Source organism: Zingiber officinale, chromosome 11B (assembly GCF_018446385.1).
Source record: "Zingiber officinale cultivar Zhangliang chromosome 11B, Zo_v1.1, whole genome shotgun sequence".
Classification (NCBI taxonomy): domain Eukaryota; kingdom Viridiplantae; phylum Streptophyta; class Magnoliopsida; order Zingiberales; family Zingiberaceae; genus Zingiber; species Zingiber officinale.
Genome location: NC_056007.1, coordinates 78,217,249 through 78,287,985, shown reverse-complemented (window position 1 = coordinate 78,287,985; position 70,737 = coordinate 78,217,249). Strand labels below are relative to the sequence as shown.

The 70,737-nt window shown below is 38.0% G+C and overlaps 5 protein-coding genes across 8 annotated transcripts; 4 read left to right on the top strand and 1 right to left on the bottom strand.

Annotated features, from left to right (window-relative positions):
- The first annotated feature begins 29,644 nt into the window (after positions 1–29,644).
- Positions 29,645–41,647, top strand: LOC122033565 (ENHANCER OF AG-4 protein 2-like). Of its 2 annotated transcripts, XM_042592609.1 has the most exons (13): positions 29,645–29,864; positions 29,928–30,076; positions 30,401–30,477; positions 32,680–35,361; positions 35,436–35,955; positions 36,204–36,312; positions 36,565–36,677; positions 36,748–36,935; positions 39,714–40,272; positions 40,346–40,868; positions 40,979–41,074; positions 41,162–41,261; positions 41,341–41,647. In XM_042592609.1, the coding sequence occupies exons 2-12, from the start codon at positions 29,966–29,968 to the stop codon at positions 41,230–41,232; spliced, it is 5,049 nt and encodes a 1,682-aa protein (XP_042448543.1). In that variant the 5' UTR covers positions 29,645–29,864; positions 29,928–29,965; the 3' UTR covers positions 41,233–41,261; positions 41,341–41,647. The 2 variants fall into 2 exon arrangements, with proteins under 2 accessions (XP_042448543.1, XP_042448542.1); XM_042592608.1 differs by having other exon boundaries at positions 29,645–30,076.
- Positions 41,648–43,694: 2,047 nt separating this feature from the next.
- Positions 43,695–49,673, top strand: LOC122033568 (mitochondrial proton/calcium exchanger protein-like). Its single transcript, XM_042592619.1, has 15 exons — positions 43,695–43,963; positions 44,367–45,030; positions 45,146–45,458; positions 45,686–45,832; positions 45,954–46,042; positions 46,109–46,201; positions 46,495–46,621; positions 46,865–46,929; positions 46,999–47,170; positions 47,401–47,598; positions 47,710–47,757; positions 47,913–48,059; positions 48,235–48,317; positions 49,282–49,397; positions 49,481–49,673. The coding sequence occupies exons 2-15, from the start codon at positions 44,426–44,428 to the stop codon at positions 49,546–49,548; spliced, it is 2,271 nt and encodes a 756-aa protein (XP_042448553.1). The 5' UTR covers positions 43,695–43,963; positions 44,367–44,425; the 3' UTR covers positions 49,549–49,673.
- A 578-nt stretch (positions 49,674–50,251) lies between these two features.
- Positions 50,252–53,206, top strand: LOC122033577 (pyruvate kinase, cytosolic isozyme-like). 2 transcript variants are annotated; one of them, XM_042592636.1, is made up of 4 exons: positions 50,252–50,453; positions 50,633–50,894; positions 51,758–52,219; positions 52,293–53,206. In XM_042592636.1, exons 2-4 carry the CDS (start codon positions 50,637–50,639, stop codon positions 53,103–53,105), a joined length of 1,533 nt encoding a protein of 510 aa, XP_042448570.1. In that variant the 5' UTR covers positions 50,252–50,453; positions 50,633–50,636; the 3' UTR covers positions 53,106–53,206. The 2 variants fall into 2 exon arrangements, with proteins under 2 accessions (XP_042448570.1, XP_042448569.1); XM_042592635.1 differs by having other exon boundaries at positions 50,260–50,453; positions 50,621–50,894.
- Positions 53,207–57,597: 4,391 nt separating this feature from the next.
- LOC122033587 (5'-deoxynucleotidase HDDC2-like) lies at positions 57,598–62,826 on the bottom strand. Of its 2 annotated transcripts, none has more exons than XM_042592649.1 (8): positions 62,487–62,824; positions 61,219–61,343; positions 60,429–60,466; positions 60,031–60,141; positions 59,874–59,953; positions 58,984–59,020; positions 58,136–58,177; positions 57,598–58,044 (listed from the first exon to the last, which is right to left on the bottom strand). In XM_042592649.1, exons 1-8 carry the CDS (start codon positions 62,745–62,747, stop codon positions 57,962–57,964), a joined length of 777 nt encoding a protein of 258 aa, XP_042448583.1. In that variant the 5' UTR covers positions 62,748–62,824; the 3' UTR covers positions 57,598–57,961. The 2 variants fall into 2 exon arrangements, 1 of the variants encoding a protein (XP_042448583.1); XR_006126585.1 differs by having other exon boundaries at positions 57,984–58,044; positions 58,984–59,025; positions 62,487–62,826.
- Positions 62,827–64,123: 1,297 nt separating this feature from the next.
- LOC122033595 (small polypeptide DEVIL 4-like) lies at positions 64,124–64,786 on the top strand. Its single transcript, XM_042592657.1, has one exon. The coding sequence runs from the start codon at positions 64,378–64,380 to the stop codon at positions 64,546–64,548; it is 171 nt and encodes a 56-aa protein (XP_042448591.1). The 5' UTR covers positions 64,124–64,377; the 3' UTR covers positions 64,549–64,786.
- Positions 64,787–70,737: the final 5,951 nt, after the last annotated feature.

Sequence of the window (70,737 nt, the reverse complement as noted above, 5' to 3'; positions counted from 1 at the left end):
TCAATTACAATAAGGCTTAGATTTGCCTTTAACTTCCCAATAAAATGTCAAAATCTCAACTTGGCATTTCTTTACACTTGATCTCTTGTGCCAATTAAAATTATATCCAATTTCTCAAGTTATGACACATCTTACCCTTTCCAAGAGTAATTTAATTATCCATTTTCATTTTCAAAGGTTAATAATAACCTTGAAAATGCTCTTAGAGTGCCAACTTAATCATGATTGAGTTAACTACCCTTCCAATTAGAGTTGACACTCTCTAACTCATCTAAGGGGTAGAGAAAATGCTCCTAGGAACCCAAAACCTATTGGTGCTCCTTGGATGCTCTAGGTATTCACTAGGAATAGCCTTCCTAGATACCTCCCTAGTGACCTTGTTAGACTTCTTAGAAGCCTTGATCACATCTCCTAGGTCAACTCTAGGGATTTCTTTCCTTGTGACCTTCTTTGTGACTTTCTTGGACTTCTTAGAAGTCTTAGTCACTTTTGTTGCAAAAGTACTCTTAGGAATAACCTCCCTAGTATTTTTGACTTGACCATTTGACCTAGGGTTGGTTCCATAATTATATGGAATCATATGATAAGAAGACACATCCTTTTTAGTTTTAGGTTTGTATCACAAACCCCTAATGCCCTTGGATGACCCTTGTTGTGCTAAACCTAGGTTTTGCTCATTTTGCCCTTTTAGGATACTTTCCATCCTTTTTAGGATCTTTTCCATTTTATCAAGTCTTGACCTCAAGACTTGATTTTCTTTCCATAAGTCCCTAGATTTTGATTTTTCCTTAAATCCTTGAGCATTTTTATTTTTAGGCTTATAACTATGGTCCTTAGTGTTATTGCCTAACCTTTTACCTACCTTCCTAACCCTATGTGTGATAGTCTTAGTATGGAGAGACATATGTTTTTATTTAATGCTATCATGCTCCCTATTTTTATGATAAATAGCATTAAAATGATAAAAATTGGAATTAACATGCTTTTTACCATTATTTTGGGGGGTAGGCTCAATGAATGATATCTTTCATTTTATCTTGGAGGCTCCCTCTCGAGTTATGCTTCCTCCTTGAGCCTTGACCACTTTCTTCCCCTTGGGACATTGACTTCGATAGTGTCCCCTTTGATTGCAAGAGAAGCACACAATGTGCTTCTTGCTCTTCTTTGTTCCAGGAGCGGTCTCTTTGGACTTCTCCTTGCCCTTTGGTACCACTTGGCCCTTCTCTTGGCCAATTTCGGGCATTTGCTCTTATAATGCCCATGTTCCCTACATTCAAAACATATGATGTGATTTTTATTTCTAATTGAAATATTTTTACCTTCACATGTAAGGGTGGCATCTTCTCCTTTGGATACAGACGTAGAGGCTTCCTCTTGATTCGACATTGATACTCCTCCAATATATTTGACTTGACTTATGGAGGTGGAAGCTTCTTCATCCTCTTCTTCTCTTGACCCGGATGTGGAGACTTCTCCTTCTTCTTGATCCGGTGTCAAAGAAGATCGCTCCCCCTCAATCCTAGAGGTGGAGGCTTCATCATCTTCATCTTGTACATGGAACAAAGAGTATGCTCCCTCTTTGCCATTTTCATTGTACTCCTTTGAAGATGAGGCTTCTTGGACTTCTTCTTCTTCGGAAGTTGAGCATCTCTCAACTTCGGAGTTCTCTTGCTCTTGGTCTTGCTCCAATGAGTTGCCCTCTTTGGATTTTTCTTGGATTGGTACAGTGGAGGGTTCTTCATGAAGCTTGGCCAACTTGCTCCATAGCTCTTTGGAATCCTCAAATTCTCCAATTTGAGCCAATATATTGCTTGGCAACAAATTGACCAAAAGCTTGGTCACTTTATCATTTGCCTCGCTCCTTTGAATTTGCTCTTGACTCCATTTGCTTTTCTTGAGTATCTTGCCCTTTGAACTTGTTGGAGCTTTGAAGCCTTCCATTAGAGCAAACCATTGCTCTATCTCCATCATAAGAAAATTCCCGATCCTTGATTTCCAAGAATCGAAACTTGTAGAAACATATGGTGGAGACACCCTTGTGTCGAATCCAAGACCATCTTGGAATTCCATTTGAAGTTGAGCTTGATGATGAAGTCTTTGACTTGATAGAATTTGCTCCAACTTCTACACCCTCTAGCCTTGTTGCCCCTTCTGCGCGATGATTTCGGTGAAGAGCGGCCTCGCTCGGATACCACTTGTTGGGACCAAAATGTAGCTAGAGGGGGTGAATAACTCGGTGCGATCTCGTGCTCGTCGTTGCTTGCTTCTTGTGATGAAATGCAACGGAAAATACAAAGAAACAAATACACAACGCTAAAACTAGGGATTTACTTGGTATCCACCTCAGGAAGAGGTGACTAATCCAAGGATCCACACACTCACGCACCCTCCACTATGAAAACGCTCCTTTTCGATAACTACCGAAGGCGGAGAAGCCCTACAAGCTCACAGTACAAGAAGAAAGGGAAGGGAAATACAATACAAGCAAAAGCTTACAAGATATGCACAAGAAACTCTAACCCTAGCTTCTTCCTCGCCTCTTGACTTGGACGTGCACCAGCACAAGCCTCCAAGAACCTTCAAGATCTGGAATGAGCGTTGTGGAGAAAATCGCTGTGAAGTCGCAGTGAATCGAAGATGGAAGCTGTGGAGGATCTACCGAGAGAAACGCTCGCCAATAGCTATATCCTGCGCCAACGGTCAAATCCCAATCGATTGGATTGCTCCCAATCGATTGGGGAGGCTTTGGATCGATCGACCGATCGATCTCCAGAGCCTCGTCCGAATGGATTGTCGGATCGATCGCTGTGATCGATCCAGGCTTATCATGAAAATTAACTAGCGCCAATCGATCGGTCGAACTTGGCCCATGACACTTCTCCCCAATCGATCCACTGATTGATTGAGAGGAGGTTTGTCGCGGGGACTCACCCAATCGATCGTCGATCGATGAGAAAACAATCGACTGATCGATTAGCTCCTATTTTTGCCCAAAACAAATCCAAAGTCCCTACACAACATCCGTCAACCATTACCTGGTTCATCATGACTAGCATCCGTCACCCTGACCGCTGGACTCCTCACCAATGTCAACCCTCTTTGAGACTTCCACCGATGTGCGTCGACCTTGACCATCTGGATTTCCTTGCCAGTCCAATGCACCCTTTGACCTACTTGGACTTCTACCACCAGATGTCCGATCAATCTTGATCCATATGAATTTCCTATGTCTGGCTTCACTCATCAGGACTTCCCTTCTACCTAGCTTCACTCACTAGGTCTTTCACCTGGCTTCACTTACCAGGATTTCCCATACTGCCTAGCTTCACTCACTAGGTCTTTCACCTGGCTTCACTCACCAGGATTTTCTAGTTAGGTATCCAGTCAACCTTGACCTACTTGACTCTCCTTCACAATTTGAACTGGTCAACGTTGACCAAAAAGGGAATTGTACCAACAATTTCTCCACATGAACAATTGCACCTGCAATCTCCATGTATTGTCTCCATGTATTGTCAAACATCGAAACCCAACATCAAGACTCGAGCTTGACCCAATTCAAGCTTAGTCAACCAGGTCAACCTTGACCTACGGAATATTGCACAAACAATAATTCCCTCAGCTTGATTGGTAGTTGCACTAATTCAGAGCACAACCTTACTTTGATACCACTTGTTGGATCGAGACGCACGTGAGAGGGGGGAGCGGTGAATCATGTGGTTTTAAAAACTTATCTTTTTCTTCTTTTTAAAAATAAAGTGTAAACAGCGAAAAAGACAGAAACAAGATATCACATGAACGCAAGCCATTTTACTTGGTTCGGAGCCTTCAGCGGCTCTTACTCCATGACCCAAGTCCCGCAGACCTATTGATGGATAATCCACTAAAATCCTCTTCTAGAACCGTTGGAAGATGAAAACAAGTGCAATCAAAAAGTCAGGATAAGTGTAAAACGCTACATTTTCTTTTATGCAAAAATTAAGTACAATACTAAACGTTCGTTACCCAACACCTTCGAAGATGATCAGATCAAGCTCACTGTTGTACAACTCCTCAGTAGTAGTCGAGCGCAATAGCATCGTACCAAAGTAGTAGCATGAATCTAGTGTAGTCGGAACATCAAACAGACGCGTAGAAGCTTGTAGTAGAAGTGTGTATGAGTTGTTGGTCGAGATGCTCTTTTATTTGCGCCTTCTATGGCACTGGAGGCGCCTTCAACTCCAAAGTTTTATCCTGACAAATCTGCTCCTTATCTTCGATGAAGCCTTCCGCCTTATCTGACCAAAGGCGCCTTCCCAAAGGTGTCTTCCATTGCCCAGTTCAAGGCGCCTTCCGTCGCTTGGAAGGCGCATCGGACACTGTTCACCCGAGACTTTTTGTGCTCCTTTTATCCTGTAAAATATGTTAGTTCAACATAAAATATCTAACCTATAAAATAAAGTTAACATAATAATAAAATAGTAATAATAATTTGTTCCTGTCCTTCCAAGACCAGGAACTAGTTAAGATCTCATTTTAGGAATCCAAAATGAACCTAAACTTGATCGATGCCTGCTGTCCCCTCAAAAGGATGCGTCCTCACTAAGTCACTCTCCTCTAGTGACTTACCTTCACTTATCAAATATCAAGTTATCTTATTTACGTCCAATCTGATCCACCAGGTATTCCTGCCAAAATTGCACATTTGGACTTTGCCAATCGAGAATCAAATATCTCGACCTCCTACCAAAATTGTGTTGGTGCGGCTAGCACTAACGATTTAACCCAGGTTTTGATGAATGAAAAATAGGTTAAGTTAGTCTTGTTGTTGTCTGACACTTTGATCGAGTGTGTAGGAGAAGTCCAGACAGGTCGACGCCGAACATCGCCGACTAGAAGTCCAGGATGTAGCGCATAGGGGCGATAGTAGACCGGACGGCTTGATCAGACGAGTCGAGCTCGGGTGGCCGGATCGCGGTGGCTGGTGGGCTGATCGGCAGGGAAGTCCAAAGCGCCAAGTGTCGGCCGTCCGGCGAAATTGCAGTCTGCACGGCACGGAGGCGGACCGAATTGACCGTGACCGACGGTAAGTGAGTGTAAGTGGAGGGAGTGTAGGATCCGCGGGGAGAAGGGACATTAGGCGTCGATCCGCTTAGATCCATTTCGGATGTCTAAGTCGAGATCGTGACTAGATTCCGGTCCGGAAAGACCGGAATCTAAGTCATACTCTTTTATCCATCGTTGAACTTTAATGCTAACAATTTGTTTTGCGGGATGTATATTTGCCTCGGACTAACCTTGTTTTGGGGAAAAGGAGTCTTCTCGAACAGGAGGCTGGTCGGTAAAATTTATCCGACAAGTCGCCGCCACGTGGAGCATCTTGGTTTGAGCAATTCCAGAAGCCGGAAGGATGTGCAAACAAAGATATAAAAAGCCTGAGCGAGCTTGAATCAACTTTTTGAGAACTCTTCTCTGCCTGATCTTTCGCCGACGTCAGTGCTGCGCACAACTACGCCAGAAAAAGTGCTCTTCGGTTTTTATTTAATTTTTCTCGGATGCTTTATTACTAGCACTTCCTTATACTTTATATAATCATATTTCGACTTGTTAGTGATTGCCCAACGAAAGTGGTCAAGGACCACGGGCCTTCGAGTAGGAGTCGATTTCGAATGCAAAAGTAAAATATCTGTCTTATTTTATTTATTTTCCATTATTATACTCGTCTTTTTCGAATCGATATTCACTCCCCTATCGAATCTAACGGTCCTACAAGTGGTATCGGAGCAGGTACCGCTCGATTTGGTGCAACCACCAATCAGACTGGTTTTTTTATTTTTTAATTAACTTTTGTTTCGTTAACTTAATATTTCTCTAAACAATTTAAATTAGTGCAACACGAATCTAGATTTTTTCTATTTTTTCTCTTCCCGACTACTAATCCAAGATTTTTTTTCGGTTATTTACCTGTGCACAGAATGTCCCAACAAGAAGGATTCGACAGTGCGACCTCCACTCTTCAACGGGGACGACTTCCCTTACTGGAAGAAGCGCATGGAAGTCTATACCGAGTGCCTATAGACGAAGCAACAAAAATAACACTCGATCCAGAAAGATGAAGTCCGGAAGATAAAAAGAAAGCCTAGATCGACTCAAAAGTGTTGAACACAATCTAGTGCAGACTTATAAAAGAAGAACTCAATCGAGTCAACTCACACGAGAATGCAAAGGAGTTATGAGATAAACTTATCGGACTACATTAAGGAACTACCAACTCAAGGGTAACAAAGCATGATCTATTATTAAATTCTCTATTTAATATTAAAATGTAGGACAGAGAAATAGCAAGTCAACTACACGGGAGGATCAAGGATATCCTCAATGACCTGCAGATGATCGAACATCAAATCAAGAATCATGACATTATCAGGTATGCTCTGAACTCGTTCCCTCAAAACTCACTATAGGCATCGATCGTAGATGCCTATAAGGTTTCGAGGAACCTTTCAAAATTAAAATTAGATGAACTATTTTGTAAATTAGAGTTGCACGAACAAACTAACACCCCAAAGGTCGAGAAAGGAATTGCTTTTCTCACAGGCACTGCGAAGGAAACTAAACCCAAAATAGAAACTGAACCTAAATTAGAATCATATGAAGAAGAACAACTGGTGAACTTGGTAAGAAAAATGTTCACCAGAGAAAGAGGAGCTTCAGCAAAGGATCTTCAAAGATCAATCTCCCTCCAACAAAAAGAACGTGACTTGCTACTACTGCAACAAAAGGGACATTCAAACACAAATGCCCAAAACTAAAGACAAAATCAAGAAGCAAAAGAAAGCACTAAAGAACGTGGGACGACTCCTCGGACGAATCAGAAGAAGAAGAACGAAACACGAGCCACCTTGCATGCGATGGCCATGCGGTAAATGTAAATGAGTCGGAAGATGAAGGCGGTCCGAACGAAAAACAAGCCAACAGTCCGCAGTGTCTGCTTCGAGGCTCGAATGAGGTATATTTTAATTTAAACAAAAGTTTTTAGAATCATTTCTTGTTTAAATAGTAAATTAACCAAAGTAGAAAATGAGAACAAATTACTTCTTGAGGAAAATCGGAACCTCAAGGAACAATTAAAAATTTAATCCAACTCAAGATCTAACACTTGAGGAGGAGAATTTATCATTAAAAATGAAATAAACAATTTAAAGGAGATGCTAGAAAAATACACAACAAGATAAAAAAATTTAGACCTAATCCTAAATAATCAAAAAGCATGTTATAATATAACCGGACTAGTATATAAGTCAAATTCAAATAAAACCTTCAAATCATTAATTACCCAATACGAGTCAACCAATTTAGCTTGGGTTCCGAAAGCGTACGCAAGTAGGACTTAATCAATATTATATACCTAAAGAAAAAATACATTATATAAAAGTGTATAAACCAAACCCAAATACAAACCTAAATCAAATTCAAAATCTAAACAGTTTAAAAATCAACAAAATTATCACCAAGTTAACTATAACTATAAAAAGAATCGATACAAGCCTAAAACCAAAATCTAAATTAATGCAGGGGGAGGCTCCAGAATAGCGGCACCTCAAAAACTAACCTACCAGAAGAGTAACCTAAAACAAATTAACCCGGAGGTAATTAGGATTAGTTAAAAGAGACCAAGTTTAACTTGAATCATGGTATTGGTGAAATTTTGGATGATAGTACGTTAGGAAGCTTGGGCATCGCATGTCTAGAAAGATATGACTGGATCGCATTTGGCCAAGTGGACGAAGCTACCCTTAAATGAATCCTAACCAGTTAGACCAAGATTTAGTTCTAAGTTCCGTGGATAGGACTATTCGGAAAACCTCGAAAGGTTGGTTACTTCTAATGATGTCCATGTGACTCACCAAGCTTAGAAGTTTATCCGAAGAATGCCAATTTGTGGAAACCAAAACTAAATCTGAATCTAACACACGTTAAACCAAAACTCTATAATTAAAAATCCAATTTCATCTCACGAAATCATAGGATTCCCTGATTGAAAATATAGATCGGGTGAGATGAATAAGGTTTTAATTTTAAACTTAAAATTAATTTCAAAATTCTAATTTTAAACTTAAAAATTAATTTCAAAATTTTAAACTTAAAAATTAATTTCAAAATTTTAATGTTAAACTTAAAAATTAACTTCAAAATTTTAATTTCAAACTTAAAAATTATTTTCAAAATTTTAATTTTAAACTTAAAAAATTATTTTCAAAATTTTAATTTCAAACTTAAAAATTATTTTCAAAATTTTAATTTCAAACTTAAAAATTATTTTCAAAATTTAAAATTAAAATTAAAATTCAAATTTCAAAATTTAAAATTTAAATTCAAAATTTAAAATTAAAAATTTAAATTTAAAACTTAAAATTATAAATTCAAAACTTAAAATTATAAATTTTAAATTCAAAATTTAAAATTAAAAATTTAAATTCAAAACTTAAAATAAAAAATTTAATTTTAATTAAATTTTAAATTAAAAATTAAAAATTAAAATTAAAAACTTAAAATTTAAATTTATTTTAAAAAAAACAGAAGGCGCCTCCCGTTAAAATTTAAATTTAAACTTAAAATTTTTCAAAAAAATAAATTTTAACTTTAAACTTAAAAATTACAATTAATTTTTTAATTTAAGCTTAAAAATAATTTCAAAATTTTAAAACTTAAAAATTATTTTCAAAATTTTAATTAATTAAACTAATTTTTTTTTCAAAATTTTAATTTTAAACTTAAAATTAATTTCAAAATTTTAATTTTTAAACTTAAAATTATTTTCAAAATTTTAAAAATTATTTTCAAAATTTTAAAAATTATTTTCAAAATTTTAAATTTTAAACTTAAAAATTTTCAAAATTTTAATTTTAAACTTAAAATTTTCAAAATTTTAATTTTAAACTTAAAATTATTTTCAAAATTTTAATTTTAATTTCAAAAATAATTTTAATTTTAAACTTTTCAAAAATTAATTTCAAATTTTAATTTCAAAATATTTTAAAATTTTTTCAAAACTTAAAAATTATTTTCAAAATTTTAATTTCAAACTTAAAAATTTTTCAAAATTTTAATTTCAAACTTAAAATTATTTTCAAAATTTTAATTTCAAACTTAAAATTAATTTCAAAATTTTAAATTATTAAACTAAAAATTAAATTTAAAAATTAACTTAAAAATTAAAATTTTAATTTTAAACTTAAAAATTATTAATTTCAAAATTCTATAAAATTATTTTCAAAATTTTAATTTCAAACTTCAAAATTTTAATTTTAATTTTAAACTAAATAATTTTCAAAATTTCAAAATTTTAATTTCAAATTTAAAAAACTTAAAATTATTTTCAAAATTTTAATTTTAAACTTAAAAAATTTCATTTTAATTTAAACAAAAATTATTTTCAAAATTTAATTTTAAACTTAAAATTAATTTCAAAATTAATTAATCAAAACTTAAAAAATTTTAATAAAATTTATTAATTTTTATTTCAAACTTAAAATTATTTTCAAAATTTTAATTTCAAACCTAATTTCCAAAAAAAAAAAAAAGTGGAAAACCATGTACGCCCACAGTATTACTCAGGAGTCCCGAGATCCGGCGCGCCGCCCACCCTAGCAACCCGGCGGAAAGGATCGGCGCGAGTCCCCATAAATAAGGGTGAAGCGGCACCCCAACCTTTGCCCCACTAATTCTCACTTTTGCCAAGGTTCACTTTGAACCTCATGCGAAATACTCTAAATCAAAATTTTCTTGCGGTGAAGATCTTTATTCTGATTCAACCGGGTCGTCAAATCTATATTTTCAATGGCTCCTCGAAAAATTCTTCCTCTCTCTAAAATTTTAGTTTTTGTCTTCTCATTTTTGAATATTCTTTATTTATATCGTGAGGACGTGATATTGTATGGCGGACCTCTCATGCTAATCTCAGACCTTAGGTTTCCAAGAACTTAGGATTAAATTTGAGTCCACCATTTATAAGGCCATTAGGACTACCGCATAGATAGATCGTTCTAAGGTCATGTCCCTCCGCTTTAGAGGTTATAGGCCACTATAATTTAAGGAACCTTGTCGAATGTACCAGTCCAATAAACATAAGTCCGTGTGCCGAATTTTGCAATAACCTAGTAAAGTAGACGATCTCACCTATACCACTAGGGCAGCAAGCACCGATATCGTATTTTCCCCTACGACCATCCGAGAGTTTTTAGAGTTGCGTCCATCTACTTGCTCCTTTTTGTGCTATCCTCCGAGGGATCTACCGTTCGAAGATCCCTACTCACATATTACTCTCGATACGATTTATTCGTATTTTTTCGGGGGAGAGAGAGATCCCACTGTGACACAGTTTAGGTCAGTAGAACTTGAGTCCAGGACTACGCTCTTTATAGGGTTGTAGTCCTTTGCATTTTACCACTGACTACTCGAGACATCGCTGTGATGCGCCCTTTCCATTCGTTCTTACTTTATGCCCTGATTCATAGGTTAGAAATTGACATCAGCCTACATATCTTCTCCACCATCATCTACTCACTTGGATTCGTGACTGACAGTCGAGTCCATATGCCATTTGGTCACATTCTGACAGCCTATATGTCCTCGTTGCACATTGATGTCACTAGAGGAGACGCTTGCCAATGACCTAAGGTTCGATGTTATATCCTCCGAACTTTCCTAGCCATCCAGATAGATAGAGATGACGGACTATGTCTTGGCGGAGAGGGGCACAAGACCGAGCCCGCCCGACCCTACGATGGATGAGTTCATGCCGACTATTTCCGAGGAAGCCTCCACCACCACCCCCACCGAGCACCACGACACGCTCCCCGCACTCTAGCCGACCGGTGACCTAGACCGGACTAGAGAGCTATGAGTCTCCATGAGAGAACTCGATTTTCATCGGGACATACGGGAGGTTGATACAGTGCAGAGCGGACACACAGGCTGATGGCACTTCTTCGATCCTTGGGATCTAGATCACCCCCTTCATCATCTCAGTAGCTTTAGTGATGACCTACTTCTGTAGCTACACTACTTGTAAAATATTTTGGATTTATCTAGTGGCATTTCAAACTTACATTGAATATGTTCTATCTTAATAGGCTAGAATCTTTCAAAAATACTTTCAAAAATGATTTTACCAACTTATAGGTTAAACTTGTTTGTTTTCAAAACTTTCCATTTTTAGATTTTCAAAAACAGTTTTGGCCTTAGACTAGCTCTCCATCCTTAGAAAACATGTACCCATAGGACTAGTCTTTGAGCATCTCACCAACACCTTAGGTTTACCTTGCTTGTGTTTGATAAACATAGAAAGGGGTGAGATGCATAGGCCAACTGTCTAAACTTAAGATGCTTATTTCAGTGTATCAGCATAAGTCTGGACGTTAAATACAATTCAGATATTAATCAGATTAAAGTTCATCAGTCAAGTCAAACACTGACTGGTTATAATTAACTTAATCTGACTAACCAAGTGAAAGCTACTATCTTCTGATAGTTAGTTAGTACCTAATTAGTTAGACAGCTGGTTAGAGTTAAGTATCAAGTTCAGGGGGAGAATTAACTCAAAATTTTGTGTGTTTGAAAAATGCTGTTTAAAACCTAACCTATGTTTGAACATTGATTTACAAAAAGTTAAATTTAACTATGTATTTGAAAAAATGTGAAACTTTAATCTCACCTAATTTTTAAACCTGATTTGAAAAATTAGCTATTTCCAAATTTAGCTTTTATCAAATTAGCCTTAAAAATTAATTTTTGAAAAAAAAAAATTTTGGAAAAATTACTTAGTTTTTTTTGAAAAATCAAAGTTGAAATTTTTTTTTTGAAAAGTAACTTTAAAACCACACAAAATTTTTTTAACTTGGTATTAAAAATTGCACTCTTATCTTTCAAATTTTGAACCAAACTTAGATATCTTTCAAAATTTGATTACCTGTTACAGTAACTCTTCACAATGATTTTTTACCTTTGTTCATTTTTTTTTATGAATGCCAAAGGGGGAGGAGGGTTAGGTGGTTAAGTTAGCTAAACCAATTTGAAACCAATTTGAAAACACAAACTAACTTTAAAACCACACAAATGCGTTGTTTCTTGCATATGCTTTCACTACATCAAAAGGGGAGATTGTTGGTGCGGCTAGCACTAACGATTTAACCCTGGTTTTGATGAATGACAAATAGGTTAAGTTAGTCTTATTTGTCGCCGACACTTTGATCGAGAAGTGTCGCGGCCTTGCAGTCGTTTGACCGTCGATGTTCCAAATGAAGTCGGCCGTGGGATACGGGGGCGAGATGTCAAGCATGACCAGTAGGTGACCTCGACGAACGATGTCGATAGACTAGTCAAGCGTAGCCGAGCTTGATGGCCGAAGGCCCCGACGCCCCGGCAGTAAGTGGACGAGGTAGACCGCAGGAGTTCAGCTCCTGAAGGGACATTAGGCATCGATCCGCTTAGATCCATTTCGGATGTCTAAGTCGAGATCGTGACTAGATTCCGTCTCGGAAGACGGAATCTAAGTCATACTCTTTTATCCATCTGTTAAACTTTAACTGTGCTAACAATTTGTTTTGCAGGATGTATATTTGCCTCGAACTAACCTTGTTTTGAAAAGGAGAGTCTTTCTAGAACAAGGCAGTCGAGGCGAATTTTATCCGACAAGTCGCCGCCACGTGAGCATCTTGGTTTGAGCTACTCGAATACAGCGCTACTATAAAGAAGCCCGTGCAGTCAACTTTTACCGAACTCTTCTATCACGATCTTGCTGCCGCTCAAGTGCGTCACGCGCCAACGTACCGACAAAAAGTGCTCTTCCGTTTTATTTAATTTTTCTTTTTTATTACTGCCATTAATACTTATTCTGTAATCATATTTCGACTTGTTAGTGATTGCCCAACGAAAGTGGTCAAGGACCACGGGCCTTCGAGTAGGAGTCGTCACAGGCTCCGAACAAAGTAAAAATATCTATGTCTATTTTATTTTTCCGCTGCGATTATACTCGTCTTTTTCAAATCGATATTCACCCCCCCTCTATCGAATCTAACGGTCCTACAAATTGTACATTCAGAATTCAACCCATCGAGAATTGAACATCCCAACCTCTTGAAGTTTTAGATGCTGAGCAAAAGTCTAGATGGTCTCGAGGACCAATTTGGTAAAAAGTAATCTCTCTTGAGAGGAATAGGTGAGGACGCGCTCCCCGAAGAGAGAATAGAAAGCGTCGGTCAAATCTAAAGTTTCAGTGAAACTCAAAGTCAAGACCGGACAGTCTGGAGGCTGTCAAAGTTAATTTTTATATTCTATTTGCATATTATTCTAACTCTATTTTGTAAGTACCCCATGATGGTTTTGATGTGATCAGCCAAGTCAAGTTAGGTTCTATTTTTATTTTGATGCCCTATGTCTAAATGTGCAGGAACTTAGGAGCACAAGAAGTCGAGCGAAAGACGCGGCTAGCAAGAAGGATGACACGGGAGAGAGTAGATGGGTTTGGTGTGTTTGAGGGACGAGGTGCTGCAGAAGAATACGCTGGCGGACGAGAAGGAGGTGATGACATTTCTGAGAAACAAGAAGCCGGAGTGGAAGGTTGCTCGCGAAGGCTAAAAAATGGGTTCTGATGAGCTCTATTCCGGATGGCCGAAATCACCCAATCGAGCGGAGCTGGAGCAAGATCCTGGACTAAAAAATCAACACAAAGTTGACTTTGGTCTGAGTACCTAGACCAGAAATTTTATCAAAACTTGATGTGGCACGATCTATTGCGAAGAGAATAAAATTCTATCCACGTCTAGGCCCCTAGAACCCTTCCAAGCATCCCGATCAAGACTATAAATACAGCCTTGATCCCAGTAGATTAGAATATCACTTGTAAAACGACTTCTATTCTTGTTCTACTACTTTTGTGAGCTGTCAACATTGTAATGAGACTACTCCACCCAAAGGAGACTTGAGTGAACTTCATTTGTCTAGGATTAACAATCCTATGATTGCAAACCTAGCAAATTCTCTTGCCTCTGATTTTAGTTTATGCATTTACTTTCTATTATTATACAAGTGTTGTCTTAATTTAGTTTGAAATGTCAAGGAAGATTTGATTTGTGGTTTCAGGCTATTAACCCCCTCCTCCCTCTATCCGGCCGCCAGGGGACCAACAATTGGTATCAGAGCAAGGTTACTTTAGAAGGACTAACCGCTTACCAAAGCAAAATCAATGGCCGAACCAAGCCTCATCCCACCAAAGTTCGAGGAGGAGTTCACACACTATAAACCTCGAATGGAGGTATTCCCAAAAACTAACTTTGAAATTCTTTTAATAATTAAGTACGATTTTACAATTTCAAAAGATCAACAAGGCATAGAGAAAGAAGAATACCTATGGACAAAGAAGAAGCAAAGCGATTTCATAGCCAATAGTAGAGCAGAATATCACTTATTAAGTGTATTACCGCCTCAAGAAGTAAATCACATCAGAAGCTACACATCGACAAAAGACCTCTCGAAGAAGTTCCTCGAATTCCACAAAGGAACATCCGAAGCAAAACTAGCATGACGGGACATTCTTCGGAACAAACTGACGAACATCTGTCTAGAAAAAGGTGAGAAGGTAGCTAAACTACACAAGAAGATCAAGGAGATGATCAGCGGACTAGTCAACCTCGGCGAAACGGTAACCAATCGGGACTCGGTACGCTACACACTCAATGCTTTTCCCACGACTCTAGAATAGACCTCAATAATCAACACCTACTACACCTTGAAGGATTTAGAGGTAAGTACCCTAGAGGAACTCTTTTCTACCTTAGAATTACATGAAATCAGATGTGCAAGTACAACAAAAGAATCAAGCCAAAATCTAGCACTAAAAGCCACAAAGAAGGATGAACCCGAATCAGACTCAGATTTGGAAGGAGACCAAGAAACTTACATGGTAAGGAAATTTAGAAAAAAATTTAGATCTAACAAATTTAAAGAAATGTAGAATAGAAAAAATCCAAGAAATAGAAGAAAGGTTCAATGCTACCAGTTTCAAAAAGAAGGGCACATAAAAGAGGACTGCCCGGAACTCAAAAAGGAAAAAAGACAAGAGGCCCAAGCAAAACGAGCATAAGAATCTCAAGACCACTTAGGACGAAAGCTCATCATCCGAGTCATAAATAAAAGCAAACACTGGACTAGCACTGATGGCTAGCCATGAAGAACAAAGCACCTCAAAAGCCAGCATCGATGAAGGGGAGCGACTTCAGAAGAATACAGCGAAGTAGGGGAGAATCAAGCTTCAGATCTGACATGGTAAGTGAGGTATGTCTTTTACCACCTAATCAACTATTCTTCAGCATTAAATCAATGTAAAAATCAATGTGCAAATTGAAAACTAAAAATGACAAATTTAAAATAAAAATTTAGAAATAAAAAGAGCCTCAGCAAAATCATGCTTAATAGAGGATCTAGATAAGTTAAAAATTAAAATTGCTAATTTGAAAGAACAAATAGAAAATTTAAAATGTTCAAATTTTAGGAACTATAAAGGATCAAATTGGTATTATAGATTTCACAAGGGTCAAATCATAAAAATAACGAAAACATACATTTCTAGAAAATATTTGATTAACCAAGTAGAAAGGAACCTATATTGGGTTCCAAAATCATGTTTAGTTTAATTTGTATATATTTCTAATTTTAATTTAATATTTGTCTTTTAATTGTCTAATATGATAAAATAAATTCCTTTGTACAATTTTTAGTTATTGATTTTTTCGAAAAAGATGACTTAATTTCCTATCTGTAGGAAAAATTTTAAAATTTTTTGACTGTTGTCTTATTTTTTATGATTTATTTTATAGATATTATAGTTTTCAATTTTTTTTTGCAAAGTTACTTTTACAAAATATATTTTTCGTTGAAAACTTATAATTTCTCCGTCCAACAAAATATTTTAAAAATATCTTGATTAATATTTAATTTTCTATAAATTGTTTAGATAAATGCTAATTTTTTTTAAAAAAATTCTTGAATACTTAATTTTTGAAAATGTAATTTTTCTGTAAATATACATACACATTTCTATTCTCAAAAAAATTCTTAAGAATTTTTGAACCTCAAAACTATTTTTGAGTATTTTTTTTTCAAAATTCATCCTTATATAGTAAATAAATCATTACTGATTCAATTAATGTTATTTTCTTATGAAAATTTTATTACTATTTTGATATATCTGATTAACCTTTATAAAAATTCTTATAATTTTTCAACAAATAAAATAATTTTTTCTATTTAAAATTGATTTTTAATCACAGAAATCAGAATTTCGAGTATAAATTTTTCAAAATTTTCCTAAGTATAAGTCAGTGTTCTTAATTTTGAGTATAAACTCTTATTTTTAATGTGATAAAAAAGAGAGAGTTAGAAGTTAAGCTTAAGGGGGAGGTATATTGTTTATATTCAAAATATTGCACATTTATTGTTTCAAACTTGAATATTCATTTAATATCTTTAATTTAATGTCTTATTTTTCCCTAACTTAAGTTGGGTTGATCCACATCTAAAAGGGGAAGATTGTAAGTACCCCGTGATGGTTGATGTGATCAACCAAGTCAAGTTAGGCCTTGTTGTTATTTCGATGCTCTATGTCTAAGTGTGCAGGAAGTTAGGAACACAGGAAGTCGAGCGAAAGACGTAGCTAGCGAGAAGGACAGCACGAGAGAGAGTCGACGGACTCGGTGTGTCCGAAGGACGAGTTGCTGCGGAAGAGTACGCTGGCGGACAAGAAGGTGTTGGATCGAAAGCGCTAGAGGGGGGGGTGAATAGCGCTCGTGGCTTTCACAATTCGTTTTCTGAAATCGTTCGAGTAAATGCAGCGAAAAAGAAAAGAGATAACACAAACAGAGAAGAGCCAAGATTACTTGGTTCGAAGCCTAGGGCCACTCCTACTCTAAGGCCCGCGATCGTTGATCGCTTCCGGTGGGAAACAACTATAATATCGAAAAGTCTTTACACAAGATGTATTACAGTTCAATAGCAATAATGAAATTATACCGACACTATGAGAAATAAAGACGTCGTCGCTGGCTGTCGGAGTAGCAGAGCGTTGTTGGAGCGTTCGGAGCAGTGTTGGAGAGCACAACTCTACTTGCAGATTGATGTCGAATTGCACCCGAGGCCTCCTTTATAGCTCCGCAAGTCGATCCAGATCCCAAGGTTTCGGATCAAGTTTGACACGATCGGCCGATCGATCCCATTCTCGGCCGATCGGCGATCTCCTCCTATCTCGATCCTTGATCCTCTCGCTCGCCGATCCGTCAAACTCCATCAAGGTTTCGTGTGTGTGTCCGTCTGATCCACGATCCGGCGAACCTGGATCGATCAACCGATCCCAAGGGTTCGCCGATCCGACGATCCCAGTCGAGCTGGTCCAACCTCTCAAGATCCGATCCAGCGGGTTTAGGACCTATCCTAAGGTTCGTGTGCGCGACCCTAACTGCATAAAGTGTGTTAATTTCCAGTAGTTAGAACACAAACGATAATATATAGAAATAAATTTGATCTGGCTCTAGATCCGGGTCTGACTTGGATTTCAAAAACCCTAGGTCGCGGCGGCTCATCTCTTCTCTACGAGGAATGCATCCTCACCTACTCCACTCAGGAGATTTACTCGTTGCGATCCTCCGATCGGGGTCTTTGCTCGCGCCGAAGCTTCGGACTTGACGACTTCCACTTCCGACTGGTCAATCTTTCACCGGGTTGACACGGGACTTTTCACCAGGGGTTACCCCTAGGACTTTTACCAAGCCTCACCGCCAAGAGACTTTTATAGGTTACCACCCCTATGACTAGGGTTACCACCCCTATGACTTAGGGTTACCACCCCTAGGGTTTTCCACCGCCTAACCGCAGTTAGGACTTTCCTGAACCGTCGTTAGATCACAAAACAACTTAACTTTGAATTCCTTTGCCATTATCAAAACAACGGTCGATCGTCGGATGCTTCCCGTACCAACAATCTCCCCTTTTTTGATTATGACAACTGAAATTCAAAGCTAAGTAAAATAGATGCATAAAGTTTAAGTAAGCAAGCTTAATAAATTTTGAATGCAAGCATGGTTAAGCTAAAACTTAAACTTTGTCAGGCTCCCCCTTAATAAAAGCTTTCTTTATAAATTTTTGCTTTTGAATTTTCCCCTACTCTCCCCCTTTGCCATTTATCAAAAATAAACACGTTTGAAAAAAATCTCACTAAGATTTTAGTAACGAAAAAGATTAAGTAAGGGTTCTTTAATACACTTTGTTTTAAAAGCAAAATTTCTTGTAGATAAAATTCGCAAAGTAGAATAGTTTGAGCTCGAAGTTGGTTTTCTAAAACTTTATCAATTAATTTTGCTAGAGAAAGATTTTTCTTTGTAACATAGCAAAAGCTAGTCAAAATTTTGAAACCTTAGGCTTTTAAACAGGGATAGAAATATTTTGGTAACACTTAGTTTTTTGTAATTAATATTCTTCGCTAAGTGAAATCAAGGTCTAAAGAGTAAATTTTTTTTTTCAACTGAGTTTAAAGGCCAATAAGACTTAAGCTAATTTTGCAACAATTTGAAAGATTTTTCTTTTAGACGAATGATCAATTTAAAACTTTTGAAGGCAAAGGAGGAGCTTAAAGCCTTAATGTCCAAGCATGAGTTGAGTTAAATTGTTTGTAAATTAGCTTATTTCTTTTAAGTAAGGTATCAGAGCCCTAATATTCAAGCCTGAGTGAACTAAAAAAATCAAGCATTTAGGTTTGCGGCCAACTGTCTAACCATCTAGCTACTAACTGATTACCTAGAGGGCAACAACTTTCACTTGGTTAGTCAAGTTAAGTCAATAGATCCAGTTAAATTTGACTAAGGCTGGATGACTTGACTTGATTACTGTTAATTAGGTGTTTTAACGCCCAGACTCATATTGATGCACAGATATAAGAATTCTTGAGTCCAGGCTGTACCCTATGCATCTCACGTCGTTCTATATTTTTCAAACACAAGCAAGGTAAGCCTAGGTGTTTGTGAGATGCTCTGGCTGAATCCTAGGGGAACATGATATCTAGGGTTTGAGTCTAGGCTAAGTTCAAATTTAAAAAATCTAGTTAAATTGGAATTTTGAAAATACATATTTTTCCTAGAATTGTTAAAACAAAAGATCATTTATGAAATCATACTCACAATTTTTGAAAACAGAAGTAGGAAACTGATTTGAAAAAAAAAATATTCTACCCAACACATTCCTATTTGCCTTCTAAGTGCACTGAACTCAAGTTCAGGTAAGAGTTTTATGAAAATGTCAGCTAAGTTTGATTTGGACTCAACATAGCTGAGTACAATTTCACCTTTGGCTACATGATCCCTTACAAAATGGTGTTTTACCTCTATATGTTTGGTCCTACAGTGGTGAATTGGATTTTTGGTTAAATTAATTGAACTCACATTATCAATTAAAATTTTTGTATTTTTCTATTCTAGCTGATAATCTTTTAATGTATGCATCATCCATAAAAGTTGGGAAGCACATTCTCCTAGGGCTATGTATTCAGCTTCAGTAGTAGATAGAGTAACACAGTGATGCTTTCTGCTTGACCAACTTACTAGGCACTGACCTAGAATTTGACAGCTACCACTTGTGCTTTTTCTATCTAGTTTGCATCCGACATAGTCTGAATCAGAGTAGCCAAAAATGTCAAGGGTGCAAGTTCTAGGGTACCAAAGTCCCACATTTAGGGTGCCCTTAATGTACCTAAGTATCCTTTTAACATATGTTAGGTGTGATTCTTTTGCACAAGATTGGTATCTTGCGCACATACCTACTGAAAATAAAATATCAGGTCGACTTGCAGAACATACTAATATAGGGTCAACTTGCAGAACAGACTAATATATGTTAGGCATGCGACGTTTCCGACGGACGAGAAGCCGGAGCGAAAGGTTGCTCGCGATGGACGAAAAATGGGTTCGGGTGAGCCCTATTCCGGATGATCGAAATCACCCAACCGAGCGGAGTCGGAGTGAGAGCCCGGACTGAAAGTCAACATAAAGGTTGACTTTGGTCTGGGCCCTAGACCAGAAATTTTATCAAAACTTGAGGTAGCACGATCCGTTGCGAAAGAGATAAAATTCTATCCACATCCAGGCATTTGGAACCCTTCCAAGCACCCCAATCAGGGGCTATAAATACAGTATTAATCCTAGTAGCTTAGAACATCACTTGTAAAACGACTTCTATTCTTGTTCTACTAATTTTGTGAGCTATCAACGTTGTAAAGAGGCTACTCCACCCAAAGGAGACTTGAGTGAACTTCATTTATCTAGGATTAGCAATCCTCTTATTGCATAGTAAATTATCTTGCCTTTGCTTTTAGTTTATGCATTTACTTTCTATTATTATACAAGTACTTAGTTTAGTTTGAAACATCGAGGAAGGTTTGATTTGTGGTTTCAGGCTATTCACCCCCCTTCTAGCCGGCCGCTAGAGGACCAACATGTTTTGCAGGAAAACTAACATTTTATAGGTTAGAATTTTACTTTGTTCGGTCAACCGAACGTCTAGATTGGCCGATCGAACCCGAAGCAAAAAGATCAAATTTTAGCTTGTGATAAAATTTTGATCGAGGGATTGGTCGACCAAACAGGGAGGCCCAGTCAACCAAACGGTGGATAAACAGTGAGTTGATCAGACTAGATAAGCCAGCGAGGATAGTGAGATTAGTCGATCGAACGGCGAGATCAGTCGATCCAACGAAGATCTTATCCGAAGCGGCAACATCTAGACGGAAAGCTAGGTCGATACAGAAGGATCAGTCGACCAATCAGGAGGGATCAGTCAACCGATAAAGTCAAGTTACAAAACTTGATCTCGAGATCAGTGGATCAAATCAGGCTCAACTCACTATAAATGGAGGCCTCGACCAACACTTTGGAACAAATAATTTTCACGATCTCTCTATTGCATGCTACTCAAAAGATAATTCTACAATGCCGTAACACTATTCTGACGATGACTATGCAAAAGATCCAACTTTCTAAGTCGTCGGTAAACTTTGTTTTATTGCAATATTTGTACTTGTCAATTCAGTACTCTATTTGTAAAGATTTTACAAAACTATCTTGATTGCCCAACAAAAGCACTCTCACATGCGAGCCATGGAGTAGGAGTCGTCATAAGCTTCGAATCAAGTAAAATTACTTGTGTTTGTGATTGTGTTTCTTTATTTCCACTGTGCATTCTGTGTTTTGTGAAAAATGTAAAAGCCACGTGTGCTATTCACCCCCTCTAGCGCAACGATCCTACAGTCATCAATCGGGGTTGTATATCCTCTTCAAATGATGAACCATTGGTCGATGTTGACCTTTAAATACCCTTCCATCCGTTTCTTCTAATATGGGAAGTCATCCCTGTTGAAGAGCGAGGGGCGCAACAGAGCGAGGGGCGAGCGGTGTTGCATCCTTCGATTTAGGCCATTTAATTCTAAAAGCTCAAATTTTGACAGAAATTCTAAGACTAAGTCTTGGGGTAAGTAGTACTGGAGAATAATAGTAAAGAGAAAAGTCTCAAGTGGTGTTACACCAATTTTGAAAAAAAATAAAATATGACAAATTTGTCAGAAGAGGTAATTGCACTAATTTTGACTAATAGTGAAAAAATGAAAATACAAAACTAGAAAAAAAAAATGTAAGAATATTTTTTAATAAAAAATAATATATATATTTTTTAAAAAAGAAATCCTCTGCTTGATGGGTGGTTGCACTAATTCAAAGTGGTCTGACTTTGATACCACTTGTAAAATCGAAAAGACGCTAGGAGGGGGGGGGTGAATAACGTTCGTCGCTTTTTCTAAAATCACGAGAAAAACTAAATGAATGAAAGAAGAAATGGCAACATAAGTAGTTTTATTTGGTTCGGAGCCTTCTACTACTCCTACTCCAAGGCCCACACTCATCGAGTGCTTTCATTTGGCAATCACTATAAGCTTGAAAATATTACAAGAATTTAAGCACAATGTAATAAACTAAAATGTACCAACAACAAGTAGAGTCTAAGCTTTAGTATCGGTTGTTGGAGCAGCTTTTCGGTGTCGTGGAGAGCTTCTTGGAGCAGCGTGTGAGAACAAAAGTCAGAGTAATTGATGATTTGAAGCTACTGCTCAAAGACCTCTTCGGGCATCTGGAACCACCCCTAGACACCTGTAGTGTTCTGACATGGTTGCATCTCGTCAAAAGTTTATCCCACAAACTTTATCCACTTTAGGGTGCCTGGACCGCTGACGTGATTTGGCCAGTTGAAGTGTGCCACTGCAGCCTGTCGTCCAGGCTCCTATCCACCTGTCGGGTGCCTGGAGAACCTTTAGACACCCAGACCTCTAGGAGCCTAGACAAACTCCAGGCACTTGGAGCTTGGACAAGCTCCGGGTGTCTGAAGCCCCTTTTTTCAGCCTTTGGTTTTCTGCAATACAAAGTTAGTCCTACAAGCAATAATATATAAAACAAAGTAATATTTGATAGTCTCCGGACTATTTGGTCTTGACTTTGAGTTTCGTTGAAACTCTAGGTCGGACTGACGCCTACTGTTCTCTCAATAGAGAGCGCGTCCTCATTGAGTCTCTCTTCTATTTACTTACCTCTACTTACCAATCACAGACTTCCTTGATGTTAGGTCCCTTGACTCACCAGGACTTTCTGCCAGATCTCAACAAATCTGGACTTCAGCTAGTTGTTAACTCAACTGGACTTCCTTCTGCCAGACCTCAATTAATCTGAACTACGTGTTAGCTATCAACTTAGCTGAACTTCAGCCTGGTGTTTTGATTCTTTAGACCCATCAAGCTCATATCCTGCACACTTGGTAGACAAATTAGACAAACATAACATCTAAGTTTAATTTATTTGTCATTCATCAAAACCTGAGTTTGACCATTGATGTTAATTACACCAACATTTCCCTCTCGTTGAAATTTTTACGCCAAAACCTGAATGCCTTCCCTTCCTGAACCTAGTCCTCTCCGCCTCTGTTTGGATGGGGTGAGGTAAGGTTCATTAATGGAAGGGGATGGAAGGGAAAGGAAAGGAAAGTAATATATTTATCTTACCCTTGTTTGAAAGGGAGGGAAAGTTTATGTAACCCTCTGTTTGGGAGGAGGTGAGTAAAGGGGAGGGAAAGGTAAGCATGGGTAAAATGAATTTTTACCCTTGTTTGGGAGAGAGTGAGCTATGAAGAGAAAGGGGAGAGAAGGGTAAAAAGCTTCCCCTTGCATGCTCGGGAATAAGCGAAATTCCTTACACCCCAAATTGGGGTGTAAGGAAGGGTAAGGAGAAATTATTACAATTATATCCTTATTTATTTTTTCACATGCAGATTTATTAAAAAAATAAGAGGATATTTTTGTAAATTTGTATATTTAACCTTCATTCTATCCCTTTCCTCTCACATAAACTTTCCCTCCCTTTCAAACAAGGGTAAGATAAATATATTACTTTCCCTTCCCCTTCCATTCCCTTCCATTAATGAACCTTACCTCACCCCATCCAAATATAGGGTAAGAGGAAAGAGATGGAATGAAGGTTAAATATATAAATTTACAAAAATATCCTTTTATTTTTTTAATAAATCTGTATGTGAAAAAAAAAATAAGGATATAATTGTAATAATTTCTCCTTACCCTTCCTTACACCCTAATTTGGGGTGTAAGGAATTTCACTTATTCCCGAGCATGCAAGGGGAGACTTTACCCTTCTCTCCCCTTCCCCTTCATAGCTCACTCTCTTCCAAACAAGGATAAAAATTCATTTTACCCATGTTTACCTTTCCCTCCCCTTTACTCACCTCCTCCCAAACAGAGGGTAAGCATCTTCATCCAACCTCTCTCCAGCAAACCCCTCTCCTCAAACCTCTCCTCCGAATTCCTCTGCCTAACTCCAATATGTTGAATCTTGGAGGCCTGACAGGTCTTTGTAGAAGTGAATCTTGGAGGCCTGACAGGTCTTTGTAGAAGCGAATCTTGGAGGACTGGTAGGTCTCTGTGAACCTCTCCGCCTAATTCCTCTCTCTCAAGCTCCTCTCCACTTTGTTGCTATATTAATTTGTGGTGATCGAACAATATATAAGTTTTCAATTTCAATATCCAATCTTGGAGAACTGTCAGGTCTTTATGTTCCTTGCTTTCTGACTTGTTAAACTAGATTTCTTGTTGTAGAAGAATTTGAATCTTTTATTTGTTTATTAAATTGTGATTAGCTAGGTTAACTTGGGGTGCCCGAACAACATATGACATTTTGACTTCAATGTCCAACTTTATCTTTTTTTTACAAGGTAGAATGGGTTTGCTTTTTAGACACAGGCAGACCTGGATCCTTTTGAGGTTAGAAAAGTTTTATCTAATGCCACTTTGTTTGTATTACATTTTTATTCTTGTACATTCACTTAATGCTGCAGGTCTCCTGTTCATTTTTTTGGTTGTTTCCAAGTAAATCAGGCTTATTTAGTGTGGCTCGTCATAGATGTTCAGTGTAGAGGTTGAATTGCTTTAAAGGCCATTAGCTATATTAATGCAGTCAAACTTAAACTTTTCTCATTGCAATAATTTTTATTGAGTTTTTTTTTAAATCAATGAAGTTTGCATTTTGGATAAGGAAATATTCTTTTATTTGGTTTTTGGAAATGTGATAAGGCCACAAGCTGATATCTTGAAACAACATGTATAAAAATCATGACACTCATATTTAATTACATAATCAAAATGCAAACTCACATTTTGTCCATCACATTTCCCATGTGTTCATGTTTTGGTTTTAGTGAACAAAGGGTGTTTCCGTATGTCACTAGAAGCAACTTATAATTCTTTTTGTTTTAGAATACATACAATGGTGTTGAAACAACCAAGGGCCACATAGATCACTGATTCAGTAAAATCCCATAGGATTAAAAAAAAAAAACAGAAATTACATGCCTAGTAAATTTTGTTCCTTGTGATTGAATTCTTAACTATTTACTGATCCCATCTGGTAATGATTGTGGTACTGTAATGAAGTCTTGTTGCATCATAATGCAATAAGGAGACTTCGAAGTTTACAAACAAAAAAAGGAATTTAGTAAAACCAAAGATGATCTGAAGTCTCTTCAAAGTGTTAGGTAAATAATTGGAGAAGTTCTTAGGCCACTTGATAACGAGTGTTGTGAGTATAAACCAATTACACTTTTTATATCATATATTATATTGTTGTAAACAGTTTGCTTTTTCATTTCTTTTCTAAAATACAAACCAGAGTGGACAATTTTATAGCCTTGGACCTGCCCCTTCTTTTTCTAGTATATGTTTGGACTTTATTTAGGCGGTAGTATTTGAAGAACCATCATTATATTTCCTGTGATGCACCTGAAGGAAAAATATACGATTCTCTTAGGACGGTACGATGATTAAAATATAGACTATTATCATATGAGATTTTAGGATCAAAATTTAAAATATTTGAGCATGCCTCTTTCATGCTTTGACCATATGTACTAATGGCTAGTAGCCACTGGTGATATACCTTCTTCATGTTGATCTAGGAATGAATTAACAAAGATGTTGGAAATGAACGAATCCATTTTTACCACATTTGAAGAGAAAATATAAACCTTCCCTTTTACTCTTGCAGGTTGATTCTGTTGTACATAACATGCTCCATGAAGATTCTGGAAATGTTAGCTATTCTGCTATAGGTGCACTATCTGATCGAAAAAGGGAATTGAGAGAGTCAATTGAGTTGCGTCTTATGAATCCTGAACTTTTCCTTAGAGTAGGAATTAAGCCTCCAAAGGTTAGTTTGGTAGTATAAAATTTAACTAAGTTTCTTCTTGTTTATAACTTAAAAGAATTCGATAACTTCTCTTTCCAAAATAGTAACCTTTTTCTATTCATAGATTGTATCAAGTGCTATAATTGACAAATATATTGGTGAAAGTGCAAGATTGATCAGGGAAATGTTTAGCGATGCATGTGAACATCTTTCTGAGCCCCTTGTACATTCTGTTTTTAGTTTAATATGTTTTGGCTAACTCATCGAAATGTTAATAAGCCTCTTTTGCCACATATGAAAGAATTAATATTATCTTGCATTAGGGCATCGTAATATGATTCCATGATTAACTTCTATGAAATGCACTTGATACGGTGCATGATAGTTGGGTCGGATAGTGGACGTGGTCGAAAGTCAAGCTCTTGGGGTGGTCAGAAGTCAAGCTCGCGTGGCGGTCAGAAGTCAAGCTCACGTGGCGGTCAGAAGTTAAGCTCACGTGACGGTTAAAAGTTAGGCCTACATGGTGGTCAAGAGTGGCCTATATGGAGGTCAAGAATCCGGCCTACGTGGAGATCAAAGGGTCAGGTTACCAGATGGTCCTGGTCAGGCACAAGTGACAGTCCGAGGTTAGACCTACGCGTCGAGTAGGAACTCGGAGGCAAGGATACAAGTCAGGATTTATAGCCTTGCGGCACAGGATACCTGGACTAAAGCGTACAGGTTGGGATGTGCAAACCAAGGGTACTGGTTAGGACTTATAGTCTTGCGGCACAGAATACCTGGACCAAAACATACAGGTCGGGATGTACATACCAAGGATACAGGTTAGGACTTATAGCCTTGCGGTACAGAACACAGGAACCGAAACGAATAGGTCGGGATGTGCAAACCAAGAATACAGGTCAGGACTTATAGCCTTGCGACACAGAACATAGGGACCGAAACGTACAAGTCGGGATGTGCAAACCAAGGATACAGGTCAGGACTTATAACCTTGCGGTACAGAACACAGGAACCGAAACGAACAGGTCGGGATGTGCAAACCAAGGATACAGGTCAGGACTTATAGCCTTCTGACACAGAACATAGGGACCAAAACGTGCAGGTCGAGATGTGCAAGCTAAGGATACAGGTCAGGACAGACGGAATCAGACTAAAGCGTACAGGTCGAGACAGACGGAATCGGACGGAGGCATACAAGTCAGGACGCAGGATAAGCGGAACCAAACCAAGGCATACAGGTCACGATACAAGGTAAAACAGATCAGGAGTTCACAAGACAGGACACGCAGGGCAGGGCTGGGTGTACAGATCTGGATTTGTGAAGCAGCAAACGCAGGTTAGGAAATATAGGTCTACACCCCACGGAGGACACCACGTGTCATTCACCGCCAGACAAAGTCTGACATCCGACATTCCCTGACACCCGTCAGACTCCAGAAGTATCCCTTGCAGTATAAAAAAGGAAGCTTTGTCCCTTACACAGGTACGTTCACTTGTCTTTTCATACTCGTCTTTCACTTTTCGTCCTTTCTCTGTGCTTCTGGGGAAAAAATACTTGACTTGAGTGTCGGAGGGCCTGACCCGGGGACTTTTCCCTGGTTCTTGATCTCTAACGTGAGGCGGTTCGTCTGAGTTTGCACAGGGTCCTTACTTCATCATCTCCGTCATCACCCCCCGTCATCCGTTCGTGCGAGCCCTTTCGGCGGGTGCCAGATCGACTAGGCTTCGCAACGACTTTCCGTCAATACCGGCAACAGCGCGACTGACCTTTGTCCGACTCAATTTCCAGACAGGATCAACACTAATTATACTTCAGAATCATATATGCTATTAGTTATAATATGTTTTTACCTTGCTCTTGCAAAACAAATAGCATTTTATGATCTTCACTTGGTCACACGGATTCTAATAATTTAGAGAACCTATGGAGGCTCGTTGAGCAATTCCAGAAACAAACACTTTATGATGCTCTTGTTGCTAAAGCTGGAGAAGATAATGATGATGATGCCCCAAAGCTTGTGCCTAGAGAGACATTTGAATAGACTGCAAAGGAGAAATAAGTTTCATAGATATGAATCTTCCAACAAGTTTGCACTTTGTTTTTTATGTTATAATTGTTATGTCTATTGCAATTTGTGATAATAATGAGAACTAGTTACTTGGTTAGTGACGTGTGCTTAAGATTGTTTAAGGAACTTATTGGGGGAGATTTTATCTATTGTCAGGATTTTTGTTGTAATGTATCTGTGCAATAGGAGGAAATAGAGAGAAATTCATGGTTTGCGATTAGGTTGAAATAAAATTTTATTATTTAAAAAATGAGTGGGGCTGGAGCCCACCCTAACCAAAGGTGTCTCTGCCCTTGAACTCAGCTAGGGGTGTAATCTAATTGAATCGAGCTAAACAATAAGAGGTTTGAACTCGAGTTCGGTTCATAATCCCTAAGATCAAGTTCGGCTCAAGTTCGATTCGAATTTTAGTTCTTTAACTCGAGCTCAATTCGTAATTAAATTAAATAACTCGAGCTCGGTTTGAAAAAAATCTCATTCAAAAATATCATAAGATAAAATGAGCTTCTTAACGAACATGTTCGTGAGACTTTTAATGAACACATTCACGAGTTTCTGAACGAATATGTTCGTGAGTCTCTAAATGAACATATTCGTGAGTTCACGAATCAAATATTATTAAATTCGAGCTCGACTCGATAATACTTTTCAACTCGAAATCAGGTTCGAACTTGGTACTTGAATGATTTTTTTTCGAATCGAAATATGAATAACACGCGAGCGGCTTGACTCTTTAGACTCCTAAACTCAGCTACACTGTGAGGACCTGTGTAGGCGTTCTTCATTACAATGAAGCAACTCTGCGTGTTCATGTTCTTCATTACAAGATTATAGAACACATTGTTTCGATTTGAGATTTGATCCATAACTGAGATTGTGTTGATAAAATTCCGTGCTTTGCTTGATACGAATAAAATAAAAAAAATAAATCATACGGATTTAGAGCAAAGATATTGGCAGAAGTAAGTAAGTGCATACGTAATGAAAGAATATTTAAGATTTTGTGCAATATTACAACATTTTTCATATTATTTGGAAGAGGATGAAAAATCAAACATTTTCTCTTTTTAGTTGCATCATATATATACAAATCCTTGGGCTGATTATTTCTTTTTTAGTTGGCATTATATATACAAATCTTTAGCCTGATTAATTTGAGATAATTGATCTGATTTTATCTTGAAAAATAGACATCATGGCATCTCAAGGTTTCTAGAGGCTCTTGTATACTAAAAAAAATCTCTAAAATCATATTGAAAAAAAAGAGCAGAGAAAGACGTCCTCTAAAAATATCATTGATAAGAGAAGAGAAGAGTACAACCAATACAATATTGTTGATGAAAAAGGAAAAGGGTGTGAAACATTTACTGATGGTTAGAATCGTGAAGAGATATTGAAAAGAAAGAGTTTGTATATCTTATAGCGTATAATTAAAAATAATAATTATAAAAAAATTACAAAAAATGATATAAAAGTAATTTAATATTAAAATTGATCATTTTCTTAAAAAAAATTAAAAATTAAAACCTTAAATTGAGTATTTTCTTATAAAAAAAATAAATTTAAGGGTCTATCCACCATTTTCTTTATTTTGATCGCTTTAATATTGTAATTGCAATTTTGTTATTTGTTTCTAAAATATGATTTCACGCTGTTTCAGTTTCAGTTTCAGCTTCAGTTTCAGTTTCATTCCAAAAGATAATTTAAAATAAATAAATAATATTTATAAATAAAATATGGTTTCGAGCTATTTAACTCGATCGTTTCTGAGTTGCTGCTTTTCCAGTTTCCCGTTCCTCGCTTCCGTAATCCCTTCCCTACACGTCGCCGCCGCTCTGATGCTCAAGCCGCGCCGTCCCGCTCCGTCGCTTCTCGCACTACGCTGCAAGATCCTTCGGCTGTAGTCCTCCTCCGCCTTTCCCTCTCCCGTCACGTCGGGAATTGGGCGGGAAAGCCCGGCCTTCTGAGTATCGGAGTCCTTCACCAGGTAGAGGAGCTAGGGTTTGATTTTGCGACTCTGGTCGTCGTTCTCCTCGTTGGTTGTGTTCAGGAAGACGGAGGCGGGTTAGGGTTTGAGCGGTAGCCTCCATGGCTCCCGGGCGTAGGAAAGATTCGAATCGGGTTACGGCGGTGGGGCAGCTCAACCTGGGGGATCTCGTTCTTGCTAAGGTGAAAGGATACCCTGCTTGGCCTGCGAAGGTTAGTTCCATTTGCTATATTCTTGATTCTATACTCTAGAAGACGGGATTTTGATCCTTCTGACACTGGGCTATTCATCTGTGCAATTTTTGGGACTGCTTTGTGAAATATATAACATTTGCCTCAGTTTTCCTTAGTAGAAAACATATATATTTTCTTTTCATGCACATCGTCTTAACGATTTTCCAGTTAAATACTTGCTTTGTTTTTGTTTCGTTCTGAAAATTTTTAGTTACCTAGCTGTTTTTTGTTTTTCCCTAACTGTCCCTTTTTTTGCTCTTGCATGGTTAACGTTAATTGAAACGTTTGTCTACTTATCTTCAGATAAGCAGGCCAGAAGATTTTGACCAATCTCCAGATCCCAGGAAATACTTTGTTCAATTTTTTGGGACCACCGAAGTGTAAGTTTCTTATTTGTTTTGTTTTTTTTTACCCCCATCAGTTTGATTTGTTCCATATTCTTCCTGATAACTGAGTTTGCTTGTGGTACTAAAAGATGGTTAAACTCTTGTGCATAGAGACAATTGTCTATTTTGTTTGGGGGGAAGTAAATGAACAAAATTACAAATGTGGTTGTTAAGTGAACTTGATATTGTCTTATTTTTTTGTTTGATATGTGAGAATTAATTTATCGGAAGACATCCATCTTGTGTCATTAGGAACCATGAAAACCATTTGCAATTTAATGTGAGCTTTCTATCTTGAAGAGGTATAAGCTCCCATGTAACATTATAATGGAATGCTAACATCTTCTCGATACTCTAGATGTGAGTGCATCTCTGAAATAAGAAATAGTTTTAGAAATAGAATACTAAGCTACAGAAGAAGTATTGATAAAAATAGCTAAGTCATAATGCAACATAAGATTTGAAATGAGAAATGAGATGAAAAGTAGAACAATTGCTTTTTTTTAAGAGAAATGACAGGTTCCAAATTGAAACTTAGATTGGAATAGAAGGTGGTGGTGGGTGAACAATGGATCCATCTACTGTAGGTCCTCAATGTTAGAGACTCATGCAAACTGTCCCATATTCAAAATCTTTAGGTAGGAAACAGTAAATAGGATCATGTGAAAATAGAATACTAAAGGGAATATGACAATGGAGAACAGAAGGGGATATATGGTTTATAATGATTCTATAAGAATAGTAAAGAGCAGCTCGGTGCACGAAACTCCCGCCAATGCGAGGTCCCGGGGAAGAGTGAATCTATTGCACGTAGCCTTACCCTCTTTGCAAGAGGCTATTTCCGAGATTTGAATCCGTGACCTTTAGGTCACAACAACTTTACCGTTGTGCCAAGACTTCCCTTCAATGATTCAACAAGAATAGTATCATCCCAAAATCTGAGTAGAATCCTCATTTGAAGGAGAAGTGCAAAAGTAGTTTCAATGAAGTGGCAATTCTTCCTTTTGTCTACTTTGTTTTGTTGGGATGTATGAGGATAAAAATAAGCAATAAAGAATTCTCTAGTAAAGGATAAAGGATTGAAAGGAACAAGAAAAATATTTCTCAGCATCAACTATAGTTTTTAAACATCCTTACAATTTACAATTCATGCTTCTATTCTATGATCTCAACCTATGGATCACTCCCGGTACCTAGCTCACATCTTGACCCTGCCAACCTTGGCATGACTTCAAGTTTTCTCCATGCCGGTTGGCAACGAAGTAGGGTGTAATAAATGGGTGACGAAGCACAATATGACCACTACTTGCAGGGCTTTTTGCTCATTGCCTGGGGTGATATTCTGGAGGAAGCCATGGGAAGGAGGCTTTTGCACATACTCTTGCTGATGTTGAAGGAAGTTACGACTTACAAGTTTCTCCAAAGGAGTCAGTGTGAAGGAGGCTTGTGCTTTCGTAGATGCTGCTTGTGTTGTTGTGGCAAAGCGTAGATGAGAATTCGTTGCTCAATCACGACTGAAGCAATCTGGGCAATCGGAATGCTCAACTGCAACGATACTATTAATCTTTAAAATCTTGTAATAAACCTCTTGTATATTTTAAATCATTTTTATTGGTGGTGGTGGTCGTTTGGGCTAAATTTGATTAAAACCTTGTGAGGCATGTTGAAAAAGGCATCACTCTTTATGAGCATTTTGAAAATTTCTTCATTTCTATCTCTTGGTCACACAATTAATTGGAACATACATTCACTATTCATGTCTCGTCTTTTTGGAACCCTGCTTCTTATATACTATTAATTTTTGCTGATTTAAACAGCTGCAGTGAAATCGTTAGGTAAAATTGGACTAATTTGATGGAACTCAACCTTTCGAATTTGAATCAAGAATGACTAGTGGAGAGCTGGTCACTGAACTGAGGAAGGGTATGATTGATAGGTGGTCCCTTGCAGCTCTTTTGATGGTGCTAGGAAGGGTTTGGAAAGCTTGAATTTATTTTACATCAAGCACACTATTTATTTTGAAATTTCTTTCTTTACCTTATTGAAATTTGATGTGGTTTGACCTCTACACTATTTTATATGGAAGTCATATTTTGTGTGATTGTATTTGTTAATATTTTTCCAGCCACTGAACTTATATGATTGATATGTTGTGCTGATGCTATGGTCAATCACTATTTGAATATCATTTTGCAGTGCTTTTGTCGTACCAGCTGACATTCAGGTTTTTACTGATGAGTCAAAGAGTAAGTTGGTAGCTCGTTGCCAGGGTAAAACAGTAAAATACTTTGCTAGTGCTGTTGAGCAGATTTGTGAGGCTTTTGAAAAGCTGAACAAGAAGCAATCAGCAGAATCTGTGCTGGAAGTTGACATCTCCAGTGCTAGTACTGCAGCCGCTGCTGCATCTTTCTTAATTACTGATTTTGCAGATGACAAGCCTCCAGTTGAACATAATGGGACATACGCAATCCTTGAGATGCAATGCACAAATGCTAATTTGAAGATCCAAGATGTAAATGTGTCTTCAGATCAATCTTCGAGTGATTTAGATGGTGCTGAGTATAACTTGAAAAACAAAAAGAGTTCAAATAATGACCACCAGAGTTCCCCCAGAAGGAAAGTTGTAGTTTCCAAGCCAATTTTTTACCATTCTTCAGGCAAGGAGAAATTAATGACCACTTGTCCTGATGATGGTAATAAAGAGATGATATCCAAATTGGAAATTAAAGCGCCACTTCAAGAAGCCTCAGTTGCTAGTGGACTTAATGATTGCAGTGATTTCAGAACTGAAAGCACATACCAAGAGAAAGATACAAGTAATGCTTTCAATGTGCAAGAAAATGCTAGTAGGGTTGCAATGAAAAAGAAAGTTTTAGTTTCTAAATCGTCTTTCTATGCCTCTTCTTGCAAGAAGAAGAAATCTGTGAGTACTAATTCTGATGATAGCAAGAACTCTGAAGTGGCTACATTACCTAAACTGGAAGTTGAAAAGCTGCTATCAGAAGGCTCAGTTGCTAACAGACATGATAATTGTGGCGATTCCATAGCTAAAAAGGAACATCTGGAGAAAGATGCAAGTAATACTTTGAAGGAAATAACAAGTACTAATCTTGATGATAGTAAGAACACTGACATAGCTACATTGCCTAAACTGGAAGTTGAAACGCTACTATTAGAAGTCTCAGCTGCTGGAGGACTTGATAATTGTGGCGAGTTGATAGGTGATAAGGATCATCAGGAGAAAGTTGTGAGTCATGCTTTGAATGCTGAAGAAGTCTGTGCTCAGGATGCAATGAAGAAGAAAGTTGTTTCTAGATCATCCTTCTCTGTTTCTCCTGACAAGGAGAAATTGGTGACTATTAATCCTGATGATATTATGAATGATGATATGATTATGTCACCTAAACTGCAAATTGAAGAGGTGGTTCCACAAGGCTTAGCTGCTGGTGGACTTCAGATTTGCAGTGATCTTAAAGGTGAAAGTGATCATGAGGAGGAAGATGCAAATAATGCTCTGAAAGTTGAAGAAATTGGTCAACAAACAACAAAGTGGGATACTGAGCCAGAGCAAAATAAGGACAATGTTTCCAGGATAGACACAGGTGCAGCTTTAGCAAAAAAGTTGAAGGGTTTTAATGGCAAGGTAAATAAGCTTCCCGGAGGAAGAAACAGAAAGGTTGCTTCTTGTGATTCTAATAGAGAACCATCTGGAAATATTACAAAATGTAGTGACTCCAAAATTGGAAAGATGTTAAAGAATTCCAAGGAACATTTTCTTGAAAAAGGAAAAATGCATAATGTTTCATGCAAAGAAACAATTGACACTTCCCATGAATATGCCAATGAGGGCTCAATGTCTTCTGTTAAAGTAAAGAAGAATTTGAAGGACAGAAATAAAAGGCATAAATTGGAGGCAAGCAAGGATGCACGCCCAGCTAAAATAGCAAAAACGGTACAAGAGGATTGTCAGATTGATGTTAAAGATAAATATGGTAAAATTGAAAACTCAAAGAAATCAGGAATCCCCTTAAGAAGTGAAAATCAGTTAACATCAGCAACAAGTAATGGGTCTCTCCTTCCAACGGTTAAACACACTGAGGACACTGGTGAAGTGGCAGATTCTGCTACTAAAACTACTGCAACTAAAGTTAAAACAGAATCTTGCTTTACGAAGGACTGTGATAGACAATTTGGTACATATATTCAATACAAACGAAGATCACGTAGATTGGTTGATGCTGAGGAATTGGAAGTGATTAGGACACCAATTCTTAATGTATCTTCTGGCAATCTGGTTTTAGCAGATTCAGGCATCTCAGAAGAGAAACCTCACTTAGTGATAGGAACTAACAAAGATTCTCCATCCAATAACTGTATGACTGAGAAGACTGGTTCAACCAGGGATGAGAAGTCTCCAGATGGCATGACCTTACCATTTGGGACAACGGGCACAAGTGAGAAGAAAGCAGAAATATCTGAAAGTCCTCAGATTTCTCAAAGTCCAATGAAGCAAGAATACAAGAGATCTACTTTTGGCAATTCTAGGCCACTCATTCTTTCACCTGATGCAACTACCAATCTTGATTATGAATCAAAATCAACAAAACAAACATCTGCTAAGCCACATGTAAGACCTTTGAGTTCTTCAAGGAAAAAACTCCCCGTAACACCATCTAAACTCTCAAATTGCCGATCTCATAGCTTGAACTTATCTCATAGTCATTCAGTGCCAGAAAAAAATACAGCATCGAATAAGTCTGTCAGAGTTAAGACACTGTCCAAATCTAATATCCACAATACTGTACTTACTGATAGCATGCATGACAACAGATATATCTCTCATAAGAACCCTGAAAAGGTTGATTTAGGAGAGAACAGGTATTTAGTTATTGAGCTATTATTTCAAATTGTGTTCAGGCTTATATTTTTGCTGATTGCTTGCATCAACACAGGTCAGGAAAGAATAAGACTGAGAAAGTGTCAACCCTAAATGAGACTCTTTTTTCTGACCCCAGTAAATCAATGAGACACCTTATTGCAGTTGCCCAAGCTAAAAGGAAGGAAGCACAATTACAGTGCCAACACTCAGAAAATTCTATTCCTACTATATTATCAACTCCAAACTTGATCCATGGAAAAAGTCCAAGTCCTGCTGAAATGATTCCCTATACATCAATAAATTTGTCTCACCAGGATATGAAAGGAGATTACACTTCTATTCTTGATTCTCCATCTGTCCATGGAAATACGCCTCATGAACCTTCTCAGACAAACAAAATTGATCATGAAGAATATGAACACAGGATTAGTCCTGAATACAGACCAGAGGGTTCACTAAGTTGTGGCATTGAAGCTGCTGTCGCTCGTGATGCTTTTGAGGGTATGATAGAGACTCTTTCACGTACAAAGGATAGTATTGGACGTGCAACTCGACTTGCAATTGATTGTGCCAAATTTGGCATTGCTAGTGAGGTGAGACAACTTGAAAATTGTAGCATATGATATCCAGCTTGTGCCTTTTTCTTGCTTTACCAACCTACCTATGTGGCTATATCCACCCCCACCCCCCTTTTTGTTGTTGTATCTATTAGTAGTTTTGGACAATATGGTGATGTGCTGCATCTCAAGGGAAGTTCCTCTTTTCCTATACCTGCTTAGTCTTGCCAAAAGATCAAGTGTTTCTTTCAGTTTCCTTTTTTGATCAACATGTTTTACTGCAGATTGTGGAATTACTTATCCAAAAGTTGGAGAATGAACCTAATTTTCACCGTAGAGTGGATCTTCTCTTCCTAGTCGACTCTATCACTCAGTGTTCACACACACAGAAAGGTGTGCTTGCATATTTGTTGCACTACTGGGGAGTTTGACATGCTTTTGGTTAAAACACAGTGAACATATTTTCCATAATGCTCGTAGGTTAGGTCAAATAAATAGAACATGCAATCAGGTGCTGCTGTGACTAGAACTGTTTTGAAGAATTTTGTCATATGGGTTCTTTGTCATGTCATATGCCTTTATATTTGTTACTTATTCTAGAATTTCACTTAAATTTGGTGTATTGGTGATCATTAAATAACACAGGGATTGCTGGGTCATCATATATTCCCAGTGTACAGGCATCATTACCACGTCTCTTGACTGCTGCTGCTCCATCAGGTGCTAGTGCTTGTGAGAACCGTCGCCAGTGTGTTAAGGTAATTTTTTTGCTTCTATGTTAATGATTTGATTGTATGCTTATCTTGCGTCATAAATCAATTTTTTCAGGTACTGAGGCTATGGATTCAGAGGAAAATTATGCCAGATTCTTTTCTTAGGCGATATATTGATGAGATTGATGTTCCCAGTGATGACATAAGTTCTGGTGTTTTTCTGAGGCATCGATCTCAAGCTGATAGGTCTGTGGATGATCCAATAAGAGAAATGGAAGGCATGCAGGTTGATGAATATGGAAGGTATATGCCACTGGGTTTTTAATATTTGATATTGGTTTGGTAGGCATTGCATGCCCTGTTTTAGGGTCATGCTCTGCTTATATTCTTTCTGGTTATTCTATGATTCAATATTAGGTGCATCCTTTTTCTGGGCACCAACTGTCTAATTTTGGTGTTAATTGTTCATAACTAAGAACGGCCTATCTTTTGGCAATTGACATTATGCAAGACTATGCATATTGACTGTTCAATTCTCAAATCAGAACTGAAATTTTGGAACATCATCATGGTGTTTCAGTGGCCTATCATAGTTGAAGGAACATGCTAGAATTATCTAATTTTGGTGTTAACTGTTCATAACTAAGAATGATCTATTTTTGGCAATTGACATTATGAAAAACTATGTGCATTGACTGTTTAAATCACAAATCAGTAGAACTGAACTTTTGGAACATCATTGGTGTTCTAGCATCCTGCAGTTCATTTCCACGATCATCATCCATAAGTGTACTATGTTTCTGCAATTCAGTGCCCTATCAGAGTTGAAGGGGCTTGCTAGATGTTATTTTGTTAACTCAACTATTCTTATCTCATTATGGTTAGAAAACAAAATTATCATGATTGGATTATCAAAGTTTATCTATGAGCAATCTGATAGAGGTCATAACTTGTACCATATTTCTTTCTGATTGTGCCTGTTTGGACACAAAAAATCTGAAAGACTCACCATGTTCATATTTTGATACCTAGATCTGGCCTAGCCAATCTTTACGACTTTGTTATAGCTGTTCATTTTAGCTCGATTATTATTACTTCAGAACTGACTGATTTGCCTTTTATTTCTTCATTAATCTAATATTGCTTTATATCCCATGGGATTTTCTGGTATGAGAGTATTTTTTTGTAATCATGAGAGTATTTGGTTTCCTTCAGTCTGGGATTTGACAAAATTTGGTGTGAATTGATGCAAGTTTAGCTTTCCCATGATCTAGGTCTTCAATGGTACTATTATATCATTAATTGGTTTTATTTATGCTGTTACCATATTATAATAATTATTTTTTGATGATGCTATAGTTTCAGTTTGCTAATTTAAAAATATAGTATATTTGCATGGTTTTTTCTTATGGTTAATGTGAAAATTTATGTTCATTGTGGTTGACCTATGGGAAATTTATTTTCTAAAATTTTAGTTCTCTTTTGAAGTCGCATGTTGAGTTTATAACAATTAGAATTGTGCTTATTGTTGGTTATAAGGGTGATAGGGTACTTGGTGCTTGAAAGTTTATAATCTCATAATCTAGTAAACAACTTTTTCATTATTGTAGGTTATTAAGGGTGATAGGGCAATTAGTACTCGAAAATTATAATCTTACAATCTAGTGAATAAGCTTTCAATTAAGAATTCAAGACATCATTTTTGAACAATATGTTGGAGCAATTTGGATACCCTAGGTTTTGATGTTTGGGCAAAGGTTTAAGTTAGGTTTATTGTTGTATTTGATATGCATTGTGAGTGTGCAGGATACATGTACAACAAGGAAAGTCCAAGGGTGATCTTGGCAAAGGAGGAAAGTTCAAGGATGAGTCTTGGCGGTGTAAGTCCAACCATGTAGTCTTGGCAACGTAAGTCCAAGTGTGTCTTGGCAATTGATGAAGTCCCGGAGGCGCGACCTCTTGACAAAAGAAGACCCGACAACAATCACAAGGCCGATGGAAGCTCTAGAAGGCAAGATGTGAAGGATGGGGAGGCATCCGAGGGACGCAAGGTTGATGGAGGAGGCTAGAAGGTTAGGTCTAGGTTGGTCGGGTGAGGACGAGTGCTGAGTGAATGTACTCGGGAGTTAAATCCTAGGATTAGGGTTGGGCAATCGACTGGGAGCGAACAGAATGCTTCTGTTCGTTCGGTTAGTGTAGAGCAGTCGACTGATGGAAGTATCAGTCGATTGGTATCGAGCCGTTGGGTTGTAACGGTCGAATTTCACAGAGGGCAGTCGACTGGTAGACGGGGTTTTCCAACTCGTGACCTTTATAACCAAGCATTGAAAGTTTGGTTAAGGTTGACGAAATAGACTTGGTTAAAGCCTATTAGAGTCTCCCAAGCCCTCGTGTGATCGGTATGCTTGTATTCAAGTGTTTGTGGCGAGGTTTCTCTACCGACAAGGAGCTTGAGCTAGCCGGAGGTTTTCCGAGGAGTCATCCACTTACGGACAGCCGTGGAGTAGGAGTAAGTGATCTCCGAACCACGTTACATAAACGTGTTAGAGGTTTGATTGTCTTGGTTATTACCTCTAGGTTTAACATTCTATTTGTTAGATTTGTTTTTGTATGTCCGTTGTGCACTAACATTATAGGAACCCCCCCGCCGAACGTCAAGCTCCCAACACAATACAATGATCATCTTGGCCACTGTAACTAGTAATTTTCCAGCGCAATGCTGTCGGCAATCATGACATTTGATTTGACAATTGTAGTCCTAATGGTTGTTATCTTTTGGTTAACTGTGTACTTTTGCTAACCACTCAAAATGAATCTTTTTTTTTTTTTTGGCCTTCACTGAAGTTCAAGTATAGGCAGCCTATTCATATATCTCATCAATCTATGCTGTACTTTGAGTTCGCCATTCCTTTTTTGCTTGTTCTAGATAAAGTGGCATGCTTAAGATTTTGGAAGCTGAATCAGTTTTATGAGTATTCTTTTACGAACGTGCTCATCTTTGTTTTTTTTACTATCCCAGTTTTTTTTATTTGACACTCACACAACCGGTTCTCAGGAAATTGTATTTGTTCTTAATTTCAGCAATGCTACATTTCAGTTGACTGGACTATTTTCATGTCATATTTTTCAAGATGAGGAAGATTCTCCTATCAACCTGTTTAGAAATTCTGCAGTTAAAATGTCAGTGGAAGCTACTAGTAGTTTAAAAGAGCTGGATACTTGTGCAGTCATGCCTAAGCTCCATCCGATAGAAAAGGCTGTGAATGGTGAACTTGAAATGAAAGATGCTATTTTGCCCAAGGAAGATAAGGGCATAACTAGAAACAATTCTGATTTTAGCGGATCATTGGAACCGAAATTGACCAACCCAAGTGAGCTTCCACCTCTACCTCCTGTTCCTCCACCTCCAGTGGATCCTCCACCACCTCCAGCGGATCCTCCTCCACCTTTGCCACCTTCGCCCCCACCACTGCCTCCACCTCTACCATCATCACCCTCAACCCCACCACCTCCTCCTCCACCGCCTCTGCATCCACCTGGACATACATTTATGCCTTCTATTCCAGTTCCACCTTTATCATCATCTTACTCATTTTCCATGCTTAATTCACAGATGCAGGAAAAATTCAGAGTATCAAATGTAAGCCTTTTAATGCTTTCTTCTGTAATGCTCTAAGTTGACTATGCATTTGACTTTTTCCATCTTTTAACAGGCCAATGAGATGGCCCATGTGCATGGTAATATGACATTAAGAGGGCAGGATGCTCCTTTAAGCATTGAAGTGGTATCACAGCAGCAACCTAACTTTATGACAAATGGAATGAGAAGCACACAATTTATAAATACCTTCACTTCCTCTAGACCTTTTGAGTATGGACAAAATGAATTGTATGTAGCTCCTCAGAATTCCTATCCCATTCAACATTTTCAACAAAGCAATGCACCTTTCCACCAGGGACCTTACCATCCACTTCCTCCACGGGCACCCTCAAATTTTCCTCTTGTAACAGCACAAATGCATTCTGACCATTTTTCACATGCTATTCGCATGAATCAACCAGTGCAGCAGCTACACAATCCTTACCCAATGTCATCTGTTCCTAGTAGTCAGAGACCATATTTGGCTGATGAACCTAGGAGAGTGCATACTGGTGGTTTTAGTCCAGATAATCAGCATTCTGCAATGGTATCTACTCCAAGGCCCTCATGTTCAGGGGCTCCTATTTTGCAGGATGGTATGTGGTTGTAAGTTTCTCTTAATCAACATGATTACTGATATTGTACATCAGAGGAAGAAAATGAGTTTAGATTTTTATGTTTAATTTATGAATTATTTTTTGGATAGGATTTCCTAGGTCTGATGCAGAATGGCCATCTTCTAATTCTATGGGGTTTCGGTTCCCACTACAAAATTCTATTCAATCGGCAGTTGCAGTTCAAGGTTGTCATAAATTGCTGGGAGAATGCTTCCTACATCTAAAAGTTATTTACCTTGTTTTGATTGATTGGTGTCTTTTTATTTCTCCAGGCCAAGATTTTCACCATGATCTCTCAGGCAGGCAAAATATTTCTGGGCTTGATTGTTGGAGATCAAGTTAATGTCAGTTCTGTCCAGATGGTTGGATATGGTAACCTCTGATTCTTTGTCTCTTAACTTTGCAGTGTGGATAACATTCTAATTTGGAATCTTACGGTGCTATGTTTCAGATTTATCCTATGATGTATGGGAGTTGCAGTTGATCTTAGAAACAAGATACCATCAGAGAATTGGAGCTGGTGATATTCCGGTTTATTCTTTTGGCCAAAATATGTACATTCTAATTTTCTTAGCAATTGAAACAATTATACCAACTCCTAAATGGAAGCTCACTTTGTGTAGGCAATGAAAATATGTTTTTTTTTAGTTTTCGTACTCTTAAGCTGACATTGGTGTTTCAGATGCATTTGTATGCACGATTGTGATAGCTCCACTTATGTAAATTCATTATCCTTAATGTATTATTGCCTGCTGAAATCAAATATGAAATGATCATCTTACAAACTTAGACCTGGCATCAAAGATCTGAAGTTCTCAAACTTGCAGTGTCAGCTAATTTATGTTGGCTATGTCTTTTAACTATCTATTTGTCTATTTTTCATTTTTTTTCTTAAACACAAACAAATTTTAGTTCGCCACAGTGCATATCTGATATACGGCACATATTTAAATTAATCATACAATAGAAATACAATTTATAATTTTAAGTAGTTCGTAATTATATACTAAATCTGCCACATAATTAAAAATAAAAGGTACAAGATTTAGGTGTCTAACACTTATAATAAGCAAAATCCATATTGCTTATGGAAATTTGTTTAACAGTTACGATAGCCTATGCAAATAGGTTCAGAGATAGATATACATAATTGATTGAATCCATCACACTACACATATTCCTAATGCAAATAGATTCGCAGATAGATGTGACAATTGATTGAATTCATCACAATGTTCATACCCCTCTCTTGCTCTTCGTTTGTGACAAGATTTGCCTCATTAGTTTCCTTTTTATTATGCAAGTGAATGCACTTGATTACTCCGTTCTAGAAGTCTGCATGACCAAATCTTTTGTCAATCTTCATTCAAGTGTAACCACTCTCTATTCCAACCATCATCAAAAATTATTCCTTACAGTATTAGACCAAAAATCTCTTTCATTCTTATTTTCCAGATTGTTTATGTTTGTGTTGACGATAAACTAGATTAGTTATCTTTCTCCATGTCTAGTTTATACCTAATTACATCTCTTCATGGTGTTTGATGTGTTCTGGAAAATATTTATTGTATGCTTCTTACATGTGAATGCCTTGCTTAGTTCTTTGAATAAACTCTGTTATAATTGTAACATGGTATTTATCGGAGTTGTTTTTTTTTTTTTTTCAGACTGATTTCTATACATTCATAATGCTATATTGAGCTTTGTCTTCCATATAGTGGTGAACAAGCTGAGATTGCTTGTTGTGTGTGGAACTGTGTAAGGAATCCTCCCCACATCTACTTAAAGTAGTTGGTTCTATCAAGTTTTATGCTTCTGACAGATATCCTCAATAGCAACCTAAGTAGTTGATGTTGTCTTCCTGACTTGAATGCACCAGAACTGATGTCAAACTCTGCCATACTAGATTGCAATTAATGCATTAGTTTGGAAATTGTCTGAGCTACTCCTAAATTGTTTCGATTTCTATACATATCCGTGTTGTTTGTTGCATGTAAAAAAGTATCCACTTCTGTCCTCATCGTTTTGAACATTACTCGCTATTTTGATTTCTCCCCTATAGCCTCTTTGGATTCAAGTTCATAGATCAAGTTGGAGCTTGTAGATGGTTTTCCTTTTTACGCAGCGTTCTCATTCGACTGCTAACTCCAATGGGTGATCAGGTGAGAGCCATGAATCTTCAAATTGAAAGCTGTATTATTGCTTGAATGATACCGAAAGCGAGGTCTTTCGGCTCGTCTTTTCAATCTGTTATCCTGTTTATTTGTGGAAAGGGAAGCAGCCTTCAGTCAACAACATAGGTAACATCTACTTCATTACTCCTTATATATCGTGTTTACTTCAGAAAGGCTTATCATGTCTTTTGCCCCGAAGATTTGAATGCTGTGTGTGCTAGTGTATCGAAAACAGGTGCATGCTTTAATTTTGTTGTTGTTAGAGGTGTAATTTTTCGCCGGTACTTTGGTGGATGCATCTCGTTTCAGACCTAGTCGATCGATTAGATTCTACTACAAGCTTGTAGTGCCTACATCGAACCATACTAATCTTGTTTTCGGTATTTGTTTAGCCATATTTTCGATGTCTCTAGTTGCCTTATTGTTCTCTAACTTTACACTGAAAGGCATATCCTATGATATTTATTGAGTAAACAAATTTTAAAAATAGGTGAATTTAACTTATATATCATAAAATTTATTATTTGTCATACAATCAAATAGTGAATTACTTGCTCTGCTTCCATTTGGGCCTGGGCCGGCCCCTCCGAAGCTAGGCCCGGTCCATTCGGATGCGTCAATCATGCACGACTCGTCCGGTCGATGCGGTTCACTGTTCTACGCCTCCATTCGCCTCGTCGTCCTCTCTCAGATATTCGCTCAGAGATTCTCTCCCCGTCGTCCACTTGGATGCGTTTCCTTCGGCGTCTCTCCCGCTAAAATCCGAATCGCTCCGCTGGGCTTTCAATTTACCTCGGTACTGGTCGGGCAGCGGATCGTGGCTTTGTATTGGAGCTTCTGTGCTCTTCCTCTCGGCGGGTCTGAGATTGGGTGTCCGATCTCGGCGCAGGACCGTTTCTGGTGAGCTCCAAGATTTTATTTTATTTTCCTTCATTTATCACTTCGCCGATTGTTTGTTTTCTTGTTTAACGAAGCTCAGGGTTGTCGGATGAAATGCTACAGTTTATTGAATGCCGAATTGACCTAGCGTGCTCTATGCTTTTATCTGTTGTTTTTGTCCATGCGTGTCGTCTAGAAATGATTCCTACTCTATAATATATTGATCGCACGATTCGGATGGGTTGTAGTGATATGATCTTTGTATTAATGGCGCTTCTGGTTTTCTGCATGGAAGGAAAGTTTCGTGTTGCTCCAGCGGTAGTTAAAAGAGCTTGCTTTCTTACCGTTCATGCTATGTGTATTTGTTAACGAGGTTCTTTTGGTAGCACGTGTATTAAAATCGTGGATTGTGTGATTGATTCAGGGGTCCCCGGAAAGATATGATTGTAGATTTCCATTTGGGAAAAAAAATAGCCCTAAAGAATGGCTTCCCAAGCAATAATCAGACGGAAAAAGTACCTCTTGAGGCATCTGAATCTTCCTGCACGCTCATGTTCTAGTTTCTTGAGATTTGGGCTCGAAAGATATAGTCATGAAACAGACGCCAGACCTCTACATCAGGTATCTGAGCAGAGCCGCTGTGAAGCTGAGATTAGTGGAAGGAAATGGAATGTTTTGTTGGCAGGCAAAGAAGAAGAATCACTGAGCTTTAGCCGATGGCGTTTTGCTCCTTGTCCACCTGGTGGAATTTCTGTTTCAGGATTTATCTATGATAGACGAGAGCTTGCTTTTCCCTTTGCTGTCAGAGGTTTATCGCAGTGCATTCACACTGCATCTACAGCCACAGCTGGTCGACCAGAAATGCGTGGTGAGAAAGAGCCTAATGAAGATCTAGCCGAAAAGCAGATTAAGGAAGCATCTCCTGAGGAGTGCGATCAGGCTGTGGAAGGATTAAGCACTGCGAAAGCTAAAGCAAAAGCCAAGCAAATGCAAGATTCCTCAAAGACTGCTCAATCATTTATGCACAAGTTTTGGGCAAAGCTTCTGGGAATTGGTCCTGCCCTAAAAGCAGTTGCTTCCATGAGCAGGTTTTAACTGATTCCATTACTCCATTCTTTATTGTTAATGCATACTTTTATTATTTCCTCATTTTTTTTCATGATTTTATGCCTGCTTTGCTCTTCTCATTTTGCCAAATTACAGAGCAGATTGGGCTGCAAAATTGACGCATTGGAAGGGTGAATTTGTATCGACCATGCAACATTATTGGCTTGGTCTGAAACTATTATGGGCTGACGCAAGAATCTCTTCAAGGTTGTTGCTTAAGTTGGCTGCTGGAAAGAGTCTCACTAGAAGAGAAAGGCAGCAATTGATGCGCACCACTGCGGATATCTTTCGACTAGTTCCTTTTGCTGTTTTTATCATAGTTCCATTTATGGAATTCCTATTACCAGTGTTCCTAAAATTATTCCCAAACATGTTGCCATCTACTTTCCAGGATAAGATGAAAGAACAGGTGCTGTTAATTGTTCCATTGTGCATGATGATGATACTACTCATGACTTTTCTTTTTGCGCTATAAACATTATGATCTCATTCATATATCTCATCATGTCGAATTTCATATAGTAAGCATACAGACTCTTTTATGACACTGTAAGGATTTGCCAAATAATATTGGTCTTCTCATCATCAAATATGGCATTGATGGATTTTGATTTATGTTGTTTTTTAAACATGCAGGAGGCTCTGAAGAGGAAACTTAAAGCAAAACTAGAGTATGCGAAGTTTCTTCAGGATACTGTTAAAGAGATGGCAAAGGAAGTTCAGACTTCACATAGTGGAGAAGTTAAGCAGACTGCAGAGGATTTAGATGAATTTTTAAACAAGGTATGCAACCATAGGATCTAGGTATTTTAAACAGGTGTTTAAACATTGGATCTGTTGATCTTTGTTACCTTTGCATTCAATATAATGATGTTAAAATCTGAGATGTTGGTTTCTCAATAAGGTCAGGACTGGCGCACCTGTTTCCAATGATGAAATCTTGAATTTTGCAAAATTATTTAATGATGAGCTTACTTTGGACAATATCAGCAGGTTGGCATAATTAACCATAGATTAATTTTTGGTCACGGTCCAATTACACATGTATGCTGTTTGCAGGCCTAGATTGATCAACATGTGCAAATATATGGGGATCCCACCATATGGAACTGACAATTATTTACGGTTCATGCTCCGAAGGAAGTTACAGAAGTAAGTTATTTCTATGTCGATAGCCTTTTTGGTTTTATACCTTCCAAGCTGACACTCATCATTAGTGAATGTAATTCAATTCTGTCATGTACCAAGTAGCTCTGTCTAAACAAACCATTCCAGCTGAGAATTTTCCTGGTAAGTTTAAATTTGCATCCTCTGTCCAATTGTTCTGCTGGACTTGCAAATGGTTAGATGATACTTCATTATCAGCCTTAAAAAGCTAAAATTACATGAAAGGCTGTTGTTTTGTGTTTTTACCCTCATTTATGATTGCTATCACTGTTCTGAAGGATTAAAGAAGATGATAAGTTGATCCAAGCAGAAGGTGTGGAATCTCTTTCAGAGGAGGAACTTAGACAAGCTTATACCGAACGAGGTCATTTGGGCTTGCTTTCCACAGAGGAAATGCGCCAACAGGTTTTTATAACTATAAATTTTCTTCCCTTTTGGTCATTCTCTAACGAATTTTATGATGATGAATATCTGTTGGTACTTTATGTACACTGAGTGTTAGCTATAAGTGAACTCCGTGCTATGGTTCACAGGTTATTCCAAATAAATCTTGTTGTAGCAATATTAATATATTATTATATGCCTACCAGTATTATTTTTTCAATATTCAGTCTGAAGTTATTGACTTGTAGAAAATTTTGCATCCAGCTTCGTGACTGGTTGGATTTGTCCCTTAATCATGCCGTTCCCTCTTCTCTCCTGATACTCTCAAGGTATGAATTTTTATGGCTGCATCTTTTTGACCATATCTTCATTTCTAACTTGATAAAAAAAATTTTCAGAGCCTTCACTGTATCTGGAAAGTTGAAACCTGAAGAAGCTGTTGTGGCCACACTATCTTCTTTACCAGATGAGGTTGTAGATACAGTTGGTACTGTCTTGCCATCTGAAGATTCTATTTCTGAGAGGAGGAGAAAATTGGAGTTCCTCGAAATGCAGGAAGAACTTATCAAGGTATGAGGGCTTTTTTAGGAGGATAAAACTAAAATACCTTGAAAAAGCATTTAAAATCATCAAATATCCTGTCTTCTGACAATATCTTGAGATCTGAGAGTTCTAATCAACTTGAAATTTGTTGGCTAGCTTTAGTATTTGAAGTTATCTTGTGTGCATGAGATTCAATTATGTTGGCTGAATTGTGGTTTAGGATTTTGAACTGACTTGGATGTTGCTCAACCTTTCAGGAGGAAGAGAAAAAACAAGTGAAGGAGGAGAAGGTGAAGATGACAGAGTCTGAAGTCATCAATGAGGATGTAGCATTGAAGGAGATGACTGACCCTACTGCTAGGGAAAAAGAAGAGTTGGCTAAAGCAAAAGCACTAGAAAAGCAGGAGCAACTCTGTCAACTAAGCCGTGCATTGGCTGTACTTGCTTCAGCTTCAGTAAGTGTTCGGTGTCTAGTTTTATTCCCAGTACTTAGCTTCCTGTATTCTTTGGATGCTGATGCTTAGTGCTTCCTGAAGATTTATTGACAATTTAACCAATTCATGCAGTCAGTGAATAGGGAGCGGCAAGAATTCCTTAGCCTTGTTGGTAAGGAGGTAATGAGTTGATGCATTTAAATGGAATTGTAAATTGTACCAAAGATAAATCTATTTTCTACCAACTCAGAGAGAAATTTCTAATGTTGGAACTCTTTGATGTTCTGCAATTTTTTATATTTTTCTGTATGAACCTAAATGAGTGTTAACTGCAGATTGATTTGTACAAAACATTACTGGAGAAAGTGGGTACAGAAGGTGAAGAAGAGGCCAAAAAGGCATATAAGGCTGCCAGGAAGGAGAGTGATCATGCAGCTGAAATAGCTGTGGGGCACAAGGTTTCGTCAGCCTTGATAGACAAGGTAAGAAGTGAATTCCTGCCACTTTGTTTTTTCTTTCCACTGATCATCCTTTGACATGATTTTGAATAGTAGAACTGCAAACTTTTAGCAAAAATGAATTTAGTTTTTACCTATGTTTTGAATACTTCTCCATAGACTCATAACTATTAATGTTTGCCTTGCATTTTGCTTTTAGGTTGATGCCATGCTACAAAAACTTGAAAAGGAGATTGATGATGTAGATGCTAAAATTGGTGATCGTTGGAAGCTACTTGACAGGTATCTTATTCGATGAAATGACCTTGGTAGTTTCTGGAAAGGAGATGTGTGTTTCAATAATAGTATAGATTGCATTTTACCACTTCCACTAATGTTTTTTTGTCAAAATATAATTCCGTTGCTGAAAAATGTCTCCTAACTTGTCACAGGACCATCTTATCCTAACTTACACGAATTACCACATTTGCTTATTCTCATTCACAATGTTCCTTGGTCCATCTAAGAGAGGCAGTTAGGTTATCATTGAAGAGAATTAAAAGAAAAGAGAATCTATTTGGTCTTCACTTAGGAAAATTTAGCCTGCTTAAGCAAAATCCTAGCATAAGAAAGATTTGGCAAAGAAAATTATTGGAAAAGTGAGGATGCCATGGACATGAGAAGGTCTAAGGAACCGAAATGGGAAGGAGTAAATAATGCTCTCAAAATACATACATTCTTCATGTGGTTCTCTTGTGGATCATGCACGAATTTAGTGTGTTTAGAACACGTGAGAGATAAACTAATCTCCTATGATCTTGGGAGGTTCCTGCATTTGCTTCAATCTTATGGTTCCAACTTCCCTGTTGACAAGCCCAAACATTTTTGACAGGACAACTTATCTAACACATTTTCCCTTTGTGATAGAATGTCAGCACGATGATCTGCTTGAGATATACATCAACTCATCAATTTAGTAGCTGTTTTTTCAGATTACCATTCTTATCTAGTATCATCTCAAGGGAAATTATTCCTCTATATAATTACTACGACCATTTTCTCTCTATTATGACTGAAAACATTCTTCCTACATTACTTTGTACCCAACTATTGATCAGCAAAATATGCCAAACCAAACACAGGTTACCGTCCAATTCATTCAAATAGTTGCACTTCAATATTTCTAACACGAAGTCTTGCATCAAAATGTGTTTTTTCATTCGTAATTTTCAATAGTTTCTCAGTGGTCTTCTATATTTACTTATAGGGACCATGACGGCAAAGTGACACCAGAAGAGGTAGCCACCGCCGCCATGTATCTGAAAGACACTATAGGAAAGGAGGGCGTGGAGGAACTCATTGGCAATCTTTCTAGAGATAGAGGTCCTATGCCTTCAAACTTTGATTTTGTACCGACAAAACACCACCATTCTATCTGCTAACTCTGTTTTCCTGTCATTGAACAGAAGGAAAGATTCTCGTTGAAGATATTGTAAAACTGGCAGCTCAAACTGAAGTTGCCGATGAGAAGTGAAGCCGATAGCTGGATCCTTTAGCTAATCTTCTGTGAGCTTATCGACTACAAACTTTTTTTTTATATACATTTTTGTTCCAAATATTGTCTTATATACTAGTTACCAATGAAGGTGCTTCAATGTCTCTCCTTTCTATATCAGGCAAAATGTAGTATAAGACCCTTCTCCAACTCTTGGGAAATGCCATTCAAATAACAATAAAATAAATTATTTTTTCGTAAATCTGATTTTCTTTGTAGAAATCTAATTTAAGCAATTGCGCCGCCCGGAAATAGTTGATCAGTTCTTGGGCCGGGAACCGGGATTCATTTCAAAATTTCGAACCAATCGAATTAACCGCCCGAATTTACTTTATCTAGAAGCATAATCAGTGTCCGAGAGAGCACATAGAGTCTTGTCTGCGGTATATTCTTTAATAATACCTTTTATTCCCTTTTCCATTTTGCTAAAACACGCTTCCAAATGCAAACTTGAAAAGTCGATGCAAACTTGAAAAGTCGTATTGATTTACTTTTATTAGATCGCGCCGCCACCAACGGCGACTTGTCGCCGCAGTATCCCATAAACCAGCGGCCTTTGCCCCTAATTCTAAACCTAACGGCAGTTCCTCCCCGCCCAAGCTGCCGGTGAGCGGGTGGCAGGATTTTTTTTCCTCCAATCATAAAATGGTATATGGACGGGTATAAGATCGGTCTAAAGTCTTTTCACTTCACCGACTCTTGTGCCTATCCGACGGCTCTCATCACTCGATTGTGTTGGCTGAGGGGAATCTTGTCCGTTCATTTTTCCTAAGTGAGGGGTCGATCCCCGCTCCGCCCGCTTAAAAGGTGCTCCCCCCCTCTCCGCCTTCCCCAACCAGCAACGCGGAAGACTCTCGCTCATTGTTCTCTGCAGGAAGGAGGAGGTAAGGTTTCGATCTCTTTTCTTCCTTTCTTAGATCCCTCATGGAAGCAATGTGGCGGATTTGATCTCGTGTTTGATCCTTCTTTGTTTTGTAATGAGAAAATTTAGGTTATTGTTTTATTGTGACCGGGACGATCGCTTCTTTCGTTGATGTGAAACTTTGGTTAGGTTTTTTTGCGGGAGGATGGCGAACATCGACATCGAGGGGATCCTGAAGTCACTGCCCGACGAGGGACGCTTGCCGAAGACGAAGATCGTGTGCACGCTAGGACCGGCGTCGAGGTCGGTGCCGATGCTGGAGAAACTGATCCGGGCGGGCATGAGCGTCGCGAGGTTCAACTTCTCCCATGGGACGCACGAGTATCACCAGGAAACGCTCGACAACCTCAGGATCGCCATGCAAAACACCGGGATCTTGTGCGCCGTCATGCTCGATACCAAGGTCTCATCTTTCCTTCTCTCGAGATCCTAATTTCTCTTTGTTAAGTTTCAGATGCTATTTCAAGGGATAATGGATCTGGTTTTTTACATATTTCGTTCCTCGTTTGTATTTTTGAAATTTATGAATGCCATGGCATGTGCCTTCGGTCTTGCTTAGAAAGCGAACACTTCATTGCCGTTTATCTTGTTGGCATCCAAATCAACTGATGACAAGACTTGTAGTTACCATGGCAACCTCTAGTTCTTTGTCCTTTTCCCTTTCCACCCAAGTCTCGTGGACAGAGGGTTTTATGAAAATGCGTCTATTTAATTATTCCATTGAATCTAAGTTTTCAAGTGTTCATAAGAAATCCTTGTCGTCATATACTTAGGTCCTGCAGTTTGGACTGTATTCTGAAGCTTTTTGTAAGGACTCGTACAGCTTAGTGTTTCACCAAACTAATCTAGCTATATCGTCATTCATCGGATCAGGTTTAGGTACAAAGGCAGAAATATGGGGACGCAACAAATGTTCGTGGCTTATATGATAACAAAATGTTGAATAACTAATATTTATGTTTCTTATGTTTTCTCTAATCATATAGAAGAAATGAAAGACATCATTAACATCTGCGCTCAGTTTAAAAACAAGGCAAGGCCACAGTTGTAAGGGTTGCTTAATTGCCTATCTGTGCACTAAAATAATCTCTTCCATTCTTCTTTACCAAGAAACTTGATAAATTTTCCTCTTTTTTTTGCAACCTCTGGTTTGTTTCAACTTTTTGTTCTGTTGAACGAGTTGTATCTGAATTTTCTATGGATTTGGAAGGGGTTTTGTAGATGCCTGTCAAAACGTTCTTACGAACTTGCTTTTGTTTTCCACAGGGTCCTGAGATCCGCACTGGCTTTCTGGAGGATGGCAAACCAGTACAACTCACGGAGGGGCAAGAAATCACCATCAGCACAGATTACAGCATCAAGGGCGACGAGAACACCATCTCCATGAGTTACAAGAAGCTTCCGGTAGACCTGAAACCTGGAAACACCATCTTGTGTGCGGACGGCACAATAACCATGACCGTGCTGTCGTGTGACCCTGCCGCCGGAACTGTGAGATGCCGGTGCGAGAACACCGCGAAGCTTGGCGAGAGGAAGAACGTCAATCTTCCCGGCGTCGTGGTGGACCTCCCCACTCTGACGGAGAAGGACAAGGAAGACATACTGGGATGGGGTGTTCCCAACAAGATCGATATGATCGCCCTCTCTTTCGTGCGCAAAGGCTCGGATCTCGTCACTGTTCGGGAGGTTCTAGGGACTCATGCAAATACCATCAAGCTCATGTCGAAGGTTGGAACTGATTTGATCATGCAGTAGTTAATCCAAACTGCAACAAGTTGTTGATGATTATCTGCTCGTGTAGGTGGAGAACCAGGAAGGCGTCGTAAATTTCGACGAGATATTGAAGGAGACCGATGCTTTTATGGTTGCTCGCGGCGATCTCGGAATGGAGATTCCCGTGGAGAAGATATTCCTCGCCCAGAAAATGATGATCTACAAGTGCAACCTCGCCGGGAAGCCTGTCGTGACGGCCACCCAGATGCTCGAGTCCATGATCAAGTCTCCTCGCCCCACACGCGCCGAGGCCACGGACGTCGCCAACGCCGTCCTCGACGGCACGGACTGCGTCATGCTCAGCGGCGAGAGCGCCGCCGGCGCGTACCCGGAGCTGGCCGTGCGGATCATGGCCCGGATATGCTTGGAGGCCGAGTCGTCCCTGGATTACGCGGCCATCTTCAAGGCGATGATACGGTCGGCGCCGATGCCGATGAGCCCCTTGGAGAGCCTCGCGTCCTCCGCGGTGCGCACGGCCAACAAAGCCAGGGCCGCGCTGATCGTGGTCTTGACGCGAGGCGGGACCACGGCCAAGCTTGTGGCCAAGTACCGGCCGCGGGTGCCAGTGCTGTCGGTGGTGGTGCCGGCGCTCACAACGGACACGTTCGGCTGGAGCGTGAGTGACGAGAGCCCCGCTAAGCACAGCCTCATCCACAGGGGGCTCGTGCCGCTGCTGGCGGAGGGCTCGGCCAGGGCCACCGACACGGAGTCCACAGACGAGATCCTGGAGGCGGCGCTCAAGTCTGCAGTGGCAAAGGGATACTGCAAGCAGGGCGACGCCGTCGTCGCACTCCATCGGATCGGCATTGCTTCCGTGATCAAGATCTGCATCGTGAAATGACGTTGAGGCGCTCTCTACCAATTAATAATTTAAGGCCAGTGGCCCAGTGACGTACTCCATTGAGATATTTACAATGCTATTTTGCAGTGACCGTTGATGTAGGTTTGAGTTTGGATTGCTTTGTTATTTGCAGTTTTGTTTTACAGCTGTTATTTCTGTTTTGAGCTAGAAAATACCATCATCGTTGGATAATTAAATCTATCTTAGAAGACATTGTACACATTTATATTTATCCTCCGGGACATATACCTTGCGGGGTCTGTTCAATTATTTGATTTATCTCCCTATATATTATTACGGAATCAGCCGTGTGACTTTTTACTAAGAGTGTGAATGTTACAATAGCCATCCTCCTTAAAATCAATATGCTTACGTGGCATTATGTCATTGATGACGGAGTAAATGTATGGTGCCGGCGAAAATGCTAACCAAGCTTCCGGTAGTCATGTTATCGAATTGCTCAATCGGCTAAGACGAGCGAGCAATCATTAAACTCGTTAAACAAACAACGAATGCTCTCGAACACATACGTTCTACACGTCGTAAACGGTCGCGAACAACGTTCTCGCGAATGTCGCTAACGCAATGTTGTAACGAACCATATTCATTAATAAAACTCTTTCAATATGCTAAATAAAATAAAATAAATAAATAAATAAATTTAAATTCCAAGCTCAATAACTTCAAATAAATTCCTAGTTCAATCAATCAAACTTGAATTGAAAGAATCGAGAACTGCTCGAACCACTCTCAACCAGTAGCAAGCCAAGCCAATTGAATCGAGAGCTTGATAACTACATCTACTTCGAGCCTCTGTCGCAAGCTCATCAAAAAAAAATAACGCTCAAGCCAAAGAAAACTCATTTCAACTTGGTTCATTTTGCCTAATCGGCTCAAGCCTACCTTATCCTTATCTCAACAAAAGCTCACCCCAAAAACTCCATACTTCTAGCTACATGGAAGGGCCATATGGGTGCCCTTCCATGTATTTTTTTATTAAAAAAAATAAAATTTTAAAATTAAAAAACAATAAATAAAATTGAATTAGCGGTATATTTTGGATGAAATTAAAATAAAAAAAATTAAACAACTAGTTAATGGCTAATAGATCCATACAATGTCTAGTAAATCTACACAACTAGTTAATGACTATTTTAATAAAAAAATTAAAATTTTATTTATAAATACTCATCATCTTGACAAGTTCAATCATACAAATACATAAATCCTTTTAAAAATCTTCTCTCTACTATTTTCATAATTATCTCCGAACAAATTCCAAACTACATGACAATCAATATGTTATCAACTTTGTACCAACTTAGTTCAAATCATGACATACAACGATCTTGAATGTTTTTTTATTTAAAATATTATAAATAATATTAAAAATTAATTTAATAAAATTAAATTAATATAAATAAAATTAAAATTATATATATTTAATATAAAATAAGAATAAAGTTAAATGATAAATAAAATTACAAATAATATATTTAATATTAAAATAAATATGAAAAAATAAAATGTTAATATAATATTTTATATGTGAGTGTAATAATAATTAAGTTAATGTTAAAATAAATATAAATATAATATTTATAGTGTTTATAAAATAAATATGATAAATAAAAAAGTATTATAATATATATATATACTCTATACTTTTAATAAGATGTCATTATTCTTATTGGATGATTGAATGTTAAAATTAATGCATGAAGTGTTATAACATGCATGAGCCCACAAAAACATTGAACACGTTTAATGAAATGAACATTTCATTAATTTTTTTTTTCCACTTTTTTTATTCATGGTCTGTATGTGGGGGTGGGCTAGCCTGCCCACTCTCCTATGGGTAAAAAACTTTTTTTAATTTAATATATATGTGTTTTTATTAAAAAATTTTAAAAATTAAAATTAAAATAATCTTTCAAAGGATAGTTTTTAATCTTTCGACAGATAATTTTAATTGTTCAATGATTTTTTCAACGAACATTTTTAAAAAAATAAAAATTAAAATCTATAAATACTCATCACATTATTTAATCTTTCAAACATCTAAATCCCTCCAAAAATATTCTCCTATTTTTCTCCAAAATGGATGAAAATAATTGAGGATTTTTTTAAAAATTTTGTGAATTACTCCCATTTGCGAGAAGAAAATCCTTCTTACCAAAATTCACAAATTCTATCAAATTATCCATATTTTTCATATCCACCAAATTATCCACATAATCCATACCTACCAAATCCATATGGTCCATATCCATAATTATCTATATAATCCATATCCACAAAATTATGCATTTATTCCACATGCAACCGGTATGCCTTTTATATCTCTTACGAAAAAATGAACTGTTTACTTTGACTTTTGTTCCAGATACTCAATTGTCCAACCATAAATTCCCAATTGAACTCGTAAATTTAGAGAAGGTGGACTCTTACGCTGTGGGTAGAAGAAAGCAGTCAACATGGAGTAACGTTGATGACGAGGTTTTAGCAAGATCGTTTGTTATTATCAGTGATGATCCAATCATCAACAATGATTAGATGGAAGCTTTCTGGGGACGTATTGCAATCTACTACAATGAGAATCGTCATTCAGGTACACCCAATAGAATTGTTAGTGTCATACGTTAGCACTGGCACAATACCAAACAAGAAAGGTATATCACTTCAATGCAAATTATAATACTGTTTATATTGCGTATTGTAGAGGCCACAATGATGAGGACATATTGCGGCTTACGTATGAAAAATATCAAGAGGAAAATAACAATATTGCATTTAATCTCGAGCATGTATGGAGAATTGTAAATGATCGTCCAATGTTCACTCCACAGTCCATTGATTACCTTGTTCGCATGAAGAAGATAAGGACCTTAGAGTCGGGGGCAAGCAACACCTCATCTAACCAAGATGTGAATCTACATGTAGACTTCAACGAAAAAGAAACTCATCCAATAAATCAGAAGACAACAAAAAAAAAAAGGAAAAGGGCAAAATGAAATCAGACTTTAAAGGTATGACAGAATTAGATTGATTTGGACCAAATTATAGGATCATATTATCTTATTAAAAATCTTTAAAATTTAATTTAGCATTTAATAGAATACTAGATAAATTTGATATTGAATTAAATTCTCTTTAGAATAAATTAAATTAACAATAATCTTAATATTAATGATATTAATAGAAATAATAGATTGAAAATCTATACTAAATAAATAAAATTTATTTATAATTTTTAAAATTTAAAATATATATATATATATATATATACACACACGATTTTGTTAAAGTACGGACATGCACATGCGAACTTGTCCGCGACCCACACATGCAATTTGATATTTAATTTATTTTTATTTTTTTACCATCGTCATTCTCGTTGCTATGTGCCGATTGTGCCAGCACTCCTCGACTCTAGCCGGCCGGCCACCACCCATCGATCGCCCTGCCTCCGGCCTCCCGCCACCCGTCGACAGTAAGAATCCCGGCCGAAATCCGACCACAATCGCGGTCACTAGCATGGTGGTTGGATCGCAACCGGATTTTGGTCGGATTTCGGTTGCAATCCTGTTGCGAACCGGCGGGGTCTGGCAGCGACCGGATTCCAGCCGAGATGGCGCCTGATCCGGCCGCGACAAGAATAAATGGACCGGATTCATGTTATAGTTTGGACGCGATGGCGCCGGAATCCGGACGCGATGGCGCCGGAATCCGGTCGCTTTGGCACCGGAATCCGGTCGCTATGGCACCGGAATTCGGTCGCTAAGGTGCCGAATCCAACGTTGACACCGAACGCAAGCACTGTGGATTTAGGTCTTGCGTGAGACGCTCGACCATGGCCTAGCAGTGTGGTTGTGGACCAGCTACCTCTACCTCATCGTCGATAGCAAAATCTTTAATAACGACGTAAAGGAAAAGACCTTCCGCTATGACTCCCAAATTTAATATTACCGGTAAATTAACGTAATAATATCATATATAATAAAAATTTAAAATTTGGTAAACTATCGAAAAATTTGAGATTGAAACGTTATCACAAGAATTTAACTCATATATTAAATCATGTGTGATGTCCTCTCTCACATGTCGAGACTTAGCTCACTCTATCTCTTATTCCTGCATTCACCCTACTCCTCTTGTGGCCTCACTCACGCGCTTGCACATCCATGTCTTCACTGCTGCTAGTCACCAATCAACGTCTTCCCCTCTTCATCCCTCTCCGCAAGGCGCCAACATCACCTCCTTATGTCCCCGACTCAACGAGGACGCTTAGTTCTAGTACCACATCCAAATCATTTGTAACGTAAGGCCGTGTCGATTCCATCGATACCATACAATTCCAACTATCCAATTCCGATTCCACCACAAAACCGATCTTTACTCTTTAGTGATAGTGATTCTGGATGGTAAGATCCTAAGATCCGGCAGGTAACTCATGCATCCTTATATATAACAATCTATTTTCCTTTTAAAATTCCTCAAATATTTTTATAGATAAATTGTCTCATTAAAAGATAATGATTATTCAAACACTGGTCAATGTCCCATTTGCAGAGTCTTGACTGTAAAAAAAAAAAATATATTGATTCGTCAGCACCTATTCGAAACCCATGCAGACCTAAAAGCTTTTACCCTACTGATTCAAGTAAAAGCCCCACCAAGTTAAATGAAAGTTGCTTCCGTTGATTCGGTATATGAACTGATTCTTTTTCTCATCAGTTCATCAGCATCTGCTTTAGCACGCTTAGGAAGGAAGGCTTCAATGGGTCAAGCACTCTTATTGTTTGACAATGTTCCGAAATACAAATCGATCTCCATGTTTTAGCCAACTCGGTTCGTTAAGCTAGATCATGTAGTCTCTTGGTTCTTCTCGATACCACTTCAGCAGCCCAACTCTTCCCAACATCAGTCTGAAATTTTCCTGCCAATTCAAAGAAGAAAAAAGATTCAATTGTCAGGTTGATTACTTGAAGCAGGATTCAAGTTACAAATAAGGTCTACTCGTCTATTACCTGCAGTTGAAATAAAGAACTCGTCCAAGATCTTCCCATGTTCTGCGAGAATGTTAGATTATTAAGTAGAACATAGCTCAGTTGCAAATAAGGAATATAGTAACATGATGTCTATCTGCCATGGGCAAAATAAAAAAAAGGAGGATTTGATCACCTGCTAAACTTTGATATAGCAAGGGCTAGGGTAGGTCTAGTCGGAATACCGATTACTTTAATCATATTCTAAGCCAAGTGGCAGTATGCATCCAAAAACTAATATGAAGATATTTGGTTAGTTAGCAGATTTTGATTTGTTGGGGACAAACAACGATTTAAAATCTGGGTTGTGACATCTAAAGAAGACAAGGAATAACAGGTTTAACAAAATGCTCATTTCTCGACACACTTCCATTTTGTTGTTATTATATATTGCATTAGTACTCACCAACAAATTCAAACAAGATGCCAAAAATGTCGAAGTCTAAGGTCAGTGAGTTAAGGAGTGTTTCGACTTCCCAAAACAGGCCAAGTACATACTTCTATAAGGCCTTGTGAGGGAAAAAAATCAAAAGACAACTCTAGCATGTGAAATTAATAGCAGGTTCTTGATTAAATGCAAATAACATGAATATCTGAGCATAGTGTTGATGAATATAAACAAATATGAAGTAATATAACTAACATGGGTTTGCATTTTACATATTTTGGTTACAAGCATTCTCACATCAATAATGTCAATCCATAGAAGATGAACATTTAGTGACATGCTCCTATAACAATGCAATACAGGGATACAGATTTCATGCTACCGACCCAAACTCTAACATGGTTTGTTATTGTACATAGAAAATGAAATGAGAAAATTTTACCTGTTTCATATTCCAAAGCCTGAAGAATCATTTCTACCTGCACTAAAAAAATTCTAAAATGAAACACAAACAAACAGATAGTACAAAAATCCACGATATGCTTGTCTGTAAGAATATTCCTAGGCCATATGACTGATCCAATTAGAAAGAATAGCACACATGTTCATATTTCATTACTTTTTTCCATTACTTCTATGACAAGAAGAGTTTAAGGGAATCTTCTATTTTGCTTGAATATCCAAGAGAATCTTCAGAAGTACAGTGAGCAATGATTCTTGGAGAGGAAAAACAACAAATGTAAATAGGACCAGAAGATGCAGAAAAAGATTCTTTTCGTACAGGTGAATGGTTCACAAAGGTAACAGCATTAGACATTGGAAATTACAGAAAATCCTTGAACAATGAACACTGTTCATTTTGGTACATAGAATTTATCTTTATCAATGTCTTGCTTAATCTTTCCTTTCTGTTTTCCCTTAGTAATTCAGTGGATCATAATAAAAAATAAACCTTATTGAAACATGACAAAAGGTAGTGCATTCTAATAAAACATAAATAAAAAAATTTGGGTACATATATGAAATAGAAACCATTGTTTATATAATGATATTAGGAAAAAAAAAGCTGTTAGATGGGAAGAAATCCATGGAGTCCTATTGACAGAAAGACATCCGTAACAGCATTTAAACCCTTATAGCTTTGCCATCAAATAAATCTGATGAAATGACTAAAATGAAGCAAGCATGAAGTTTAAGGATGACACTGAAAACAAAACACACTTTATGTACAAATGAAATGGAAACATAGTTTAGGAGTATTCTTGTACTTCAACCGCATTAGCCATAAGTTAAAGCAATGGTGCAAATGCTGAAGAGATGAGGTAAACATACTTTGTCAAAATCCTTCACAAGACTAGCTTCAGTAGAAGAATTATTCTCATACTCCTGCCAAAGTTCCTGAATTTCATCAGCTGAAAAAAACATCAAAAGACAATCAAAGAGTGAGAGTTAACATAAGAAAACAATGGTGTTTTAAATTACTCCATACCCATTAATCCTCCACCGAGAATTCTGCACATTTCATCCAAAGCTTCTTGTTCACGTCTACTCTTTTCTGCCTTTGGAATGCCATCTGAAGGTGTGATATCACCAACAATAGCTGAAATAGAAAAATTCACAAATCACAATATAATAACAAGCAACAACAAACACTTGGATTGTAGTCAAAAGATAAGCACTGGAAGATATTGAATACCAACATATCTAGGGAGTTCATCAAACCTGAAATAGAAAAATTCACAAATCACAATATAATAACAAGCAACAACAAACACTTGGATTGTGGTCAAAAGATAAGCACTAGGAAGATATTGAATACCAACATATCTAGAGAGTTCATCAAACCAAAAAAAATGAATAAACAAAAAGAAAGACAGTGTCAGTTACCTTCTGCAATATCGTGAACTATTGCAATCTTAATGCACCTATTAAAAATAAGATAGATTAAGATAGTGACAACCAGAGAATTGTTAAAAAAAAAACTTTGAGTAAATAGGAGTAGAAATAGAGATAATAAATAACTAATGATTCACTAGTTAACTTCTGATGTCAATTTTTTTTATGATTTTATAACCTCTGAACATATAAAAGGTTGCTGCAACCTATCAAATGGGTCACAAGTTACTCTTAGCTACTTGCCAGTCTACTCTTCTAAGATCTTGCCAACTAACCCTTGATTTTATTATACATTCAAGCAGAAATTTGCCAACAAGAGCACAGATTGCACACCAAGAGGAAAGGGTAAATGAGTGAAATTATGAGAGGAGGGTGTTAGGATCTCCCCACTTTCCTTTCCTCGCACACTTCTATACTTTGACCTTAGCTATTTGGCTGTTCAAATAGGAAACAAAATAAATGGACTGTGGCCCTGTTTATCTTCAAGCCAAGAGGGGGCATTGCAAACCACATCAGATATCTATTGGTATTTGGCAAGTTACTCTATTTTTCGAGGAGAAAACAATAGAGACATGCTACCAAAACCAGCAACTAATCTCTATGTTAATAGTAATCAACAACATTTTTTTTTTCCAATTTACTGTTTGTTTGCATACAAGCTTTAATGGTGACTTATCTTTAGTTTACCAGGGAAGACAACTAAGTGGAACTAGGACTAACTTTTTCTAAAACGGAATATTAAACATATCATAAAGAAGCAGTTCAGAGAATTGTGTTCAACCTCTCCCGATCAACACCAGGGATTTCACCAGCAACTAATGACATTAATGCCATCCGATACATGTGATCAGCAATAGACTCTGGATGATCAATACCATGTTTGATCCATCCTTTTCTTTTTGTAGTCTGTAAAAAATGGAAGAAGTTAGTAAGAAGTCACATACTGAAATTAACCATCAAAATTAATTATTCTGTGTCAAATTATGGAGCACAACTAGCAAATCTGATGTGCTTAAACACTTATGAAAGAACAAACTCTATAATTCAAAACCATAGAGCCGATTATCGATCGCTGATGTTGGATTCAAGACTAGATGGACAGGCAAGTATCAATCCTCAATAATGTGGATCTCAGCCACATGCTTAATGACTAAATAAAACTGATGTGGACAACACAAATAGTTATGATAAATGGCTTATAGTTGTACTACTTTTGAAGAATTGTACATTTACAATCCACTTGTCAACTATAGTTTATGAGAATGAAAAATGTCTCCGAATGCTCAAACTCTTTCAGCCATATTCCCAAAATGTATGCTTGTTCAGAAAGATAGTTTGCCACAAGGTTTGTTATCCTTGCTCATGGAATGTATTTATAAAAGAACAAATTATTCATTCGATAGCCTAAATATTGTAACACATACACAACAGAAATCTTCTTCTTAAAAATCACCTCGACTTGTTCATTTTTGTCCGGAAGGTCAAAGATTTATCAAACATAAAATTTTGATGCAACACCAAGTTGAGGAGAATAGGAGCACTTATAGGTATGCACCCTCAAAAAGACGGGAAAAGGTAGAATATGAAGCAAAGTGAGGTTGGCAACGATTCAACTGGAATTTTGTCAGTCTGTTTTAATAGGGAAGCTCATAGTCCAAAACTCAACCTTTATACTAAAGCTGATTCCTTCGAGAAAAAGTGTCATTCCCAAATGCCACATGTTCGAACTTTCTGAGAACAAGTTCCCCAATAGAAAGGATATGTCGCTCGTTCATTTTTCCTTCCCTTAAAAAATCCAGTACTTTATTCCGATTTTAACTTCCAATAACGTTAATATACCAAGCGCATCTCCCAATTGTTTGAGTGTGATCCATAAAGGGCTTAAAACCATGCCTCAAGGATCCAAACCGTAAAACATTCTGAAGGATCCCAAATTAAAATGCAATTAGTAAAAGAAATAATCAACGACGCATGAAAAACACTAAATTGCGATTCAAGAGTCAAGAGACAACTTGCAGACGTTCACACAGACAAATCGTTAATACCGACCTTAAGTCGGTGGCAGAGGGTAAGGAAGTCAATAATCGAGGAGGCCGCCGCAGGGGAAGCCGAGCTCGGGGGATCTCCGTTGAAATCCAAATTAGAGCCTCCCGGAAAGACGGTGGCACGGGCGGCGATGAGAAGTCTGGATGGGAGGGACTGCTTCGAGGGCTCGAGAAATCGAAGCGTGTGCGACCTGGAAGCACCGAACCGAAGGAAGGGACGGCTGCATGGCGGGATGCGGAAGGGCACCGGCGATCGCACAGCCATCCGCGTCGACGAAGGCCGGGAGAGATGGAGCCGAGAAGCTTGGCGAAACTGTGGAAGGGACGGAAACAGTGTCGTGTAAATTCTACCATTTGGGATTATTACCACATCTCGAATTTACCCCCCAAAAATGCAGTAATTTTTAAAATGCCCACCAATGTTTCCAAGACTTTTTGAAAAATGCCCCTAAGATTCATTAGAATTAAAATGAAATGGGTCAATTTTTGAAGACAATTTAACTACCGTTACTTCGCTTGTTACAATGGAAACAACATAAATTGATTTTAAATTGGATGAATATCTTAAAGGTCAGTGTCTAAACGAAGGAACCGCACTTGAATTAGTGAAATCTATGGTCATGGAATGTTGGATATTTGACTCGGATGTTGAAAATCAGTGATCGGCCAAGAAGGGTTTTGGCGTAGGGTAGAAGATGATGGACAGTAATATAAACAGTAGAAATTACATTACCCAATGAGGGTACATGTACAGATGGAGACCTTTTTTATTAATAGTACTACCGTTTGTATATAAATCTCTAGCGTTTTTGAAAAAGGGCATGCAGATGCTCTGATATTTTTTTTTTCAAAATAGATCTACAATTTCTACATTTGATAAAGAAAAAGTTTCTCATCTACAATTTACATATATAATATTCACTATCCTTTGTGATACAAAATGTCAAAAAAAAATATGAGACCTTTTTATATGACCATGCGTATCTCTGGAGCTGATCGAAGTCAGAGAATGTCGGGTGTCAGGATATGTCGAGTGATGGAGGATGTCTTGCACCCTCGCATGGACTAGAAGAAGGTTCCATTCGCAAATGACCGCAGACTATTAGAATATTCCTTGACATATAGCAGTTATTCTCTGATAGACAGTTACGATTCTATGACCTTGTTGTCGCTTAGTGTCTTCTGTCTCACCCTGATTTGACTAGGGGCAGCTCGGGATGATGTGTCAGGTATAACACTTGACTCGAGTCTTGATGAGAAGGACGAGTTATGGCGAGAGCCTCATCTTTCCTTTTAGATTGCCCAAGAGCCGACCGGAAGTCGGTCTATCAAAAGTATCAAGTCTAGATATGTAATCCGAGCTGAGAAAATCCAACTAGTCAGGGCAAGTCAGGCATTATCCCTAGTCGCACCCCATGTCTCAAATCTAGGATCCTGATCTGTAATCACCTTAGGCATCATGCGGCTGACGACGTCAAGCAGCTCGACCTCTCCTTTCCCTAATTTCTGATTATCTGACTTTATTAGATTCTATAGTTATGCACCGTATTATTAGCCATGCACATAACCTCTTGCACAGCAAAGCTGGTCAAAGTGGCCCTTCCATTAATAACTGATTCTCCAGCTGGAGTTGCTGATCCCTGTCCTTCTCTGGCCCTGCGGTTCTTGAGCATGCACCTCGTTCAGAGTCAAAGGGAGATTAAACTACTCGAGAACCCATATCTTTGTCCCCTGGCAACTCATAATGCAACGTGCAGAGGGGGAGGAGTTCACATGGATAGGTGGACAGGGCCATTGGGTGATGAGTTGAACTGCTGCTGATCACTACTTCCTCTATAAAATGCAGCATCAAGCACATCAAGCTTCAGTTCCAGAGCCGTGTTGAACTTCTGATCATGGCCGGCGGCGGCGCGAAGATGGGAAGCCAAGGAAGAGTAATATCGTCCAGTAGAAGGAAATCTGGAAGAGGAGGAGGAGGAGGGCTCAGCAGAGTGCTGAGGGAGCAGAAGGCGAGGCTCTACATCATCAGGAGATGCGTGGTCATGCTACTGTGCTGGCATGACTAGTACTGATCGATGCCTAGGCTGAATTTTTCTTTGTTTTCCTGCTGAATGGTGGAGGAATTTTTGCTAGGATCTAAATCCTGTGAATATAGATGATAGAGATGTGAATTTATGATTTGTAGAGTAGGATCTCGATCATTGTTCTTGTTTTTTTGGCCTTGTCTTTGTTTTGGCAAGTTCAAGTGCAATCCTGAGAGCTCTGATGTTGAATGACTTCTTCATATATAGTTCTGAATTAATATTACCAGTTTCTCTCTATTCTCTTGTCCTTTTTGGATCAAAACCTTCGTAAGTACGTAGTTGCCAAGATCTTGATTCTTTTCCTCATTGTGAAATTAAATTGGACTGAGAGATCGCAAGAACCCAGCTCAGTTTGTTCCATTTCTCTGAGCTCCCACATGACATGATTGAGAAAAGGAATCCTATGGAAGGGGTCCGATTCAGCCATTAATTTATTTAGAGCCTGAGTTGGATGTCAGAGCTCATCTCACTGGCTCACATTGATTAAAGATTGAAGAACGGTTTTTTACTGAACCCGGTAGGTAATTTACAAAATCATTTAAGGTAGTTTTAAAATTAATGACATACGTATTCATTTCCTGTTTTACCTATATTAGTTGATTATTATCAGTCAAATCAAATTTTGCTTTCTGCAAAAATGTTAAAATTTTAAATAAATCGATTTTACTCTACATTGAAACGTCAAAATTTTAAATAAATCGATTTTACTCTACATTGAAACGTCAAAATTTTAAATAAATCAATGGAATCGATTTTTTAAATAGACTGATTTATCTTTTTTTTTATCAAAATAGATTTTAGGTAAAATTAATTAATTGACCAAACGATCTCGGATTGACATGAAACTAGTTTGTATATGTTCGTCTATCTCTTTTGATTATATTCATACATTCAAACATTAATTTGACTCAATATATTGAGAACAATGATTTTTTGAACATTAATATATTTGAAAATTTTAATTCATGTTTAAAAAATTATTATTCTCAATATATTAGAGGGTAGGGATATAATCAGGAAAATTAACTGAACACATAAGATCTAGTTTCATGTCAATCCAAAATCATTTGGTCTATCAGCCGATTTTGAACAAAATCAGCGAATGGACCAATCGATCTCGGATTGATATGAAACTAGTTCCTACATGTTCGTCTATCTCTCCTGATTATGTCAATACCTTCAAACATTAATTTGACTCAGTATACTGAGAGCAAACATAAATATATGTAAAAAAAATTAATTCAGATTCAAAAAATAATTGCTCCCAATATATTGGGTCAAATTGATGTTTGATGGCATAGATACAATCAAGAGAACTAGCCGAACACTAGGATTTAGTTTCATGTCAATCAGAGGTCTTTTTGTTTGTCAGCCAATTTTGGAGCAAACGACCTTGAATTGACAAAAAAAAAAAAAAACTAGTTCCTAAGTGTTTGTCTACATCTCTTGATTATATTCATGCTCTCAAACATAATTTAACTCAATATATTAAGAGCAGTGATTTTTTGAATACGAATATATTTGAAAATTTAATTTGTATTCAAAAAATTATTGCTCTCAATATATTAGGTCCAATAAGTGTTTAAGGGTATAGATATAATCAGAAGAACTAGCTGAACACATATGATCTAGTTTTATGTCAATCCGAGGTCGATTGGTCCATCAACCGATTTTGCCCAAACCCGACTGATGGACCAAACAACCTCAGATTAACATGAAAATAGTTCCTATATGTTCGTCTACCTCTCCTGATTATATTCATGCTCTCAAATATTAATTTAACTCAATATATTGAAAATAATAATTTTTTAAACACGAATATGTTTGAAAAATTTAATTCGTGTTAAAAAATCATTGCTTCCACTATATTGGGTAATGTTTGAGGGTATAAATACAATCAGGAGAACCAATGCACATATAAGATCTAGTTTCATGTCATTCTGATGTCGTTTGGTCTATCAGTCAGTTTTGTCCAAAATTAGCTGATAGACCAAACGACCTCGAATTGACATAAAATTAGTTCCTATATGTTCATCTACCTCTCATTATTATATCCATGCCCTTAAACATCAATTTGACCCTGATTATATTTATGCCCTCAAACATTAATTTAACCCAATATATTAGGAGCAATGATTTTTTTAAACATGAATTAAATTTTTAAACATATTTATGTTCAAAAAAATCATTGCTCTCAATATATTGAGTTAAATTAATGTTTTAGGGCATGGATATAATCAAGAGAGATGGACGAACACATAAGAACTAGTTTCATGTCAATCCGAGGTTGTTGTGTTGGAGGATCTTGCGGCCGACTTGAAGGGGGGTTGGATAGATGGCACCTCCAAATCATTCGCTTTCTACGTATTTGTTAGTTGCGCAGCGGAATACAAATAATACAAACACAAATACGAAAGCTAAATACAAATACAAAGAACAAGAAAGAGCAAGCAAACCAACGCACTCCGATTTACGTGGTTGGAGATCCTATCCGGTGGATTACTCCCCGGAAGATCTCCGACTAGCTCAAACCTCCTTGTGGGTGGAGAAACCTCACCACAAACTCACCAAGACCTCTTGGATACAAGGGAAACTCTTGTGCACTTGTAGACTACTAATTAGACCTTAACCAAGTCTAATTTCGTCACCTTGGTCGGCCATACCAAGCTCCTTCTTATAGAGCTTGGAACAAATTAGAACCTGATTGTTGACGATTTGCACCGATGTCCTTGCACCACCTCTGCTTTCATCTGTAGATCCCACATGATCACCGGATGATCCATCACCATCCGACTGCGCGATAGCGTACTTCGCCACAAGGGCCCACATTAAAACCCTAAAACTAGGATTTTACCTGAGTACAATCTCTTGCATCGTACTCACTACCTGACTCATTTGACGCTTTCTTTGCGCCTTTGACCTCTTGCCTTCAAGCCTACTTCCTTTGGCTCTCGTCTCTCGGATGCATCAAGCCGCGGCTCGTCCCCAATGTCATCCTTCAGCGTATGCCTCAAGTCGCCCGCCATTGTCCTGCTGCTCTTGTCCATGGTCCCTGATGCTCCATCCTTCACCGGGACCGAGTCACTTGAGTCACATGTCACCCTGGAACTCAAGTACAACATATCAAATAACGAGGGTAATCCTAACTTAAACCTTTGCCCAATCACCAAAACACATGGTCCCTGGACCATTGGGATTGCTCCAACAATCTCCCCTTTTTGGTGTTAGCAGTTAGGGAAAACATATAGCAAATAAACATGCTAAAAACAATGGACTTACGATGCCAAGGCTACACACTTGGACTTACATTGCCAAGGCTACACACTTGGCAACCGCCGAAACAAAATGCAAACATGCATTGGAACCTATCCCAAGGCTCCCCCTACACCTAAGCTCCCCAATGAGCTAGGATTTTCCCACAGAGATTTTTAAGAACCTATCACAAGGCTCCCCATTGAGCTTAGGATTTTCCCACAGAGCTTTTTAAGAACCTATCCCAAGGCTCCCCCTACTCAAAGGCACTTTCAGGTTTTCCCAACTAAACCTTACTTCTCCCCCTTTGCCTAACATCCAAAAAGTTCTCCAACAGTATCCCAATTGTTGAAAACTTGTCATCTAAATTGACCATAAACTCATGTATTTATCCCTCATGGATCCCATACATATAAACAAGTTGACACAGTCAAGAACAGTGCTGAAAAGCACTTTCAAGTTGGTATCAGTCGACTGCCCCAAGTACCAGTCGACTGCCCCCTTCGACACATCCTTACAGAACCATTCTGTGGTCGAAATATACTGTTACCAGTCGACTGGTGTCGGTACCAGTCGACTGCCCTCGTCAAAATGAGCTTACAGAACCATTCTGTGCTCAAAAACATTGTTACCAGTCGACTGGTATCTGCACCAGTCGACTGGTACCTTAATTCTACAAAAATCAACCTTTTCAGGCCAACTTCAGAAATGCACCAGAAATTCCCTAGACCTCCAAAAATTTCCAAATTTTGTGGAGAGGTCTATTGCACCCTTGTCTATCTGGGAAAAATATATTAAAAAATATATCTATCACTAATCCTAATATTGACACAAAATCCAAAACTAGCTAAATAGTTCAATTGAACCTTGACCTAAAGTTCTAGTTTTGACTTCCTCTTGATGTATTTGCCCATACCAACCCACAATGCATCCCTAGCATTGGTTTATATGGCATCTATACATCCAAAACCATATATCATGTAATATAACCCCAAATGTCATATTTCTTGCATGAAACATAACCCAATTGTGACAAAACCCTAGGTTTGAGACTCAAGTCCGTCTCCAAACCATTTGACACACTCCATGGCTCCTCTAGACTCCCAAGTAGTACCCACCTGAGATCCATTGGCCATGGGTCTCAATTTGACTCTTTGAGCTCCCCCTAGAGCTCTTAACCTTAGCCACCTCCCTAGGTGACTCATCTATTGTGGCTACACCACAATGATGTCCCTTAGAAGATCTCCTTATCTTCTTGACCTTGGATACATCATCCTTGCCATAATCATATGCAACCCTAGCATATTTCTTTTTATTGGCCTTGGATGGCTCTCCCTTGCCCTTATCATGTGCCACCCTAGCACATGGTCTCCTTTTGACCTTGGAGGGACTAGATCGGTATCCCAAACCCGATCTATCATTGTTGGGTTTTTGACTCCCCAACACCATACTTAATCCCTTAGATCCAATAGTGAATCTCTTAAGGAATTTCTCCAAATTATCAAGCTTTGACTTCAAAGCTTGATTCTCCTTCTCTAGGTTCCTAACCCTAGAGTCAACATGTCCACCTTGAACATTCCTAGACCTACCCTTCCTAGGCATATGCCTCCCCTTCTTGGGATTAATGTCTTGGTTCTCTATTACCTTCTTCTCCTTAGGTAATGAGAATTTAACTTTCCTAGGTTTATCATGCATAGATCTCCTAGGGTTATGATCGATATTTACCCTATTCCTATCATGATACTTAAATACAAAATTTTGTATTGCTACATAATGATAATCATTATTTTTCCTAGCATGCATGGGAACATAAGAATTTGAATTTGAATTATACTTCAAATTAGGGTATACCTCCCTTACCCTTGAAGCTCCCCCTTGACTTGAGCTCCTCTTCTTCTTCTCCCACTTCTTTAGATGCTCCAACTTCTTGAACTCTCCCTTCCTCGAGCATCTTGTGTGGTAATGTCCAAGTTCTCCACACGTGAAGTATCTAATGTGCTTCTTCTCCTTCTTCTTCCTACAACTCAAATTAGATTCTAAAGAGATTGAATTGAGTTTAGGAGATACCTTCTTCTTACCCATTGGACACCTACTCTTGTAGTGTCCCTTTTTATTGCACCCGAAGCACACAATGTGGTCCTTTGACTTAGCTTCGGTGGAGGTGCTCACTAGGTTGACCTCCAAGACCTCTTCTTCATCCGTCTTGGATTCTTCTTCAACCCTTGAGGATGTCGATGATGCTACATCTTCCTTCTCCTCCTCGGATGTTGAGCATGGCTCAACTTCCGTTTGCTCGTCCTCAACTTGAGCAATTAAACCCATCTCCTTGGGTTCTTCTTCTTCTTGTGTAGGTTTAGGTTCTTCCCGTAGAACCATCTTCACCTTGCTCCACAAATCATGGGCGTTCTCATATTTACCTACATCACTTATCACATTAGGAGGCAATAAATCAATTAAAATTGCTATTACCTTTGAGTTTGCCTCCGATCGTGATGTTTGCTCTTCCGTCCAATGTCGTGTTCGGAGCTTCTTTCCTTTCTTGTCCTTTGGGACTTTGAATGGCTCTTTGACCACCATCATTATGTCCCAATCCGTATTGAAGAAGATCTCCATCTTCATCATCCAATAGGTGATGTCCCCAAGGCTTCCTCCTTCGAACTTTGGAGGGACAATCAACCCGGCCATCTTCTTATGCGTTGCTCTTCTCGGCGGTTAGTCCAATGAAGTGCGCCCTCGCTCTGATACCACTTGTTGGAGGATCTTGCGGCCGGCTTGAAGGGGGGTTGGATAGACGGCACCCCCAAATCGTTCGCTTTCTACGTATTTGTTAGTTGCGCAGCGGAATACAAATAATACAAACACAAATACGAAAGCTAAATACAAATACAAAGAACAAGAAAGAGCAAGCAAACCAACACG

What these genes read in the sequence shown, in the direction of transcription:
- LOC122033565 (XM_042592609.1), top strand. Translation starts at nt 29,966, where the DNA reads ATGGCTCCCGGGCGTAGGAAAGATTCGAATCGGGTTACGGCGGTGGGG. An exon ending in ACCCTGCTTGGCCTGCGAAG is followed by an intron (nt 30,077 to 30,400) that starts GTTAGTTCCATT and finishes ACTTATCTTCAG; the next exon opens with ATAAGCAGGCCAGAAGATTT. An exon ending in AAAAATTCAGAGTATCAAAT is followed by an intron (nt 40,273 to 40,345) that starts GTAAGCCTTTTA and finishes ATCTTTTAACAG; the next exon opens with GCCAATGAGATGGCCCATGT.
- LOC122033568 (XM_042592619.1), top strand. Translation starts at nt 44,426, where the DNA reads ATGGCTTCCCAAGCAATAATCAGACGGAAAAAGTACCTCTTGAGGCAT. An exon ending in TGCAGGAAGAACTTATCAAG is followed by an intron (nt 47,171 to 47,400) that starts GTATGAGGGCTT and finishes TCAACCTTTCAG; the next exon opens with GAGGAAGAGAAAAAACAAGT. An exon ending in CAATCTTTCTAGAGATAGAG is followed by an intron (nt 49,398 to 49,480) that starts GTCCTATGCCTT and finishes GTCATTGAACAG; the next exon opens with AAGGAAAGATTCTCGTTGAA.
- LOC122033577 (XM_042592636.1), top strand. Translation starts at nt 50,637, where the DNA reads ATGGCGAACATCGACATCGAGGGGATCCTGAAGTCACTGCCCGACGAG. An exon ending in CCGTCATGCTCGATACCAAG is followed by an intron (nt 50,895 to 51,757) that starts GTCTCATCTTTC and finishes TGTTTTCCACAG; the next exon opens with GGTCCTGAGATCCGCACTGG. An exon ending in CCATCAAGCTCATGTCGAAG is followed by an intron (nt 52,220 to 52,292) that starts GTTGGAACTGAT and finishes CTGCTCGTGTAG; the next exon opens with GTGGAGAACCAGGAAGGCGT.
- LOC122033587 (XM_042592649.1), bottom strand. Translation starts at nt 62,747, where the DNA reads ATGGCTGTGCGATCGCCGGTGCCCTTCCGCATCCCGCCATGCAGCCGT. An exon ending in CCTGGTGTTGATCGGGAGAG is followed by an intron (nt 60,467 to 61,218) that starts GTTGAACACAAT and finishes TATTTTTAATAG; the next exon opens with GTGCATTAAGATTGCAATAG. An exon ending in GGCTTTGGAATATGAAACAG is followed by an intron (nt 58,178 to 58,983) that starts GTAAAATTTTCT and finishes ACATTCTCGCAG; the next exon opens with AACATGGGAAGATCTTGGAC.
- LOC122033595 (XM_042592657.1), top strand. Translation starts at nt 64,378, where the DNA reads ATGGCCGGCGGCGGCGCGAAGATGGGAAGCCAAGGAAGAGTAATATCG.